Source organism: Stegostoma tigrinum, chromosome 36 (genome assembly GCF_030684315.1).
Source record: "Stegostoma tigrinum isolate sSteTig4 chromosome 36, sSteTig4.hap1, whole genome shotgun sequence".
Taxonomy (NCBI): domain Eukaryota; kingdom Metazoa; phylum Chordata; class Chondrichthyes; order Orectolobiformes; family Stegostomatidae; genus Stegostoma; species Stegostoma tigrinum.
The window spans coordinates 18,328,451-18,400,539 of record NC_081389.1 but is presented as its reverse complement, the minus strand read 5'-3'; the positions used below and the strand labels follow the sequence as shown (position 1 = coordinate 18,400,539).

General features: G+C 45.9%; 1 protein-coding gene across 2 annotated transcripts; it reads left to right on the top strand.

Moving 5' to 3' along the window:
• The first annotated feature begins 14,517 nt into the window (after positions 1-14,517).
• On the top strand, positions 14,518-56,025 carry LOC125446832 (sorbitol dehydrogenase-like). Of its 2 annotated transcripts, none has more exons than XM_048520719.2 (9): positions 14,518-14,612; positions 18,303-18,336; positions 22,222-22,386; positions 23,089-23,248; positions 30,465-30,583; positions 30,747-30,812; positions 35,470-35,645; positions 37,347-37,468; positions 55,742-56,025. In XM_048520719.2, exons 1-9 carry the CDS (start codon positions 14,556-14,558, stop codon positions 55,887-55,889), a joined length of 1,047 nt encoding a protein of 348 aa, XP_048376676.2. In that variant the 5' UTR covers positions 14,518-14,555; the 3' UTR covers positions 55,890-56,025. The 2 variants fall into 2 exon arrangements, with proteins under 2 accessions (XP_048376676.2, XP_048376677.2); XM_048520720.2 differs by having other exon boundaries at positions 14,531-14,612; positions 22,176-22,386.
• Positions 56,026-72,089: the final 16,064 nt, after the last annotated feature.

The following is a 72,089-nucleotide window of genomic DNA, read 5'->3' as shown; positions in this document are numbered from 1 at the left end:
CAGGACTCTCGCTTGGTCATGGTCTGGGCTGGTGTCGACCCAAGCAGGACTCTCGCTGGTTCACGATATGGGCTGATGTAGCCAGGAGCAGGATTCTTGCTTGTGCATGATGTGGGCTGGTGTATTCTGGAGCAGGACTCTCACTTCAGCATGGTGTGGACTGGTGTAGCCTGGAGCAGGATCTCGCTTGGTCATGTTGTGAGCTGGTGTAGCCTGGAGCAGGACTCTCGCTTGTTCATGGTCTGGGCTGGTGTCGACCTGAGCAGGACTCTCGCTTGTTTATGATATGGGCTGATGTAGCCAGGATCAGGATTTTCGCTTGTGCATGATGTGGGCTGGTGTATTCTGGAGCAGGACTCTCACTTCAGCATGGTGTGGGCTGGTGTAGCCTGGAGCAGGACTCTCGCTTGGTCATGTTGTGAGCTGATGTATCCTGGAGCAGGACTCTCGCTTGTGCATGGTGTGGGGTGGTGTAGCCTGGAGCTGGACTCTCAATTGTCCATGGTGTGGGCTGGTGTAGCCTGGAGAATGACCCTCGCTTGTTCATGGTGTGGGGTGGTATAGCCTGGAGAAGGACCCTTGCTTGTTTATGGTGTGGGCTTGTTTAGACTGCAGCAGGACTCTCGCTTATGCATGGTGTGGGCTGGAGTAACCCAGAACAGGACTCTCACTTGTGCTGGGTGTGGGCTGGTGTAGCCTGGAGCATCGCTCGCGCTTGTTCATGGTGTGAGCTGGTGTAGCCTGGAGCAGGACTCTCACTTGGTCATGGTGTGGGCTGGTGTAGCCTGGAGCAGGGATCTTGCTTGTGCATGGTGTGAGCTGATGTAGCCTGGATCAGGACTCTCGCTTGTGCATGGTGTGGGCTGGTCATGCCTGGAGCAGGGCTCTTGCTTGTGCATGATGTGGGCTGGTGTATTCTGGAGCAGGACTCTCGCTTGTGCATGGTGTGTGCTAGTGTAGTCTTGAGCAGGACTCTCGCTTGTGCATGGTGTCTGCTGGTGTAGCCTGGAGCAGGGCTCTCGCTTGTGCATGGTGTGAGCTGATGCAGCCTGGAGCAGGACTCTCGCTTATGCATGGGTTGAGCTGGTGTAGCCTGGAGCAGGACTCTCGCTTGTGCATGGTGTGGGGTGGTGTAGCCTGGAGCAAGACTCTCGCTTGAGCATGGTGTGGGGTGGTGTAGCCTGGAGCAGGACTCTCGCTTGTTCATGGTCTGGGCTGGTGTCGACCTGAGCAGGACTCTCGCTCGTTCATGATATGGGTTGATGTAGCCAGTAGCAGGATTCTCGCTTGTGCATGATGTGGGCTGGTGTATTCTGGAGCACGGCTCTCACTTGTGCATGGTGTGTGCTGGTGTAGTCTTGAGCAGGACTCTCTCTTGTGCATGGTGTGTGCTGGTGTAGCCTGGAGCAGGGCTCTCGCTTGTGCATGGTGTGGGGTGGTGTAGCCTGGAGCAGGACTCTCGCTTGTGAATGGTGTGGGGTGGTGTAGCCTGGAGCTGGACTCTGAATTGTCCATGGTGTGGGCTGGTGTAGCCTGGAGAAGGACCCTTGCTTGTTTATGGTGTGGGCTTGTTTAGACTGCAGCAGGACTCTTGCTTGTGCATGGTGTGGGCTGGAGTAGCCCGGAACAGGACTCTCACTTGTGCTGGATGTGGGCTGGTGTAGCCTGGAGCATCGCACGCGCTTGTTCATGGTGTGAGCTGGTGTTGCCTGGAGCAGGACTCTCACTTGGTCATGGTGTGGGCTGGTGTAGCCTCGAGCAGGACTCTCACTTGTGCATGGTGTGTGCTAGTGTAGCCCGGAGCAGGCCTCTCGCTTGTGCATGGTGTGGTCTGGTTTAGCCTGGAGCAGGACTCTCGCTTGTGCATGGTGTGGGCTGGTGTCGACCTGAGCAGGACTCTCGCTCGTTCATGATATGGGTTGATGTAGCCAGTAGCAGGATTCTCGCTTGTGCATGATGTGGGCTGGTGTATTCTGGAGCACGGCTCTCACTTGTGCATGGTGTGTGCTGGTGTAGTCTTGAGCAGGACTCTCTCTTGTGCATGGTGTGTGCTGGTGTAGCCTGGAGCAGGGCTCTCGCTTGTGCATGGTGTGGGGTGGTGTAGCCTGGAGCAGGACTCTCGCTTGTGAATGGTGTGGGGTGGTGTAGCCTGGAGCTGGACTCTGAATTGTCCATGGTGTGGGCTGGTGTAGCCTGGAGAAGGACCCTTGCTTGTTTATGGTGTGGGCTTGTTTAGACTGCAGCAGGACTCTTGCTTGTGCATGGTGTGGGCTGGAGTAGCCCGGAACAGGACTCTCACTTGTGCTGGATGTGGGCTGGTGTAGCCTGGAGCATCGCACGCGCTTGTTCATGGTGTGAGCTGGTGTTGCCTGGAGCAGGACTCTCACTTGGTCATGGTGTGGGCTGGTGTAGCCTCGAGCAGGACTCTCACTTGTGCATAATAGTGGCTGGTGTAACCTGGGACAGGGCTCTTGCTTCTGCATGGTGTGGGCTGGTGTAGCCAGGACAGGGCCTCTCGCTTGTGCATGGTGTGGGCTGGTGTAGACCCAAGCAGGACTCTCGCTTGTGCATTTTGTGCGCTGGAGTAGCCTGGAACAGGGCTCTTGCTTGTGCATGGTGTGAGCTGATGGAGCCTGGAGCAGGACTCTCGCTTGTGCATGGTGTGGGCTGGTGTAGCCTAGAGAAGGGCTCTCGCTTGTTCATGGTGTTGTCTGGTGGAGCCTGGAAGAGGAGTCTCACTTGTGCTTGATGTGGGCTGGTGTAATATGGAGCATCACACGCGCTTGTGCATGGTGTGGGCTGGGGTATCCTGGAGCAGGACACTCGCTTGTTCATGGTGTGGGCAGATGTAGCCTGGAGCAGGACTCTCACTTGTGCATGGTGTGTGCTAGTGTAGCCCGGAGCAGGCCTCTCGCTTGTGCATGGTGTGGTCTGGTTTAGCCTGGAGCAGGACTCTCGCTTGTGCATGGTGTGGGCTGGTGTAGCCCCGAGCAGGGCTCGCTTGTGCATGGTGTGGGCTGGTGTAGACCGGAAGAGGACTCTCACTTGTGCTTGATGTGGGCTGGTGTAGCCTGGAGCATCACTCGCGCTTGTGCATGGTGTGGGCTGGAGTATCCTGGAGAAGGACACACGCTCGTTCATAGTGTGGACTGGTGTAGCCTGGAGCAGGACACTCTCACTTCTGCATGGTTCGAGCTGGTGTAGCCTGGAGCAGGACTCTCGCTTGTGCATGGTGTGGGGTGGTGTAGCCTGGAGCAGGACTCTCGCTTAAGCATGGTGTGGGGTGGTGTCGACCTGAGCAGGACTCTCGCTTGTTCATGGTCTGGGCTGGTGTCGACCTGAGCAGGACTCTCGCTCGTTCATGATATGGGCTGATGTAGCCAGGAGCAGGATTCTCGCGTGTGCATGATGTGGGCTGGTGTATTCTGGAGCAGGACTCTCGCTTGTGCATGGTGTATGCTGGTGTAGCCTTGAGCAGGACTCTCGCTTGTGCATGGTGTGTGCTGGTGTAGCCTGGAGCAAGGCTCTTGCTTGTGCATGGTGTGAGCTGATGCAGCCTGGAGCAGGACTCTCGCCTGTGCATGGTGTGGGGTGGTGTAGCCTGGAGCAGGACTCTCGCTTGAGCATGGTGTGGGGTGGTGTAGCCTGGAGCAGGACTCTCGCTTGTTCATGGTCTGGGCTGGTGTCGACCTGAGCAGGACTCTCGCTCGTTCATGGTATGGGCTGATGTAGCCAGGAGCAGGATTCTCGCGTGTGCATGATGTGGGCTGGTGTATTCTGGAGCAGGACTCTCGCTTGTTCATGGTGTGTGCTGGTGTAGTCTTGAGCAGGACTCTCGCTTGTGCATGGTGTGGGCTGCTGTAGCCTGGAGCAGGACTCTCGCTTGTGAATGGTGTGGGGTGGTGTAGCCTGGAGCAGGACTCTCACTTGTGCATGGTGTAGCGTGGAGCAGGGCTCTCGCTTGTGCATGGTTTGGGCTGGTGTCGACCCGAGCAGGACTCTCGCTTGTGCATGGGTTGGGCTGGTGTAGCCTGGAGCAGGACTCTCGCTTGTTCATGGTCTGGGCTGGTGTCGACTCGAGCAGGACTCTCGCTTGTTCACAATATGGGCTGATGTAGCCAGGAGCAGGACTCTCGCTTGTGCATGGTGTGGGCTGGAGTAGCCCGGAAAGGGACTCTCACGTGTGCTGCATGTTGGCTGGTGTAGCCTGGAGCATCGCTCGCGCTTGTTCACGGTGTGAGCTGGTGTAGCCTGGAGCAGGACTCTCACTTGGTCATGGTGTGGGCTGGTGTAGCCTCGAGGAGGACTCTCACTTGTGCATAGTAGTGGCTGGTGTAACCTGGAACAGGGCTCTTGCTTCTGCATGGTGTGGGCTGGTGTAGCCAGGACAAGGCCTCTCGCTTGTGCATGGTGTTGTCTGGTGTAGCCTGGAGCAGGACTCTCGCTTGTTCATGGTGTGGTCTATTGTAGCCTTGCGTCGGACATTCGCTTGTGCATGGTGTGGGCTGGTGTAGCCTGGAGAAGGGCTCTCACTTGTGCATGGTGTGTGCTAGTGTAGCCCGGAGCAGGCCTCTCGCTTGTGCATGGTGTGGTCTGGTTTAGCCTGGAGCAGGACTCTCGCTTGTGCATGGTGTGGTCTGGTGTAGACCGGAAGAGGACTCTCACTTGTGCTTGATGTGGGCTGGTGTAGCCTGTAGCATCACTCGCGCTTGTGCATGGTGTGGGCTGGAGTATCCTGGAGAAGGACACTCGCTTGTTCATAGTGTGGACTGGTGTAGCCTGGAGCAGGACTCTCACTTGTGCATGGTGTGAGCTGGTGTAGCCTGGAATGGGACTCTTGCTTGTGCATGGTGTGGGCTGGTGTGCCCCGAAGCAGGACTCTCGCTTGTTCATGGTGTGGGCTGGTGTTAGGCTGGAACAGGACTCTCGCTCGTGCATGGTGTGGGCTGGTGTAGTTTAGAGCAGGAATCTCCCTTGTGCATGGTGTGGGCTGGTGTAGCCTGGAGCAGGGTTCTCGCTTGTTCATGGTGTGGTCTGGTGTCGTCCGGAAGAGGAGTCTCACTTGTGCTTGAGTGGGCTGTTGCAGCCTGGAGCAGCACTCGCACTTGTGCATGGTGTCTGCTGGGGTATCCTGGAGCATGACTCTCGCTTGTGCCTGGTGTGTGCTGGTGTAGCCTGGAGCAGGACTCTCGCTTGTGCATGGTGTGGGCTGGTGTAGCCTGGAGCAGGGATCTTGCTTGTGCATGGTGTGAGCTGATGTAGCCTGGAGCAGGACTCTCGCTTGTGCATGGTGTGTGCTGGTGTAGCCTGGAGCAGGACTCTCGCTTGTGCATGGTGTGGGGTGGTGTAGCCTGGAGCAGGACTCTCGCTTGTGCATGGTGTGGGGTGGTGTAGTCTTGAGCAGGACTCTCGCTTGTGCATGGTGTGTGCTGGTGTAGCCTGGAGCAGGACTCTCGCTTGTGCATGGTGTGGGGTGGTGTAGCCTGGAGCAGGAGTCTCGCTTGTGCATGGGTTGGTCTGGTGTAGCCTGGAGCAGGACTCTCGCTTGTGAACAGTGTGGGGTGGTGTAGTCTGGAGCTGGACTCTCAATTGTCCATGGTGTGGGCTGGTGTAGCCTGGAGAAGGACCCTTGCTTGTTTATGATGTGGGCTTGTTTAGACTGCAGCAGGACTCTCGCTTGTGCATGGTGTGGGCTGGAGTAGCCCGGAACAGGACTCTCACTTGGTCATGGTGTGGGCTGGTGTAGCCTGGAGCATCGCTTGCGCTTGTTCATGGTGTGAGCTGGTGTAGCCTGGAGCAGGACTCTCACTTGGTCATGGTGTGGGCTGGTGTAGCCTGGATCAGGATTCTCACTTGTGCATGGTGTGGGCTGGTGTATTCTGGAGCAGGACTCTCGCTTGTGCATGGTGTGTGCTGGTGTAGCCTTGAGCAGGACTCTCACTTGTGCATGGTGTGTGCTGGTCTAGCCTGGAGCAGGACTCTCGCTTGTGCATGGTGTGAGCTGATGCAGCCTGGAGCAGGACTCTCGCTTGTGCATGGGTTGAGCTGGAGTAGCCTGGAGCAGGAATCTCGCTTGAGCATGGTGTGGGGTGCTTTAACCTGGAGCAGGACTCTCGCTTGAGCATGGTGTGGGGTGGTGTAGCCTGGATCAGAATTCTCACTTGTGCATGATGTGGGCTGGTGTATTCTGGAGCAGGACTCTCGCTTGTGCATGGTGTGTGCTGGTGTAGCCTTGAGCAGGACTCTCGCTGGTGCATGGTGTGTGCTGGTGTAGCCTGGAGCAGGGCTCTCGCTTGTGCATGGTGTGAGTTGATGCAGCCTGGATCAGGACTCTCGCTTGTGCATGGGTTGAGCTGGTGTATGCCGGAGCAGGACTCTCGCTCGTTCATGATATGGGCTGAGGTAGCCAGCAGCAGGATTCTCGCGTGTGCATGCTGTGGGCTGGTGTATTCTGGAGCAGGGCTCTCGCTTGTGCATGGTGTGTGCTGCTGTAGCCTGGAGCAGGACTCTCGCTTGTGCATGGTGTGGGGTGGTGTAGCCTGGAGCAGGAGTCTCGCTTGTGCATGGGTTGGTCTGGTGTAGCCTGGAGCAGGACTCTCGCTTGTGAACGGTGTGGGGCGGTGTAGTCTGGAGCTGGACTCTCAATTGTCCATGGTGTGTGCTGGTGTAGCCTGGAGAAGGACCCTTGCTTGTTTATGATGTGGGCTTGTTTAGACTGCAGCAGGACTCTCGCTTGTGCATGGTGTGGACTTGAGTAGCCCGGAACAGGACTCTCACTTGTGCTGGATGTGGGCTGGTGTAGCCTGGAGCATCGCTCGCGCTTGTTCATGGTGTGAGCTGGTGTCGCCTGCAGCAGGACTCTCACTTGGTCATGCTGTGGGCTGGTGTAGCCTCGAGCAGGACTCTCACTCGTGCATGGTGTGGGCTGGTGTAGCCTAGAGCAGGACTCTCGCTTGGTCATGTTGTGAGCTGATGTAGCCTGGAGCAGGACTCTCGCTTGTGCATGGGTTGGGCTGGTGTAGCCTGGAGCAGGACTCTCGCTTGTGCATGGTATGGGCTGATATATCCTGGAGCAGGCCTCTCACTTGTGCATGGTGTGGGCTGGTGTAGCCTGGAGCAGGGCTCTCGCTTGTGCATGGTGTGGGCTTGTGTAGCCTGGAGCAGGACTCTCACTTGTGCTTTGTGTGGGCCGGTGTATCCTGGAGCAGGACTCTCACTTGTGCATGGTGTGGGCTGGTCTTGCCTGGAGCAGGACTCTTGCTGGTGCATGATGTTGGCCGGTGTCGCCTGGGTCAGGACTCTCACTTGTGCACGATGTGGGCTGGTGTCGCCTGGAGCAGGACTCTTGCTTGTGCATGGTGCGGGCTGGTGTAGCCTCGACCTGGAATCTCGCTTGTTCATGGTGTGGGCCTGTGTAGCGTGGAGCAGGACCTTCGCTTGTTCATGGCGTGGGCCTGTGTAGCGTGGAGCAGGACTCTCGCTTGTGCATGGTGTGGGCTGGTGTTGCCTGGAACAAGTCTCTCACTTGTGCTTGGTGTGGGCTGGTGTAGCGTGGAGCAGGGCTCTCGCTTGTTCATGGTGTGGGCTGGTGTATCCTGGAGCAGGACTCTCGCTTGTGCATGGTGTGGGCTGGTGTAGCGTGGAGCAGGGCTCTCGCTTGTTCATGGTGTGGGCTGGTGTATCCTGGAGCAGGACTCTCGCTTGTGCATGGTGTGGGCTGGTGTAGCGTGGAGCAGGGCTCTCGCTTGTTCATGGTGTGGGCTGGTGTATCCTGGAGCAGGACTCTCGCTTGTGCATGGTGTGGGCTGGTGTAGCGTGGAGCAGGGCTCTCGCTTGTTCATGGTGTGGGCTGGTGTATCCTGGAGCAGGACTCTCGCTTGTGCATGGTGTGGGCTGGTGTAGCGTGGAGCAGGGCTCTCGCTTGTTCATGGTGTGGGCTGGTGTATCCTGGAGCAGGACTCTCGCTTGTGCATGGTGTGGGCTGGTGTAGCGTGGAGCAGGGCTCTCGCTTGTTCATGGTGTGGGCTGGTGTATCCTGGAGCAGGACTCTCGCTTGTGCATGGTGTGGGCTGGTGTACCGTGGAGCAGGGCTCTCGCCTGTGCAGGGTGTGGGTAGTTGTAGCCCAGAGTGGGACATGTGCAGCAGAGAAGGAAATGTTGGACTGACTTTAATTCATCTGTCTTTATGTTTTATTTTAAGGTCAAGAGAATGGTGCCTATTCATGGCAATGGTACACATTTTACACTGTATTTTCGATTGAATAGACGTGACAATAAATGATTCAATTTTATCTTCACTCCAATTTCATGCTGCATTGTTGGACAACATTGCAGCTAATTGGTTGCCTTCCAGGCTTTTACCTCCTAAAATACTTTCTGTGCAACCTCTTCAATGATGATCGTACACACCTCTGGAATGAATGGGCCTTGAGCCATGGCCTCTTGGCCCAGAGGTGGGGACACAGTCACTGTGGCACAAGAGCCCCTTGCATGAACTGTAATAAAATGAGGGTAGAAATGATGGATATATTAGTTAAAGGTTGATGGCTTTTGAATTGGTTGTGTAAATACCAGGAGCTACTGAACAGTGGATCCGTGTTCTTTACACTGCAGCTAATTTGGGAGGGCATGGTGGCTCAGTGGTTAGCACTGCAGCCTCACAGCGCCAGAGACCCGGGTTCGATTCCAGCCTCGGGTAACTGTCTGTGCAGAGTTTGCACATTCTCTCTGTGTCTGCGTGGGTTTCCTCCGGGTGCTCCAGTTTCCTCCCACAGTCCAAAGATGTGCAGGCTAAGTGGATTGGCCATGCTAAATTGCCCATCGTGTTCAGGGGTGTGTGGGTTATAGGGGGATGGGTCTGGGTGGGATGCTCCAAGGGGCAGTGTGACTTGATGGGCCGAAGGGCCTGTTTCCATACTGTAGGTAATCTAATTCAAATAATGCTCTCTCTAAAAGTGAGGACTTGGACTCTGTTTAAGTACTATGACCTATGTATTGATTCGGCTGAAAGTTCCTCATGGGTTCTTTGAGGTCAGATCAAAATGAATACAAGAGAACATGTGCAATTTAATAAGAAGCAAATTTATGAGCTTCATCTACATAGAACATAGAACATTACAGCACAGTATAGACCCTTCGGCTCTCGATGTTGTGCCGACCTGTCACACCGATCTCAAGCCCATCTAACCTACACTATTCCATGTATATCCATATGCTTGTCCAATGACAACTTAAACGTACCTAAAGTTGGCGAATCTACTACCGTTGCAGGCAAAGCGTTCCATTCCCTTACTACTCTCTGAGTAAAGAAACTACCTCTGACATCTGTCCTATATCTTTCACCCCTCACTTTAAAGCTATGCCCCCTCATGCTCACCGTCACCATCCTAGGAAAAAGGCTCTCCCTATCCACCCTATCTAACCCTCTGATTATTTTATATGTTTCAATTAAGTCACCTCTTAACCGTCTTCTCTCAAATGAAAACAGCCTCAAGTCCCTCAGCCTTTCCTCCAAAGACCTTCCTTCCATACCAGGCAACATCCTAGTAAATCTCCTTTGCACCCTTTCCAAAGCTTCCACATCCTTCTTATAATGCGGTGACCAGAACTGTACACAATACTCCAAGCGCGGCCGCACCAGAGTTTTGTACAGCTTCACCATAACCTCTTGGTTCCGGAACTCGATCCCTCTATTAATAAAAGCTAAAACACTGTATGCCTTCTTCACAGCCCGGTCAACCTGGGTGGAAACTTTCAAGGACCTGTGTACATGGACACCAAGATCTCTCTGCTCATCTACACTGCTAAGAATCTTACCATTAGCCCAATAGTTTGCCTTCCGTTTACTCCTACCAAAGTGAATCACCTCACACTTGTCTGCATTAACCTCCATTTGCCACCTCTCAGCCCAGCTCTGCAGCTTATCTATGTCTCTCTGCAACCTACAGCATCCTTCGTCACTATCCACAACTCCACCGACCTTAGTGTCGTCTGCAAATTTACTAACCCATCCTTCTACGCCCTCATCCAGGTCATTTATAAAAATGACAAACAGCAGTGGACCCAACACCGAGCCTTGTGGTACACCACTAGTAACTGGTCTCCAGGATGAACATTTCCCATCAACTACCACCCTCTGTCTTCTTTCAGCAAGCCAATTTCCGATCCAAACTGCTATATCTCCCACAATCCCATTCCTCCGCATTTTGTATAATAGCCTATTGTGGGGAACCTTATCGAACACCTTGCTGAAATCCATATACACCACATCAACTGGTTTACTCTCATCTACTTGTTTGGTCACCTTCTCAAAGAACTCAATAAGGTTTGTGAGGCACGGCCTTCCCTTCACAAAACCGTGCTGACTATCCCTAATCAATTTATTCTTTTCTAGATGATTATAAATCCTATCCCTTATAACCTTTTCCAACACTTTACCAACAACTGAGGTAAGGCTCACTGGTCTATAATTACCAGGGTTGTCTCTACTCCCCTTCTTGAACAGGGGAACCACATTTGCTACCCTCCAGTCATCTGGCACTATTCCTGTAGACAATGACGAGTTAAAGATCAATGCCAAAGGCTCGGCAATCTCCTCCCTGGCTTCCCAGAGGATCCGAGGATAAATCCCATCTGGCCCAGGGGACCTATCTATCTTCACCCTCTCTAGGATTTCTAATACCTCTTCCTTGTGAACCTCAATCCCACCTAGTCTAGTAGCCTGTATCTCAGTATTCTCTTCGACAACATTGTCATTTTCTAGAGTGAATAATGTTGAAAAATATTCATTTAGCGCTTCTCCTATCTCATCTGACTCCACACACAACTTACCACTACTATCCTTGATTGGGCCTAATCTTACTTTTGTCATTCTTTTATTCCGTAAATACCCCACAGAACCTCCTACCTGTGCCCCTGACTATGGAGTCCCCAATGACTAATGCTCTGCTCCTCTTCCCCCTTCCCTTCTGAGCAGCAGGGACAGACTCTGTGCCAGAGACCTGTGCCCCACTGCTTTCCCCTGGTAAGTTGTCCCCCCCAACAGTATCCAAAACGGTATACTTATTGTTGAGGGGAATGGCCACAGCGGATCCCTGAAGTGCCTGCCAGTTCCCTTTCCGTCCCCTGACCGTAACCCATCTGCCTTTTTCCTGTACTTGCGGAGTGACTACCTCTCTGTAAATCCTCTCAATAACCCCCTCTGCCTCCCGAATGATCCGAAGTTCATACAGCTCCAGCTCCAGTTCCCTAACGCGGTTTTCGAGGAGCTGGAGTTGGGTGCACTTCCCGCAGATGTAGTCAGCAGGGACACTAGTGGTGACCCTTACCTCCCACATTCTGCAGGAGGAACATTCAACTGCCCTGACCTCCGTTCCCATTATTCTAAATTCCCAAGACTTAAAAAATAAAGAATAAAAAATAAACTTGTTACCTTACCAATCAGGCACACAGAACCTTTTTTTTGGTTAGAGGAGGGGGATGGGTGGGAGACACTACCTGGGTAGTGTTTCAGGTAACGCAACCACACAAATATGTACATAATACATATATTATACGTAATATATATATAATGAATACATAATATGTATTCGATACACATACAAACTAATGAATGTATCTGTTATCTTAAACTACATAATATATCTACATACACAAACAATTAAATCTCCCTTTTATCTGTCAGGAACTTTGGTGATGGTGGTGTTTGGAAGTCTGACTCAGATTCCATGGTACTGTCTCATGAACCAGAGCACAATGGTGACAAGTCCAGTTCCTGAAAGTAATAACATTCTGAATCTAAGATTATGCGTTGAACCTCTATTTTCAAATTCTTACAATACTTTTCCAGGTATTCCTTTGTGGATTAAATAAGTTGAAAACATCTCCAGGCGGCCCTGCGTTAACTCCAAAGAAATATGCTTCCCACAGACAATCAAAAGGACGTGCAGTTATCTCCCGGCCAAAGCAGGCATGTTTTTTTACACCAGACCTATTTTGTTATACTTCACCACTTTGTTTCAATTGCTGAATGCTGTGTGCACTCAACTCTTAAACATTGTCCAAAGATGTGCAGGTTAGGTGGATTGGCCATGCTTAATTGCCTGTAGTGTTCAGGGGTGTGTGGGTTATAAGGGGATGGGTTTGGGTGGGATGCTCCAAGGGCTGGTGTGGGCTTGTTGAGTCGAAGGGCCTGCTTCCACACTGTAGGGAATCTAATCTAGTCTAAACGACCTGGTTTGAAGGTATAACTTTTGAGCCCAACACTACAATAACACAGGCAACAGCTACTAATCACCTAGAGGACAATAATTAAAAATCAAGAATAACGTGTATTCTACACAATTTAGTACAAAAATATTTCTAAAGACACTTCACTGGAGAGTTATCACACAGAAAAAAATTGATATCATTCACGCATGATAAATTGACCCATGATACTTGGGAAGAAAGACTGCAAACTTGGCTGAAGAAGTAGATTTTAAGGAGCATCTTAAAGAAGGAGAGACAGGAAGAGACAGAAGGTTTGCAGAAGAAATTCCAGGGAGCTGGATATCTTTGTCCAGGCATTGACTTTTTCAATTTGAACAAAAGTTTGTTCCTTGTTGCGTTCCCTGTGGCCTTGGTGCCCAATCAGAATTGACTTGCTCCTTTTGAATTTAAGCAAATACTTCAGGGCACTTCATTTCTCCATGGCAGCAATGTAACAAATCAGAATCCATTGCCTACCAAAGGGCACCTGGTTTTTCCAGCGGTGTAATTTAATAATTTAAAATTCTTGCTGCTGTCCTGATGTGTGGCCAACCAAAAGTTTCAGCACCACGCCTCTCTTTTTTCAGAAATCTTTGATCTTTTGGATTAATATCTGCCCACTGAGCTATGCCAGCAGAAGAAGTTTGATAGAAGTTGCAATGTTTAGAACTTCCCAGTGCAGTCCCTTCAGATACTTTGAGAATCTAAAGAAGTAGAAGACAAAGGAGTAATGGCTTTCTTATTTTCGAAGAAACTTTAAAATTTATTTTAGTTATCTTGCCACCCAAGTTCCACTATCCATTCTGGGACTAGGAAGCTGCAATTGCCGATCTCTCAACCACAGGCACGCAGAGCTAGAAAAGCTGCTTTGGGAGCCAGTACAATTTTCCAAATATTCACAAAAACTGCAATGTCAATTCTTATTGTCCAACCTCCTCTATTAACCCAGTCTACATATTATTATTTGATGCATCACATGGGAAGGAAGGCCATATGCAGATGCATTGATAGGGATTCATTTAATATTGAATGTTTCTCTTGCAGTGTAGCTCCCATGTTCTTAATCTTCTCACTTCAATCTACCCCACAAGGTGAAAACTACAAAGTAAAAGTCAAAACTGATCATCGTTTGCAGATCCCAAGTAGACCAAGTCCGAAATGAGCCTCATCCTCCACCAAAGACAACCAATTATATTCACAGACAACCAGATACAGAGTAGGGCATTAAACCCTTTCATTTGTCAGGAAGGCTTAAAAGCCCCCTACACCTCACAACTCAGTCACTTGAGCCAGCTCTTATATGGCTGATATGGCACATTGACTTGGCAGTGATTATCTGTTTTACTGTTTGGGAACAGGGTATCATTAGGGGAAACAAATGAGCACATCCCCACAGGACGAACAAAATCTTGATTGTCACTCTCTGTACAGAAATGAGGCGGTGTCACACTTTCAGACGTGTCATCATTTGGAGATTATCATAAACTGAGACAACACCTGACCTATTAGTTGAACATTAAAGACCCTTGCAGTACAATGTGTTACAACAGGTTTTTCATATACACCATCACGGGAAGCAATGCAATATTACATGAATTTGCTTTCTCTCACAATTTCAGGCGAGAGGAAGCCACATTAAGATGGTACTTAGAGACAGTTGATATTTTCCTCTTCTCAGAAGGCTCTGTAAATATTCTTTAGTGGCCCAACAAGATCAAAGATAATCCCATGGGACCATTCAATGGAGATTGGGAGGTCTTGGTCAATATATTTTCCTTAACATTCCTAAAAAAAACCCAAAAATCAGGTAATTTAGATTATTTCTGTTTCTGGGACCTGGCTGAGTGGAAATTAGTGGCCACAATATCTAAGTGAAGTGAGACACTTTAATCTACTGATAAATCGGCAATAACATACTTTGGGTTGGAACATAAATGCTGTATAATGCAATGATTTTTCTTTATGACCAAGTGTGACATTCAAAGCTCATTAGAAAGAGAACAGCAAGGACAGGTTAGCAATCAAACATCACATCATGGCCTTCTGCACTATGTAATTATTGATCACAAATCAACAAAATTTTGGGGCAAATTTTGCAAAACCTAACCGCGTCAAAGAACGGATTGTGTAAATAGTCTGCAGTTGCCAATGGTGGACTTTGAATCACAAAGTTGGAGGGAGGTGGGCAGCAGGGATTCCAAGTCAGCTTTACTTCAAGGACAACAGAGAGATAAAAACATATTTGAACAGTTATCTAACTTTACAAATTTAAAAGGCAGCCCCCGTTTTAGGCTGAGAGACTAGGAATGGCGAAGCTGGAAAACCTATCGGTTGTGGCCCACTCTCCCGGAGATCTGCGGCTGGTAACCAATAGTTTTTTTAATTTCAGTCTGCGTATCTTGGCACTGGGCACTAGTGGAGATGTGATGTGAAACAGCATGCACAAATCCGAATGGCATATTTGCTTTGATAGTTCAGTAAAAGAAACTAAAAGTATTTATATGAGGCTCCAGAAATTTGATTGTGCCCAGATAATGGACACGTGGGGAGGTGGGAGTGTTGGGGAGCTGGACGCACACTGTGTACACCTGTCAGCAATCAGGCAGCATCAGAGGAGAAAGAAAGCTGACATTTCGGGTCAGGACCCTTCTTCCGAAATGCCAGCTTGCCTGCTCCTCTGGTGCTGCCTGGCCTGCTGTGTTCCTCAGCTCCACACTGTGTTACCTCTGTCTCCAGCATCGGCAGTTCTTACTATCTCTACACCTGTCAGTGACAACACTGTGGTATTCATCGACTGCACAAGTTTGACAGGGGGGTGGCCTGGATGCTACCTGTTGTATGCTGCCGAGCATCAATTGAGGACATTTCAAGTGACAGTAGAGTGCAAACTCTGTCAATCCCTCTGATATGCTTTAGTGTGAAGACCATAACATCATTAAATTTATGAGCTACGGGGAAGTGAGGGTTGCAATAAGAGTGAGAGGCGCCAAATATCTTACACACCAGTTATCTAGTACTGAGCTAAAATGATTCTGAGGACCCCTTATACAGGATACTCAGATTTGTACATGGACAGGGGCTCAGGGAAGACAGGGCCACCATTAACAGCAGTGGGATATGGTTCTATTCTTGCATCTCCACTTATTTGAAATAAGAAGTTTTAAAACCTCTCCTAGTGACTAGTTTATTGAACAGGAGTGGTATTAGCAGTAAACATGTTTGCAACTTTCAACAAGTGTGATTAGGGATATGATGACAGATTATATCTCTGTGAGACATCAATTACTACTTTGGTTAAGTTCCAACATGCCAATTTAAGGTGAGACCACAGTAACTACAAGTAACTAACACAAGCTGAAGTGTTTTCAAGTTCAGCTGACCCACTTGGCTGCATGCAGGTGTTCTAAGGTGTTGTACTGTTGTTCCCTCCAGGGCTGGTTTCAATGCACCTGACTATCACTCAAAAACAACTCAGTGAAGGAAGGAATGATTCAGATTAAAAGTTAAGATTTGGGGAAAGATTGCATTGTAAATTGGTGCTTCAGGGAATTTACATTCCCAACAACTATGAATTTGAATGGCAGCCAGTTCAAACGTTGACCTCCACATGGAGGAATATCTTGAATAAGTTTCTAATGTAGGTCAGAGGAGCTGATGGCCTAGCCTTACTACTGTTGAACTGTTAGTCCAGAGACCTAGATAATATTCTGGGCTCCTGGGTTTGAATCCTGTCATGGCAGATGGTGGAATTTGAATTTAGTACAAATAAAATCTGGAATTAAGAGTCTAATGATCATGAATTGATTGTCAATTGTTGGAAAACCCCATTTGGTTCACTAATGTCCTTTAGGGAAGGAAACTGCCGTCCCTACCCAGTGTGAAATAGGCTGTGTGGTCATTCTGCCTTGTAAATCTGTGTCACGGTGTCTGCCCTGTCATACTTTCCCAGGCAGCAGTTTCAACCTCTTTAGTGAGAACTGTGGCTATCACCCACAGCAAATCCACCTTGAAATATCCCAGAGACACGGTGATTCATTACTTTAAATCCAGGGTGTGTTTTTAAAAGCTTCACTGACAACAAATATTCTGCAAAAGGTGTTCGAATATTACAGCATTGTGTCATGACGTGTAACCTGAGCCTGAGGCATTTGAAGTCAATGGGGTGAAAGTATGTGAACATTGCTTGTTACAACAGCATCAACATGCAGACATAAAGGGAACAAGAGGAAATGCCATGGAATTCAGCATGAGTTTAACAGCAAAGAAATTTATTTGGAAATGTACAAATGGAGGAAAATTGCAAAGTATCCCAAGGTTGTAAAGCAACAATTGTACCCTCCCTCATGTGCATTAAATCCAAAAGCAAAACCACACCCTCACGTCTAAACTTCCAAACGTGGCGACATTATAGAGTCATACAGCATAGAAAAAGCCCCTTCGGCCCACAATGTCTATGCCAACAAACACCATTTACCTACACTGGGTCCTGACCCTTCTATGCCCTGGCATTTTATCCAGATGCTCCTTATATGTTGCAAGAATCATACAGTCAAATAAAGTCATTCCGCACAGAAGTAGATCTTTCGGCCCAACCAGCCCACGTCGAACATAATCCCAAACTAAACTAGCCCCACCTGCCTGCTCCTCCCTCCAAACCTTTCCTATTCATGTACTTATCCAAATGTCTTAAAATGTTGTAACTGTACCCACATCCACCACCTCCTCAGGAAGTTCATTCCACATGTGAATCACCCTCTGTGTAAAAAAAATTGCCCCCATGTTTTTTTGTGAATCTCTCTCCTCTCACCTTAAAAATGCGCCCCCTAGTCTTGAAATCCCCCATCCTAGGAAAAAGACACCAACCATTAACTGTACCTATGCCTGTCATTATTTTATAAACTTCTATAAGGTTTCTAAGAGTAGCTGCCTCCACCACCTTCAGGCAGCACATTCCTTATTTCTACCACCCTCTAGGTGAAAACGTCCTTACACAGCTTACCTCCAAAGCACTAGCTCTTCACCTTAGCTTTATAGCCTCTGTTCTTAGACATGTTTGTCATGGGGAAAAGATTTTCTCCATCTACCGTGTGTATATCTCCTATATTTAATGTACCTCAATCAGATTCCCACCAAACCCACCCTTCACCCTCTTGTGCTCCAAGGAAAACAAGCTCAATCTATTCATCCTCTCCTCATAACTGAGACCTTTCATCCCAGGCACATCCTGTTGGATCACCTCTGCCCTCTTTCCAGTTCAATCATGTCCTTTCCATTGTACTTGTATAATACCACCTAATGGCTTCTTGGTTTGCACAATGCCCAAACATTTCAATGAAAAATGTCACAGAAAATCTGACAATGGCCATGGTGTTTGAGAATTTGCTTATGTTGTGTAATTTGGCTCCAACTCTCATTGAATAAATAATAACATCAGACACAACAGAAACAGAGATTGCTGGATGAACTCAACAGGTCTAGCAGCATCTGTGGAGTGAAAGCAGAAGGTAAAGTTTCAAGTCTAGTGACGCTGCTTCAGAGTTTCTGTTTGTTTTTCAGATATTCAGCACCTGCATTCTTTGTTTTATCATAACTCAGCCAGTTTGTCCAAGAATAAATTGGCCTGGTTAGGCAGTTTAATGAACACATTTTTCAGCTGCGTCTCCCCGAAGACATTTTCGGAAATTAGTGGTGAGTGTGCGCACATGGTGGCCGTGTGTTATACTAATGCTGCTTGTTTACAGGTTGGTTCAGGGATTAGAGAGAGATTAAAGTTTGCCAATCAGATACAAAGTGGCTAAATGGCAGGAGGCAGAGAGTAATAGTGGAGGTAACAGAGTGTGGAGCTGGATGAACACAGCAGGCCAAGCAGCATCTTAGGAGCACAAAAGCAGACATCTCCAGCGAAAACATCAGCTTTTGTGCTCCTGAGATGCTGCTTGGCCTGCTCTGTTCATCAAGCTTCACACTTTGTTATCTCAGATTCTCCAGCATCTGCAGTTCCTATTGTCTCATTTAGAACTTTCCTAAATCCATTTTTCATCCTCTCTCCACAGGAGAAACGCTCAATCCCAGAACCAGGTTTTAACGGTGAGTCTTCCAACAGCTTTATGTGTGCAGTTGTCCTCTGTCTTTACTTGCTGTTACTTTCTACACGTTAGACAAACCACCATTATTCCCTATGAAGCAAAATAATTCAGGGTTTAAAGGATGTGACATTCATAACATGCATAAATATCATAAATAAAATTGATAAATGGGATTCATAATTGGTTGTTTCACAACATCAGAGCCAAGTCATTTGGCCCATCAAGCTAATAATAACTTTTTTAAAAATAGGAGCCCTGTTGTTCTAATTGTCTTGCCCTTTACTTACAAACCCTTCCTCCCTTTAAGTATTTATTTATGGAAAGTTTCCACACCCATCTCTGGCATTGCAATCCATATTGCAACAGTGGAAAAATAGTTCACCTTCTCTCCTCTACTGCCCTTTCACTAATTGCCTTAATTCTCTGTTCTTTAGCTGCTGCGAACACTTCCTCTCAATACACTCTATCAACATCCTTCATATTTAAAATAGAGTTGCAGTAAGATGAAATGTTAATAATGGTTGAACTTTTATTTTCTGCGCTAGCACTTGGAAGAATGCAACGTAGTTTCCATAATGCTCCTATAATTAGGACACAGAATTGGGTAATACTTCCTGAAGCTAGAGTCAGAGACTTGGAGCATTGTATTGATGGAATATTCAAGATTGTGGAAAGAGATAATAGGAACTGCAGATGCTGGAGAATTCGAGGTAATAAGGTGCAGAGCTGGATGAATACAGCAGGCCAAGCAGCATCTTGTGAGCAGGAAAGCTGACGTTTCTGGCCTAGACCCTTGAACAGAAATGGAGGCAGGGAAGGCGGTTCTGAAATAAATAGGGAGAGGGGGGTAGGCGGATCAAAGATGGATAGAGGAGAAGATTGGGGGAGTGGAGACAGACAAGTTAAAGAGACAGGGATGGATCTAGTAAAGGTGAGTGTAGGTGGGGAGGTAGGGAGGGGATAGGTCAGTCTAGGGAGGATGGACAGGTCAAGGGGGCAGGATGAAGTTAGTAGGTAGGAAATGGGGGTGCGGCTTGAGGTGGCAGGAAGGGATAGGTGACAGGAAGAACAGTTTGGGGAGCCGGGGACGAGCTGGGCTGGTTTTGTGATGCAGTGGGGGGGAGGGGAGATTTTGAACTTTGTGAAGTCCACATTGATACCATTGGGCTGCAGGGTTCCCAAGCGAAATATGACCTGCTGTTCCTGCATCCTTTGGGTGGCATTGTTGTGGCCAACTGGAGGAGGCCCATGATGGACGTGTCATCTGAGGAGTGGGAGAGGGAGTTGAAATGGTTCGCGACTTGGAGGTGCAGTTGTTTATTGCGAACCGAGCGTAGGTGTTCTGCAAAGCTGTCCACCTGGTTTCCCTGATGTAGAGGAAGTCACACCGGGTACAGCAGATGCAGTATACCACGTTAGCAGATGTGCAGGTGAACATCTGCTTGATATGGAAAGTCTTCTTGGGGCTTGGGATGGGGGTGAGGGAGGAGGTGTGGGGGCAAGTGTAGCACTTCCTGCAGTTGCAGGGAAAGTGCTGGGTGTGGTGGGGTTGGAGGGGAGTGTGGAGCGGACAAGGGACTCACGGAGAGAGTGGTGCCTCCGGAAGGCACACAAGGGTGGGTAGTGAAAAATGTCTTTGGTGGTGGGGTCGGATTGCAGATGGAGAAAGTGTTGGAGAATGATGTGTTGGATCCGAAGGTTGGTGGAGTGGTATGTGAGGATGAGGGGGATTCTTTCCTACCTACTAACCTCTTCCCACCCCCTTGAACTATCCATCCTCCCTGGACTGACCAATCCCCTCCCTACCTCCCCACCTACACTCACCTTTACTGGCTCCATCCCCGCCTCTTTAACTTGTCTGTCTCCTCTCCACCTATCTTCTCCTCTATCCATCTTCGATCTGCCTCCCCCTCTCTCCCTATTTATTTCAGAACACTCTTCCCCTCCCCCATTTCTGATGAAGGGTCTAGGCCTGAAACGTCAGCCTTCCTGCTCCTAAGATGCTGATGGCCTGCTGTGTTCATCCAGCCCCACACCTTGTCATCCAAGATTGAGGAAACGTCAGTTTATAAAAAGTACACACAGATATTAATAACACTTCCTCAATTAAAGTAGTACTCATATAAATTGATGAGTGACAAAAGCAACTCATAGCCTCAGTAGATCCCTCAGGACACACGTGCAATCCTGAACTGGTGTTGAATTACCTTGTGGTAATATTCACTGCAGTTTGCATTCAAGTATGGAAAATATCATCATTCTCTTGACAAACAGTGTGTGGACGCACTGACATGTACAGGCTAGTCCTGCACAATGTTGTGTTTTGTGCATCAAGGCTTGGTGTTTTTCATTGCTCTAGTGCTTGTCACCATGTCAGACAGCCTGAAAGCGCTTTGTAGCCAATGGGAGTATTTGTGAAATGTGACCAACATTGTAATGTTGAAAATGCAGCGAATGCACAGCAAGCTTCCACAAACAACAACAAGATCATGGGCCGGGGCGGGGGTGGATTTAAAAAAGAACAAAGGAAGCGGATGTTGGAAATCAGTAACAAAAACAGAAATTGCTCGACAAACTCAGCAGGCCTGGCAGCATCTGTGAAAAGAAAGCGGAGTGTTCCATTTCCGGCCCAGTTCTGAAGTAGGGTCACTGGAACCGAAACGTTAATTTCTGCTTGTTCTCCACAGGTGCTGCCAGACCCACTGGGTTTTCTCCCAGCAATTTCTGTTCATGAGGGAACTGCCTGTTTTTTCGTGATGTGGACTGACAGAAATCGAAGATAATTCCCCCCTCTCTTTGCTGAATTGGTGCCATAAGATCATTAGTAGAAGGAAACAGGGTATCTGTTTAGCATGTCATCCAAAGCTCAGTACTACGGGCAATGCAGCCTTCCCGCAGTACTGCAGTAGACTGTCGCCCTTGATTTTTGCACACAAGTTCCAAAGTGGAACTTGAGTCAGGCATTTATCGCTGCCCCTAATCACTTTAGAAGGGCAGTTATTGCCCCTGACATGCCTGTGAAGGGTCTTGGGATGGCTTACTGCATTACAGGCCCTAAATATTTACTAGTGACTGTTTTTGGTATAAACCTAGAGTTATGGAAATGTGCAGCACAGAATCAGACCCTTTGGTCCAGCTCATCTATACTGACCAGATATTCTAAATTTATCCAGCCCCATTTGTCAACATTTGACCCCACATCCCTCTAAACCCTTCTCATTCATGTGCCCATCTAGGTGCCTTTTAAATGTTGTAATTTTATCCACCTCCACCACTTCCTCTGGCAGCTCATTCTATACACGCACCACCCTCTGCATGGAAAAGTTGTCCCTTAGGTCCCTTTTAAATCTTTTCCCTCTCTCTTTAAATCTATGCCCTTCTAGTTTTGAACTCCCCTAAATTGGGGGTAAAGACCTTGGCTATTCACCCTATTAATGATTCAATAAGTTCACCCCTCAGCCTCCAACACCCCAGGGAAAAATGTCCACCTATTCAGCCTCTCCTTATAGCTCCAATCTTTGCAACATTCTTGTAAATCTTTTCTCAATCTTTTTCAAGTTTAACAGCATCTTTCCGTTAGCAGGGAGCCCAGAACTGAAGCTTCATTGGAAAGTCATTGAAATGGGTAGTGCAAGCAGATTGCTAGATACGGCACAAGATATCTTGAAACAGATTGTTAGGCCTCATAACTTTATCTGTTCTGTATTTATGTTCAGCTTCAGGGTGTTTCTCATGAGCTGGTAATCTAATTTGTGAAGACAGAAGTAGCACTAGTTAAATTGAACATTGAAGGACGCTAATATTCATCAAAATATTAAAGCCGTATTTTTTTTACTAAAGAGTACATCTGCCAGTCCCTCATCACCCTTCTCTGCTGTATGTTCAGAGGTGCTCCTGAAGATGAATGCAGTTGGCATTTGTGCCACTGACGTCCATTACTGGCAACAAGGAAAACTAGGAGATGCTGTCATTAGAAAGCCCATGGTCTTGGGACATGAAGGCTCAGGAACTGTGGTTCAAGTGGGATCAGGCGTACAACATCTCAAAGCAGGTCAGTGTCTAAAACTCAGAGAAAGTTAATGAAATGACGGCACAGGGCTGGTATCCAGCCACCCTTTATTTACATATACTTTGTATATGGGCTCTGCCCAGCCAGTTCAGACCCAGTTCTTATGCTGAGAAGACTCTCTGAATCCCCTGTTTATATCTGTCAGCAAGCGCTCCCTGATTGGATGGTTAACACCGCCAATCAAGGAGCTCTTATCAATAAGATCCACCTGTTTCCAATTACTACAATTAAACTTTAAGAAGAATGTTAAATTTTTATTAAACTTTAACTTGAAGCACAAATGGCCATAGTCCTTACCCAGGCTGATCATTTTCCTAATATGTACAGAGGGTACTGTGGAGGGGAGCATCAAAAGAATTTGTTGCTGACTAAAGTACCCTCTCAGGTTGCTGGAAGGTATGTTCGGGTTGATGGATAGTCTCCAGTGGGGAAGATCCAACAAAAGGGGGCACAAATAAATTACCACAAGTCTGTTAAATTCAAGAGGACCCCTGGAAGCTCTTTATCACGTGAGGGCAGTGGGAATCTGGAATTTTGTTGTGTTATGTGAGTGCCAATTGGAGATTGAAGACAGATGGGCAGCTTTTTATTTAGGAAGGCATCCAAGGAAGGCATTCCCCCCCAATGCTTACCCATGCACCAAAGACCTGAGTCAAGAACTGTTCACTACCTCCTTTCTTTCAGGTGACAGAGTTGCCATTGAACCTGCTTACCCATTAGTAAATGATGAATTCTGTAAATCGGGACGCTACAATCTATCTCCAAAAATGTTCTGCTGTGCTACTCCACCCTACGATGGGCACTTGTCCCAATACTATGCCCACAATGCCAACTACTGTTTCAAGTAAGTACTGTGTAGCCCCTGATTTGATGGCGCCTGGTTACCATCACATGTTGGACGGTTTCCTCATCTGGATGTTTTCAAAGAAAAGCCCAGTTTGAGTGCTGCAAACAACTTGTAATTCTCAGCAACTACGAGACAGCAAGGACTGCAGATGCTGGAAGTTAAGAGTCGATAAAATGTGGAGCTGGCAGAGCACGGCAGGTCAGACAGCATCAGTGGAGCAGGACCCTTCAACAGGATTGGAGAGGGGGCAGGGAGCTGGGAAATAAATGGGGGGGGTGGGGTTGTGGGAAGGAAGGTGGGGTAGTGATAGGTGGATGCAGGTAGGGGGTTGGAGTGATTCATTAATGGGAAGGATGGGGCAGATAGGGTGAGAAGGGAGATGGGCTGGTTGTGCCAGTTCGATGAGGCAGTGTTGAGAAGGCGGGCTGGACATAGGATGAGGTTGGGAGGGTGGGGAGATTTTGAACCTGGTTAACTATATGTTGAGGCCATTGGGCTATAAGCTCCGAAGGCAGAATATAAGGTGTTGTGTCTCCAGTTTACTGCAGAAAGTGATACACCTCCCCTCTCACATCCCCTCTCACCTCCATTCAAGGCCTCAAACAATCATTCCAAATCTGACAGAGATTCACCTCTACGTACTTTAACCTGGTCTATTGCATCCATTGCTCCTAATGTGGTCTCCTCTATGTTGGAAAGACCAAGCCCAGACTCAGTGACCAATTCGCAGAGGTTATGCTCTCTGTATGCTCCAATCAACACCACCTTCCAGCTGCCAGACATTTCAACTCCCCTTCCCACTCCCTGGGCGACATGCCCATCCTGGGCCTCCTCCAGTGTCACAATGAGGTGACGCATAAACCAAGGAACAACACCTTATATTCCATCGTGAGAACTTACAGCCCAATGGCCTCAACGTAGAGTTTACCAGCTTCTAAATCTCCCCACCCCAGGCCTTATCCCATGTCCAGCCCTCCCTCTCATCCCCACCTACCTGACTTGACACAACCAGTCCATCTCCCTTATCTGCCCCAACCTTACCATTAACCAATCTCTACAACCCATACCTGAATCCACCTGTCACCAAATCCCCTTCCTACCCCCCGCCCCACCCCGCTCCCTCATTTATTTTTGAGATGCCTTACCCCTCTCAATCCTGATTTAGGGTCCCGACCCAAAACGTTAACTTTCCTGCTCCTCTGATGCTGTGCTCCTCCAGCTCCACATCTTATCGACTTGCAATTCTCTCGAATAAATCAAAACACTGCAGATGATCTGAAAAAGAAACAGACAATGCTGCAGAAACTCAGCAGGCCCAGCAGCATCTACAGAGAGAGAAAAACAGAGGTGTAAAAACAGAAATTGCTGGAAACTCAGTTCTGAGGAAGGGTCACTGGATCCGAAATGTTAACTTTAATTTCTCTCCACAGATGCTGCCAGACCTGCTGAATCTTTTTTCAGCAATTTCTGCTTTTGTTTCTGATTTTCAGCATCCGCACTTCTTTTGTATTTTTTGTTTGGTGAGAAAAACTAGAAGTAATGTTTTGAGTCTAAAATGTCTCTTCAAAATCTGGGACTGGAAATATTAACTCTGTTTCTTTCTCCACAGATGCTGCAACACTTACTGAGTTTCTCCAGAATTCCCTGCTTTTATTCCAGATTTCCAGCATCCACAGTGTGTTGTTTTGGATCTGTCTACTGACACCAATGCACTGCATACAAGAATAAGATGATTATTGAATATTTAAAGAAAAGTGTTACATTTTTACCGTTTATTTACATGACCATCTGTGATAATATTTGCACAATACATTGGCTTATTAAGGTACTCATTAATTTTTTTAACCAAAACATCACCAGTTATTTCCAACAATATTAATGTGATTTTCAGAAAGTAAAGTGGTCCTTTGCTTTACACTTTATTTATGTGACTCAATACACAGTTTCATTGAAATATTATCATGAATTGATATTTGGAAGTATATTTGTGAGATACTGTTGATAATGTGTAGTGTGCTTTGAGTCAGTAAGCACAGTCTTTGCTTTCTTATAAGCTAGTTGGGCGTTTCTATTTCTGATGGACCTCTTCCTGCTCTACTTCATCTCAATCTATCAGAGTATTTCATTCTCCCTTGTATTGGATCAGACAGGGCCCTCCCATAACAATTTAGAAGGTAGCCCAGACACAAATATTTTCTTATTTTTAAAGGTAAATGTGAAGTGCTTGTTCCAGATGTAATGCGACTGGTCAAACTACTTGATGTTAAGCAAAACACGATTTATTTAAACGATATTGTTAAAGTACAAACAAAGAAAGAGGCATTTACAATAACTTAACTCTATTGGAAAACTTAATAGAATCATAGGCACAGTAACTAATACTAATTAACTGTTCCAACATAGTAACATCTCATAAACACACCCTTGGCAAAAAGGAAAATTTAGACACAGATTCGCACGTGCAGTTCTCCAATCCAGGAGGAAAACATCAAGAGAAGATTCAGAGAGAGTAGCAGCCAGAAGACATTCTCTGAAGCTCTAGCTCTGTTGACACCCCAACAGCTTCTGACGTTACTGAAAGAAATAAAACCCAGAAATCTGGATCTACAAGAGCTGGCCATTCCCATTTAGGCTGCGTTTGAAAAAAAAAACACAATACCTCCCGAGAGGTTTATATTACCCCAGATTGCTCGGAACCTCTGCCTTACAACATCTCTTCAAAACAAAAGGACCAAATAACCCCTCATAACCATCTGATGAAGGTTTTTGGCCAAAACGATGACTTTACTGCTCTTCGTATGCTTGTCTGACCTGTTGTGTTTTTCCAGCCTCACGTCTACTGATGCTGGCTTCCAGCATGTGCAGTCATTACTGCCCCCTCTCTCTTTCTCATCATCACACCCTTATGCATCGTTTAGCTTCTCACTAAATACACCTACCCCACTTGCCTTTCTGTAGCAACGTGTTCCACAATGTTATAATATTCTCGGTCTTGCTCTGCTACTAAATAATATTTGCAGAATCTACTAAGAGAAGGAGATTGTTAACTTTATTTAAGAAATATCTTACTATTGTACCTTGATCTTGTCACAAGGCTGCAAGAGGGAGAAAAATCATGTGAGACTATATCACTTCCTATGATGATGTATCGTTAGTGTATCACACAGCCGAGCTAACCCCTTACACTCGTTACAACCAGTCCCTGGATGAGGTTCCCCAGTTTATTACAGCTCTAGCTGGGATACCCCAAATTATCAAGCTCCCAGTGAATTGGTTCTCCTTGTTTGTTCACCTACCCCTCGGATGAAACAATGTTAATTTAGAAATAACCTCTTCCCACATGGTTGCCTTTCAGACAAATAAGTTTATGTTTTAAAATGGAGCCAATTTGATGATAGCTTTATGAGTCCGTACAAATATGGGTTACTGTGCACAAGAAGCAATAATAATTCATCATGCGAACACATAGATTCAAAATGATAGTAAACTCCAAAAACCATTAGAAAAGATAAATGGATCAGTCTCTGAGTTCCTTGAAGAGCAGATGTTTGGTGATACTGCTAGCATGAAGGTAGATAATTCATTTTAAGATGCTTGGCTTTGCAAATCAGCTGAAAGGTATTTGTCCTGCTTTCTTTCAAATTTAGGTTCTCTTACATTTTGGCTTCCATCAAAGAGAGAGAGAAACTTCCTTTCTTTTTACCTACAATGAAAGGATGACATGGGGGCTTTCTCAGCTATGACCATCACATCCCTTCATCCACTGGCGCACACAGATCGGAGTTCAATGGCTTTTATCCCCTAATCTTATGTGGTCCTGAAAGGTGAAAATATAATATGCCTCTTGTAGCCTTTACTCCCATCATGTTCGCAGTCAGAGGTAACTCACAGGGGACTACAGTTCAGTTTGCAGTGCATTTCTCCCTTTAAATCACTCACTTGGAAGCTCCCTTGACACCCTTTGAGTATGACATTCCAGGATTTCCCATGAGGCTGGGAAAGTCCACACAGGTCTTTTCCACAATCATTGAATTATGCTCAAAAACACATTGTAATTGCAAATGCAATAAGTCTGCATGCAATCCAGCTGTATGCACCATTGTCCTGACAATGTGACAGCACAACAGTTGTCGATTTCAAGATTACCTGGTTCAGAGTTAGCTGAGTTTAAGATTAACTTTTATACCCAAATGCCAACAGATTCAAAACTGCCCACTCCTTTCTGCACTCCTTTTTCTCTCTCCCCATTGCAGTATCCTTGCCCCCTCCACATTTCCCATTGCAGCTCTTCATCACCATTACTGCTGGTTTCAGCCTCACTCAGACACCTTCTGGCAGTTGATGTATCAATTAATTTTATTTAGACATGATGTGGCAGTCGCTGGCTAGAACCTATCTCTAATGGTCCTGGAGAAGCTGGTGGTGAGTTGCCTTCATGAATGCTGCAGACCGAGGGTTAGTTGCAACCACAGTGCACTTAGGGAGAGATTTAAAACATCGTGGGCCCAGTGAAGGAACAGCAATATATTTCCCAGGCAGGGTGGTGAGTCATTTGGAGAGGAACTTGCAGAAGGTGATGTTCCCATGTATCCTGCTGCCTTTGTTCATAGATGTCGCAGGTTTGGAAGGGAGTCGGAGGAGTCATATTGTATTACTGGTAGATAGTATACATTGTATCTTGTAATAGTGGTGAAGAGAGACAATGTTGAACGTGGTGGGTGATGGAACAACCGGAGAGGGCAGGGGTGTGTTTTGTCCTCAATGATGTCGGATCCTCTTGGATGTTATTAGAGCTACACTCATCCAGGTAAGTGGAGAGTATTCCATCATATTCCATTTGTATCTTGGAAAAGGTAGACAGCACTGAGGGATCAAGAGGTAAGTCAGCTATTTCACTATGGGTTTGGAGTCACATGTAGTCCAGATTTTCATCTCTGATGGAGTTTGGTTGGATTCGATGGTTTTTTTTAATGATTATCCAGTAGTTTCATGATCACTGTTATTGAGAGTAGCATTGAAATTTCAGATTTATTCAAAAAAATTACTTTAAATTTCCTCAGTGGCTGTGATGGGACTTTAACTATCATTCTCAAACATTACTATAGTCCTCTGAATTACAACTCAATTAGGATTACCATTATAGGATCGGGTCCAATAAGAACGTAAGAACTAAGAACAGCAGTGGGCTATCCGACCCTTCGAGCCTGCCCTGCCATTTAATAAGATCATGGCTGATCTTTTTGAGACTCAGCTCCACTTACCCACCCACTCACCATAACCCTTAACTCCTTTACTGTTCAAAAATTTATCTAGCCTTGCCTTAAAAAACGCAGCAAGGTAGCTTCAACCGCTTCACTGGGCAGGGAATTCCACAATTCACAACCCTTTGGGTGAAGGAGTTCCTCCTGACCTCAGTCCTTCATCTGCTTCCCTTTATTTTGAGGCAATGCCCTCTAGTCCTGGTTTCACCTGCTAGTGGAAACAACCTCCCTACCTCCACTTTATCTACTCCCTTCATAATCTTATACGTTTCTATAAGATCTACCCTCATTCTTCTGAATTCCAATGAGTATAATCCCAGTCTGCTCAGTCTCTCCTCATAATCCAACCCTCTCAACTCTGGAATCAACCAAGTGAATCTCCTCTGCACCCCCTCTAGTGCTAGCATATTTCTTCTGAAGTAAGGAGGCCAAAACTGCACACAGTATTCCAGGTGTGGCCTCACCAGGACCCTATACAGCTGCATCATAGCCTCCCTGTTTTTAAACTCCATTCCTCTAGCAATGGCAGACAGAATTCCATTTGCCTTTTTAATTACCTGCTGCACCTGCAATCTTGCTTTTAGCGATTCTTGCAAAAGGACACCCTAGTCCCTCTGCACAGCAGCGTGCTGCCATTTTTTACCATTTAACACATAGTCCATTTTGCTGTTATTCCTACCAAAATGGATGACCTCACACTTATCAACATGGTACTCCATCTGCCAGACCTTTGCCCACTCACTTAGACTATTTATATCCCTCTGCAGACTTTCAGTGTCTTCTGCACACTTTGTTCTAGCACTCACCTTAGTGTCATCTGCAAATTTTGACACACCACGCTTAGTCCCCAACTCCAAATCATCTATGTAAACTGTAAACAATTGCGGTCAACACTGATCCTGGAGGCACACCACTACCCACTGACCGTCAACCAGAAAAATACCCATTTACACCTACTCTTTGCTTTCTACTGGTCAACCAATTCTCTATCCATGCCAATACATTACCTGTAATACCGTGCAACTTTATCTTATGTGTCAGCCTTTGGTGTGGCACCTTGTCAAATGCTTTCTGGAAATCCAGATACACCACATCCACAGGTTCCCCATTGTCCACCATGCAAGTAATGTCCTCAAAGAATTCCACCAAGTTAGTTAAACATGACCTACCCTTCATGAACCCATGCTGGGTATTTCCAATGGGACAATTTATATCCAGTTGCCCAGTTTAAGAAATGAGAAGAAGCTTGGTCATTTGGCCTCTCAAGCCTCCCCTGCCATTTAGTAAGATCATTGCCGATCTTGTACCTCAACTTCCTGCTGATTGATTGATTTATTGTCACGTGTACCGAAATACAGTGAAAAGCTTTGTTTATGAGCAGTACAGGCAGGTCATAGTAAGCAAGGATGTACAGATCAAAAATACTTAGAGACATATAGGTTATGTTGCACAGGATATGCGTTAGCTGAGATCAACGCTAGCAAGATCAGCCTTATTTGAGGCTAGAGAGTCCATTAACCAGTTTAACAACAGCCAAGAATAAGCTGTTCTTGAACCTGTTGGGATTCTGTACCTTCTGCCTGATGAAAGAGGTTGTACCGGGGTGTGATGGGTCTTTAATGATGTTTGTTGCCTTTCCGTGGCAGCAAGCTGTGTAATGGAGTCCATGGATGGAAGATTGGCTTCCGTGATGGTTTGATTCTCCTTGAAGTCCAACAGCCTTGAATATCCTCAATCACTGAGTGTCCCAGCTGTCTTGGAAATGGAATTCCGAACATCTGAATGAAGATGTTTCTCCCCACCTCAGTCCTAAGCGATGAGCCTCTCGTGCTGTAACTCCAAGAACCTCTACCTCTAGACTCTCACAGTCAGTGCAAGTGGTTAAAGGCGTGGACTCAATTTACCGAAAGAAGGGTGTGGCACATGTGATCCAAGCTGTTCCTTTGTTTCAGGCTTCCCGAGTCTGTGAGCTCTGAAGAAGGTGCTTTCATCGAGCCCCTTTCGGTTGCGATTCATGCTTGTCGTCGAGGCCGAGTGAATCTGGGCAGCAAAATCCTGATCTGCGGAGCAGGTAAGCATGGAGGTAAATGGCTTGAATGTCTTCAGTGACTAGATATCTTTGGGGGGGGGGGGGGTCAATGATTATCGCGCACCCAAGCATTGTTCCTCACAGCGTTGTCGAAATAAAATAACCACACCAAGACTGACACCTACGACCTTGTTTAATCATTCAGGACCCATCGGACTTCTGAATCTGCTGGTTGCCAAGGCGATGGGGGCAGCTCAAGTTGTGGTCTGTGGTAAGACTCAGTTTAATATTTCACATCTTGCTCGATTTTTGCAAGGGAAGGTTCCTGCATCCCCTGGCTTTCTTCAGTCTGAATCTAGGACTGCAGCTTCGTGGCATTTCCCCTGATAATTCCTCTGTAACCCCAAGATGAACATGATGACCAAGCTCTCATTTAGGATTGAGGGAAAGATAGGGCTTATTTACAGTCCAAGGGAGTTGGTGGATAGCAGGTGAAAACAAACTCCAGCTCTCCTCACTTGTTGACTTTTCTGATTTTTACACGAACCTGAATTCTCCCTGTTTTCGTAATTTAAACCCTCGAATGCTGATTTTCTAGGATTGTGAATGACTATATTCCATTGTAGTTTTGCGTGTGTCGGGATGGGCAGGTTTAATTTTTAACTTGTAATTTAACTGTTATTTTATAGTCTTCTATTCTTAACCATTCTTCCATTTGGGAGGCAATCGCCTAGTGGTATTGTTAGTAGACTATTAGTCCAGGGATCTGGGTTCAAATCTTGCCATAATAGATGGTCGAATCTGAATTCAACAAAAGCCAGGAATTGAGAGTCTATTGATGAACATAAAACCTTTGTAGATTGACATAAAAGTACATTTGTTAGGGAAGGAAACTGCCATCCTTACCTGGTTGGGCATGTGTGTGACTCCAGACCGACAGCAATGTGGTTGACTCTTAACCGCCCTCTGGGCAATTAGGGATGGTCAATAAATGTTGGTCCAGCCAGAGATGTTCACATTCTCTGAATGAATTAAAAGAAAAATTGAATGTCACCCTGTTTATAGAGGAGGCCTTATGACACAATGAATAGTGTCCCTATCTCTGAAACAGAAGCACTGAGTTCAAATCCCACTCTAGGACCTGATGGGCAATGAATCAGAGATGGTACGATGCAGAATAAGCGTCATTCTCTCATGCCAATTTCTTTGCTTTCCATCATACCCTTTCACATTATTTCTATCCAAAGCATACCTTGGAAAGTCTGTTCATCATGCAGCCAGACGGGTTGAATGCTAATCTGAAAATGGCCCAGCCTACGCCGCAGGCAGTAGGAGCAGGAGACTCTCCTGACCAACAGAGTAATGGAAAAATGTTGGCACTTTAACCCACCATAGCTCCAGCCTACAGCATACTTGTTGAAAGTGTCTGCCACTCAGCAGCTCAGCCTCCTGAGGGAACTGGTGGATGAGTGGTTGGCACAGTTGCCTGCTCGGCCGGTGTGGATCTGATTGGTCACAACTGCACGAGATCCAGCTTCCATCCCAGCTGAGAGTGGATTCAGGATCTGCCCCCTCACCACGACCTGTGGCGGATGTCATGGTGCTGCGTGTTAGACCTGCTTTCAGGCAGAGAGTGGAACAAAAAGGAACACCTTTCTGCCCAACAAACATCTCTGTTCGACAAATAAAATCTGCATGAAGGGGTCTGTCAGTCAACACATAGCCATTTCTGGATTTTGACTCAAAAAATGTTGAACTATTGTAGCCTTGAACTTTCTGAATGCCTGCCCTGAGCAACGCAAGTAACTGAGACACAAATTAATCACAAGGGGTAGAAGGTCACAGCCATGGCTGTGAGTGAGGTACACCTATAATGTAATGCCTTCAAATCTCCGTGATCCATTACAATATTCATCAGTGCTCTGACTGCATACATCTCTTGCCCCCTACCTCCAACAATAATGACCTGGCCCACAAGTCACAAAGCTTCTGTGTGAGTTTCCCTCATATTCTTTGTTTAACTCACGGTGAAGGATAATGCAGGTGGATGGTATTAGAAGGCTGCTAGAACACAGATAAAGAACACCATCCCTGCCAACATTTTATTTTAATTTTAAATTGCCTTTAAAAATTGTTCTATATCTGAATGCCCCTTTAAGATGTTGCTAAATGTCACTTAGTGTAATTTGTTAATTTTTTTCGCAGTTGCTGGATGGGATATAAAAAGACTTCAAAAGGTTTTGTAGCACAAAGGTAGTGTCCCTACCTCTGAGCCCGGAGGCCCATGTTCAAGTCCCACTTGCTCTAGAGGTGTATAATAACATCTCTGAGCAAGTCAATATGGGGGCAGTAGTTTTTGAAAACCTGTGTACTTTATCTTCGAGTCAGAAGGGTTGGATTAATATCCCATCTGCATCAGAGATATGTCATAGCACATCTGAGTAAGTTGATTAAAACTAGAAAGAGCTGGGCTCTTGAGGTGCAGTGATCTGAGCCATGAGGCAGTGCCCAAGCCCTACCTGTGCCATAAAATCTCTGAGCAGGTTGATTAGAAAACAAAGGGCACAGTGGTAGTATCCTTACTTCTGAGCTAAAGTCCTACCTGCTGCGTAATAACATGTCTAAAACAGATTGATTCAAGTAATTACGAAGAGTATTAGTTATATTCCATATAAATACTGGGCAGACTGAGTTGCACCAACTACTTTTGAAGGGACTGCTTCTTATTGGCTTGGCTGCACCTCTCCTAATTGGGTTTGGGGGTGTGGAGGCAAGACAAGTAAATGGCCTCATTTGTAGGGTCTGACCAAAGTGGAATTTCTGGGGCAGGTTGTTAGATCCAATTGCCTAGCTCTCTTCCATGGGTGGGTCTGAGCCCAGGTCTTCCTGGATAGGAAGCACTTGATTTCCACCAGTACGCTCAAGGTCTTCCATGATCAGCGGGCATCACAGATGCCAGAGCACGTTGTCAGCCAACAAAATGTGTAAATTTGTTAAGATTCCTTTAAAATTTGTTCTTTTGTTGTGGTGCCCCTTCAAAGGCTGGTGCTTTGATTAATTAATTAATTCGATTTATTGGCGTTCTAAAGAATTTAAAGAGACAGTTACTGACACGAGTTGTGAGTTGTGAAGTTAAGAAGTTATGCTCTTATAAGGTTCCTTTCTGTATTATACCCAAACCTGAGTAAAGACTAACTCTGGCCTGCTTCACCAATTGCAGTCAGAAGTTTAACATTCCTCAAGCCTGCTTCATGTCGCAACAGCCAGAAACAAGATGATTTTCTGATGATACATTATAATTGTTTGAATATTTATACTTACAGAAACTACCCTTAGCCCGATAGTGCATGTTCTGTCTTTCTAATGCATTCTCACAATATAAGTCAGCAGTGTGGTGCAATACTCCCTACTTACCTGGATGGGTGCAGCTCCAACAACACTCAAGAAGCTAAACACCGACCAGGACAAAGCTACATGTTTAACAGGCGTCATATTCTTAAACGTTCACTCCTTCCACCTCCAATGCGGAATGGTATCTGCAAGATGCACTGCAGAAATTCACCAAAGATGGCATCTTCCAAATTCATGGCCACTTAGAAGGGCAAGGGTGGCAGATACAGGGGAACATCACCATCTGCACATTCCCCTGCGAGCCATTCATCATCCTGACTTTGAAATGCACCATGTTTCTTCAGTGTCTCTGGGGCAAAATCATTGAATCCCCTCCCTAAGGGCATTGTGGATGTTTCTACAGCACTTGGACTCCAGCAGTTCAAGAAGGCAGCTCACTGCCACCTTCTCAGGGGCAACTAGGGATGGGCAATAAATGCTGGCCCAGATAGTGATGCCTTCATCCCAGATTGATACAAAAATGATTACGATATACACTTGGAAAGCTTTCCTAATTATCCTGATCCACACTATCCCTGGTGTGCGTGAATGGTGGTTGAATTTGTTGAAAGTAATTTTCTTGTTGATGTGTGCTCAGTGCTTCCTTTGGATCTAGATCATTTTACTCTCATTTCCTGTGTCAGACTGACAGACTGTATTGTTTATTGTAATCTGTATATATCCATACTGGTTATACAAAACCAATTGTTGTCCCAGGGTTTTTACCGATACAATGAAGCTGATTAAAAGGGCCATTATCCCCATATTGCCCTTGGTTAGACGAAGCTTTCATCAGATTCTATATGTACCTTCATCTAAAGGGTCAAGTGTAGCAGTGCATGGAAACACAACCAAGATCCCCTCCAAGTCATGCACGATTCTATTTTGGCTATATATTGGACATTCCCTTATTGTCACTAGGCCAAAATCTGTAGTTCCCATCCAGAATGCACCTGCAATGCATCAAGAATGCAACTCACTACTATTTTCGCAAGGGCATAAATTCTGGCCAATAGCCAGTGACAGTCGCATCCCCAAAATAGGAAGAAATAAACTTCCTTCCTATTCCTTTAATAAGTTTATTTCACCATGTTTGCATTTTGCTTAGCTTGTAGGCCTCCCCTTCACTTCAGAGCTCTTTCCTTTAACCTTCAGTTGGCTTTCCGCTTTGTGTAATTTGTTACCTTTCCCCAACTGCTGAGCAGTAAAGTCTCAAGTTGCTTCAAGATAGAAAGATCACACTATTTTTTCGCATTTTGTTTCAGGTGAGATAGAGGAGTCAATAAAAGCAGAAACAGTCAGTGAGAATGGGGAGAGTCAGTGAAAGTGTAGAGCGAATGGAGGGCACCATTGTCACCAGCAAATGCTAAGGCAAGTGGAGAAACCAGTGGGCAAACCTCACTCCGTCTTCCTTAGATAGTAACCTTTGCCAATTTCGATACATATCAGTGATGAAGAATAGCCAGTTTCATTCATTATTGAGCCGGGGCATCTCAAGCTCTTGTGCTGGTGAATTAGAGATGAGTTTGTTTTCTTAGATTTATCAAGTGCACGTCTGGAGAAGGCAAAGGAAGTGGGTGCGGATTTTACCATATTGGTGGCGAAGGAGACACCCAAGGATCTAGCCCAGAAAGTGGAGGAAGCTCTTGGCTGCATGCCAGACACAACAATCGAGTGTACTGGTGCCGAGTTCTGTGTCCATGCTGGTGTGTATGTAAGTACTGTGTTAGAGTAAATCAACATCCTTATAGTATCATCATTGTCACAGAGCCATTCAGCACGGAAACAGACCTTTCAGTCCGAACATTCCATATTGACCGTAAACCCAAATTAAACTAGTCCCACCTTCCTGCTCCTGGCCCATATCCCTCCAAACATTTCCTATTCATGCACTCATGTGAACCAACCTCTGTGCAAAAAAAGGAGCCCCTCATGTCTTTTTAAAATGTCTCTCCTCCCACCTCCAAAGTGCGGCCTCCATTCTCGAAATTGCCAACCCGAGGAAAATGACATCTACCTCTAACCCCATCTTTACCTCACATGATTTTATAAACTTCTATAAGGTCACTTTTCCATCTCCTGCGCTCCAGTGTAAAAAGTCCTAGCCTAAGCAGCATTTCTTTATAACTCAAACCTTCCATACCTGGCAACATCCTGGTATATCTTTTATGAACCCTCTCCACCTCAATAATATTCATCCTATAACAGGGTGACCAGAACTGGACACAGTATTCCAGAAGAGGCCTCACTATTTTCCAATACGGCCTCAGCATGACTTACCAATTCCTAAGGTCTGAGCAATGAAGGCAAACATGCTTAATGCGTTCTGAACAATGCTAGCCATATCTGGACCGTAGCTCAGCCTGAGAAACTGTCTGACCATTTGAAGAAAAAGCCAAATTCAGAAAAAAATAAGTGGAATGAAATAGACAGTGCTGAAAATCTCAGCAGGTCTGGCAGCATCTGTGGAGAGAGAAACAGAGTTTACATTTCGCATCTGATATGACTCTTTTTTGCTCTTCTGCAGTGACACATTTCCTATCTAATTCAACCAATTTATTACACAGAATATAAAGTATGAGAAAGAAACAGGTCATTTGACCTGTTAGACTGTACTGGTCACAAATATCCTCTCTTTCCACCTGCCTTATCTTCAGCTTTTTGTGTGAACACTCTAATCCCGTTTTTTTCAAATTCTCATCTAGTTTTCTTTGGAAAACACTTTGGAAGTTTGCACCGACTCTTGCATGTAATAGTAAGTTCCAAATTCTAACTACTCTCTGCATAAATAAATATCCATTTATCCCCCAATCAGATTTAATTATGGCCACCTTGAATTTTAGCCCCTTAATTCCCTGATATCACAGGGTGCGCGATTGCTAGCTGTGAAATTCTTAAAATTCATTCATGCATCAGAGGCTGGGGACAGCATTTATTGCCCATCCCTAATTGCCCAGAGGGCAGTTAAGAGCCAACCACATTGCTATGTGTCTAGGCTCACATGTAGACCAGACCAGGCAAGTGTGTCAGTTTCCTTCCCCATTAGTGACCCAGATGGGTTTTCCTGATAATTGACAATGGTTTGAATCTTAGAGTCATTATTCCAGATTTTTATTGAATTCAAATTCCACTATCTGCCACAGTGGGATTCGAACCAGGTCCCCCAAGCAATATCTGGGTCTCTGAATTAACAGTCCAGCGACAGTACAGTTAGGCCATCACCTCCTCGAAAATGTAGGAGATGTGTTACCACCAAACATTGGTAAAGTATTAAAAATGTGACTAATATGTTTTCTGGGGCATTTGGGTTGTGCTTATTCATTTTTTTGAGGTGCTTCATTGATCTGCCATTCCATGTCATTGTGAACAGTAGTTTTCACTCCCTCTCAACTCATGTGTGTGATATTTCCCTTAGTCCACTCGGTCTGGTGGGACTCTCCTCCTAGTTGGTCATGGTGAAACTTTGGTGAATGTACCCCTTCTGAATGCAGCCATTCGAGAGGTCGACATCCGGGGAATGTTCAGATACTGCAACACGTAAGTACTAGCACATCCTTGCCTCCAGCAACAAAATAACTTGCTGACCCCTGGCTTTTGACATGATTTGAAGGCGAAGGTTTGAAATTATTTTAGAGTTAGATCTTAGAGCTAAAGTGATCAAAGCAAATGGGGAGAAAGCAGGGACAGGGGACTGAGTTGGATGATCAGACATGATCATATTGAATGGTACAGCAGGCTTAAAGGGCCGGGTGGCCTATTCCTGCTCCTATGTTCTACATTTCTTTGTTACCTGTGACCATGTTCAAACAAAGTCAACACCTTCAAAATTGTTGGAGTCTTAACAGAACAATTGAGAACCAGAGGACAACAGCTTAAGGTGATTGGCAAAACAAAGCGATGGTGTCTCTTGTAGGTACTGAGTGCTTAGTATCTGGAATGCATTGTCTGACAGTGTGGTGGGGCCAGCTTCAATTGTGACTTGCAAGAAGCGATTGGGCAACACGCTGAAAAGAATTAATATTTGCAGGTCCCTGGGGAGAGGGAAGTAAAATGGGACTTGATGAGTTGCCCTTGGAGAGAGTTGGCATTGACATGATGGACCAAAGGTCTCTTTCTGCATTGTATAAAAACCAAAAGAACGGCGGATGCTGTAAGTCAGGAACGAAAGCAGATGTTGCTAGAAAAGCTCAGCAGGTCTGGCAGCATCTGTGAAGGAAAAGAAACAGAGTTAATGTTTCGGGTCCGGTCACCCTTCCTCAGAACATGTGGTAGTGAAAAGTGAACATGTGGTAGCTCACAGACGCTGGGAGATGCTGTGAAATTCAGTGTACCACAACACTGAGAGTGACAAATATCCAGAGTTACCAACTTCAGTGGGCAACGAGGGCTCCTCACAATTTTTTATTTGGAAAGTATATATTATTACAAAAATATCTTTATATAAATGCATAGTCACTAAAGCAGTTCAGTTCTGGACAATAATATATGAAGTAACGAACTAACATTGGAGCTTGACTCTATGCAGCAAACAAACCCAGGGCATTTCTGACTTGTACAAGACTATATTTACATACATTTGAGGCACTGGGATGGTCTGATAACCGAACAGACCTCATTGTACTTTGACAGAAGGTCCTCAGACAGTGATCTTTCCCCATTGTGCCAAGTCGACAGTTGCTCTAAGCTTTAGCACGTCCGTCAGCATGTAGTTCTGGATTTTGGAATGCGCCTGTCTACAACACTTGGCCGAGGTCAACTCCTTGCTCTGGAAGATCAACAAATTTCAGGCAAACCAAAGAGCAGACCTGGGTACAATTGATTTTTGTCTCAGTTTACGTCCTACGGAACAGACTGTACAGTGTGGAGCCCTGCGAAATGGAGCTGCTTGGGTCAAACCTCCACAAGAAACACACGACTCACTTCCATACCACGCGCCCTTTCTCTCTCAACGCGCACATGCACACATACACACGTTGTTATTATGGTATCCCATCTCCTCACAGCTAGTGGCAAGGCAAGGGGGAGGTGATGGCCTCGTGGTATTATCGCTGGATTGTTAATCCGGAGGCCCAGATAATGTTCTGAGGACCCAGGTTCGAATCCTGCCACAGCAGATGGTGGAATTTGAATTCAATAAGTATCTGGAATTAAGAATCTAATGATGACCATGAATCCATTGTTGATTGCTGGAAAATCCCATCTGGTTCACTAATGCCCTACAGGGAAGGAAACTGCCTTCCTTACCTGGTCTGGCCTACATGTGACTCTCGACCCACAGCAATGTGGTTGGCTCTTAACTGCCCTCTGGGCAATGAATGCAGTCTAGCCAGCAATGCCCTCATCCCATGAATGAATGACAATAAAAAAAGTAGACTCCTTGTTACAGCAATTGCAGGTGAAACTCAAAGCTACAGAGTGAGCACAGTAAGTCTGGTATGACTCTTCTTCTGATCAAGATTTTATTATCTGCTTGGATAATTATTGGTTGCCAGTCAAAGATTCTTATTATGTCACTCTCAATATATTTTTCATAACCAGGCAACAAACCTGTTCAAATAACTTTTAGGAATATATGTTAATCTTCAAGACATCATTGACTTTTCTCACTGGTTACTACAAAATTGTCCTGAAGATTCATTTTTAACCTCTCCAGGACAACCCTGGAGGTTTTGGTGACACTACACACAGATCTAATGAGAAATTCCGAGATGGAGCAAAGGGGAAATGTGTTATCACAGGGATGAGTTAATTTAAACATACGACTTTTGCATCTGCATTCATCATGTGTAGAACTCAAATCCTGTTGGATTCATTCTCATATAAGTATGTTCAAGAGATTAAAGACAGCAATTTGGTACTTGTTAGTGTCATAATCCAAAAGACATGCTACCTTCTCAAAAACAATCTTTGAAAATAATTGGCTGCAATTACCTTCTCCTGCACCCTAAACAAATAGGACAGTCCCAACTTTCAAAATATGCATCAGCAAACATTCCAATTCTCCTTGGACTTTGCTCCCCTAATGACAGTGTTAGCACTGTCACTTGCTCCTTTGTTCTAATTTCTATCCAGGTTCTACTGATGGAAGCTCCTCAAAACAAGCTGGCTCTTTGAAAGAAATGTGGGTCTGTAATCTGGTTTCCTGGTTCTGCTCACTGACCATCACACTGGGGCAGACTTTGCTGTCAGTTTAATGGAAATTCAGTCGGTACTAGCCATTCAGTTTCATGGAAGCACTGGTGTTTCTTTTTTGATTAGCAAAGAAAGAGATTGCATTTATTTTGTGCCTGTTACCGCCTTGGGATGACCCAACGCAGTAAGTGACTTGAGAAAAGTGATCACTTGTTCCCTTGTCTTACACTATGATGTTAGACACCAGGCAGCCAATTTACATGTAACAAGCTCTCCCCAATAGCAGGGTGATCGTCAACAGTTAATCTGTTAGAAAAAAAGAGACATGTTGTTGAAGTTGTTTAATGCCAAATGCAAATTCTTCAAAGGGGTAGGTTGGTTAAGCAGCATTTCCCTTTCTCAGAATCTTGATGAGTCTTCCTGGCTGGCTTGAACTTCTCCCATTGCCTTCTTGTCTCATCTTCAGGAATAGATACTACAGTCTTCCCTGTGAGACACTTTGTGCTGTATTCCCTGCTTTCTGCATCCCCTTTCGAATAAAGCAGTTACAGTCTGTAGTTACAGGAGTTATATAATTTCAGTTATGTAGATAGGTTGGTGATGTTTAGTAACAAACAAAAGAACAGAAACAAAGTTGCTGGAAAAGCTCAGCAGGCCTGGCAGCATCTGTAGAGGAGAAAACAGAATTAATATTTCAGGTCCGGTGACCCTTCCTCAGAACTGATGGTGGCTGGGAAAATGCCAGTTTATATGCAGAAAATAGGGAGATGGGTGGGGTAGGGAGTAAACGATAGGATAGAGCCCAAAGAGAGAGGAAGACAGTTGGACAGACAAAGGAGTTACTAACGATCAGGCTGGGAGGGTGAATAGTTGTTACTGGGGACTTCTGGTGACTAACAACAGGGAGTGTGTAATGGCAGGCTATGTGGTAACAAGGCCTGATGTGTGGGGTGGGGGGTGGGACATGGGAGAGTTTAGGCCCTAAAATTATTGAACTCAATATTGAGTCCAGAGGGCTGTAGGATCCCCAAGTGGAAAATGAGGTGTTGTTCCACCAGCTTGCATTGGGTTTCACTGGAGCACTGTAACAAGCGAGAGACAGAGATGTTGGCCAGGGAGCAAAGTGGTGCATTGAAGTGGCAGGCAACAGGTAATTCAGGGCCTTTTTTGCGAGCAGAACGTAGATGTTCTGCGAAGCAGTCGCCAAGTTTACGCTTTGTTTCCCCAATGTAGAGGAGACCACATTGTGAGCAGCGAATGCAATAGACTAGATTCTGGGAAGTGCAGGTGAACTGTTACTTCACCTGGAGGGTATGTTTGGCCCCTTGGATACTGGGGAGGGAGGGGGTAAATGGGCAGGTGTTGAACCTTTGTTGGTTACAGGGGAAGGTGCCAGAGGGCTGTGGCGAGGTGCTGGGGATGAAGGTGGGTTGACCATGGGAAATGCAGGAGAAGGGTAGGGGGATGGGTCTGGGTGGGATGCTCTTTGGACAGTCAGTGTGGAACTGATGAGCCAAATGGCCTGCTTCCAAACTGTAGGGATTCTATGATTGTTTCGCAACAAACAACTGCACCTCCCAGTCGCAAACCATTTCCACTCCCCCTCCCATTCTTTAGATGACATGTCCGTCATGGGCCTCCTGCACTGCCACAATGATGCCACCCGAAGGTTTCAGGAACAGCAACTCATATTCCACCCGGGAACCCTGCAGCCTGATGGTATCAATGTGGACTTCACCAGTTTCAAAATCTCCCCTTCCCCTACTGCATCCCTCAACCAGCCCAGTTCGTCCCCTCCCCCCACTGCACCACACAACCAGCCCAGCTCTTCCCCCCCACCCACTGCATCCCAAAACCAGTCCAACCTGTCTCTGCCTCCCTAACCGGTTCTTCCTCTCACCCATCCCTTCCTCCCACCCCAAGCCGCACCCCCATCTACCTACTAACCTCATCCCACCTCCTTGACCTGTCCGTCTTCCCTGGACTGACCTATCCCCTCCCTACCTCCCCACCTATACTCTCTCCACCTATCTTCTTTACTCTCCATCTTCGGTCCGCCTCCCCCTCTCTCCCTATTTATTCCAGTTCCCTCTCCCCATCCCTCTCTCTGATGAAGGGTCCAGGCCCAAAACGTCAGCTTTTGTGCTCCTGAGATGCTGCTTGGCCTGTTGTGTTCATCCAGCCTCACATTTTATTATCTTGGAATTCTCCAGCATCTGCAGTTCCCATTATCCCTTATCTATGATTGTTTCTGACTGTTTTCCTTCTAGAAGGAAGTGTTGAGAAGAGATCTTGTTTGGTTTGATTTGATTTATTGTTATCATATGTGCCTAAGTTCAATGAAAAGTTTTGTTTTGCAAGCAGTACAGGCAGATCATAGCAAACAAGGGCATACAGATCAGACAGATTGAAGCATATAGCTTGCACCATTCAGGAGGTGCGCAAAGCAAGATCAGGTCAGAGAAGTCCATTCATTAGTCTAATAACAACAGAGAAGAAGCTGTTCTTGAACTTGTTGGTACATGCTCAAGCTTCTGCCTGATGGAAGGCCTTTGATGGGTCTCTGATGATGTTGGCAGCCTTTCCCTGGCAATGGGGGTGTAAATGGAGTCCGTGGATGGAAGGTTGGCTTCCGTGATGGATTGGGCTGTGCACACCACCTTCTGTAGTTTCTTCCAGTCCTGGGCAGAGCAGGTACCACACCAGGCTGTTATACACCCAGACAGTGTGCTTTCAATGGTGCGTCTGCAGAAGTTGGTGAGGGACCTTCAGGGCATGCCGAGTTTACTCAGCCACCTGAGGAAGAGGAGGTGTCGTTGTGCCTGCTTGACTGTTGCATCTATGTGGGAAATCCAGGACAGGCTGTCGATTATCATCACTCCTAGGAACTTGACATTCTCAAACTTCTCACCCTTAGATCCGTTGGTTTAGATGAGGGCATATTCTCCCCCTTTCTTTCTGAAGTGAATGATCAGTTGTTTTGTTTCGCTGACACTGATAGTTACATTCAAAACCTTGAGTGGTGTGAACTGAGAAAGTCGGAAGAAGCTGTTCCTGGATGTTCGAGAAATGAAATTGGGAGGGCACAGATTTTTAAAATTTGTTAGAGAAAAGCATAAGTGAAATGAGGAAAGGCTTTTTTTATGTGTTGAGGTATTAGGATCTGGGATGTGAGAGTGGAGGTGGAGGTAGGTTCAGTCAAGTCATTCAGAGGAGAGTTAGATGACTATTTGAACTATAACGATATGCACAGTTGCAGGGAGAAGGTTGGAGAATGGCACTAAATGAGTTGCTCATCCTAAGAATCAGCAAAAGCATGATGGTCCAAATGGCCTCTTTCCATACTGTGACAATCCTGTGATTTTGAAATGCACCCTTCCTGATTATTTAAGGAATGTGTCTGATTATCATTCACTTACATAATAGAAATAAATTCCATGTGTCCCACTGTTGCTATGTTAGCAATAAATCTCTGACATTCTCCTATACCCATGGTTTCATAACATTGCTTCAAGAATTTATTCTTGGGAAAGTTCCACCCTAATTTACAAAGACTAACTTCACAGGAATGATTTCATAATATTGTTGATGAGTAATCTGACATTTGGAACCTATGTTTGAGTTACCTTTCTATTTGAAGTTTTGGGCGGTTGACTTAATCTCCAATGCAATTGAAATTGCACCGAGACATCAGTGAGCAGGAAGGCCAAAAATGTTTTTGCGTTGTACATGAGGAAGAACAGGTTTGAGAGCACAAATGAAGGATGGAATATTCTAGAAGATTACCCCTGAAGTTGTCCATCACTCCTGTAGAACCTCTGTTATCTGACAATGGACATTTTGGAGAATCACAAGTTTCCCCCATATTCTGTCATTTGCACAAGGCTTCCGGTTTCTAACTGTACCATTCAAGTTTTCTTGCTAAGGGTCAGATGTGGCTTAGTTTGGTAGCTCCCTTATTTCACAGTCCAAAGGATGTGATTCAAATTCCTCTAAATCTACTGTAATACACAAATGCAGGTTCAATGGAGTGTTGGACTGATGGCTACTAAATTTCCATCAATGTTAAACTCAGGCTTTATTAGCCACGTCAGCCTGGTGTGAAAAGTTCTGTGACAGTAATTTGACTAACCAGAGGGCTGGTCTGGTCATTACTTCTAATGGGAGAGCATTTTCACTCAGAATGAATGTAGTTATTTTTAATCAACCTGTTCGGACATGTTATGACATAACACAGATCTGAGGTAAGTGCGACTAGATTCTAGACTTTCTGGCTCAGAGATGGAGACACTTTGGGGCAGCATGGTGCCTCAAAGGTTAGCACTGCTGCCTCACAACACCCGGGCTCGACTCCACCCTCAGGCAACTGTCTGTATGGAGTCGGCACATTCTCCCCGTGCCTGTGTGGGTTTCCTCCGGGTGCTTCAGTTTTCTCCCACAGTCCAAAGATATGCAGGCTAGGGTGGGCTGGCTGTGGTAAATTGCCTGTAGTGTTGAGGATATGCAGGCTAGGTGGCTTAGCCATGGGGAATGCAGAGGCACAGGATGGGGTGGGTCTAGGTGGGATGCTCTTTGGAGGATTGGTGTACACTCAATGGGCCGAATGGCCTGTTTCCACACTGTAGGAATTCCATGATTCTAAGACTGCCACTGTGCTACCAAGACCCTAGAAATGTTATTGTACACTGTTATGTCAGTTGTACTCAGACACATGCACCAAATAACAAGTAGGGCCTTTCTTCATCATATCTCCCTCAAAAGAAAAATGTCCCTCTCGCAATGTCCCTTTTTACAAGTCATTAAGTAACTTTGTCCAATATGGTGTCATTTGATGGTCATTCAGTTCCCCCAAGAACCCCATTTCGTCACGCATGGTAAAATAAGCTGTTAAACAAAGCCTCTCTTTTCTTTAAAAAAAAGGTTAAAATGTAGAAAGTGTCGTGGTTTGAATTTTATGAGGTCAGACGTTATTTGGGGAAAAAGCCTATGTGGCCTCATAGCTTATGCCATCATAGGTGTGGCTTCATAAACAACACAGCATTTCTCCTTCTAGCCTGCGCACATCCTTGTGTGTGTATCATCCTCTATTTTCTGTATCCTATCACATCAACCAGCCATTCTCCATCGACACCATGGTTAGAACTGAGCCACTATGACAAACGGGGAGGCCATTTGGATTTTGAGTGAAAACCAAAAGAACTGCAGATGCTGTGAATCAGGAATGAAAACAAAGTTGCTGGAAAAGCTCAGCAGGTCTGGCAGCATCTGCGGAGGAGAAAACACAGTTAACGTTTTGGGTCCGGTGACCCGGTGAAATGTTCTGAGGAAGGGTCACTGGACCTGAAACGTTAACTGTGTTCGCTCCTCCACAGATGCTGCCAGACCTGCTGAGCTTTTCCAGCAACTTTGTTTTTCATCTTGAGTGATAATGTTGAATCTTCTACATGATATACATCTCTACACACCTTTTCTATCAAAGGGATTCAAAATGATAATCAGGGAGCAGGAGGAAGATGGAAAGTACAGTGGCAGGTGTAAACCATTTATCCCCTGCAGTAGGCTGCGCCATTCAACACAAGCATGACTGATCTCTTATCTCAACACTATCTTTCAATACTGTCCCTCGATTCCCAAATATTTTTTGACATCTGAATACACTGTACGGTCTTTAATAAACTCCAGGACAAGCATTCAGTGTCCTCTGGCATCTTTGAGAGGCTATGGCCCCAGGTCATCAGTCAATGTGGCTGTTTCTACACCGCCTGATCTATATTGTCGTCTTGTCAACAACACCCTCAGTGGATCCTTTGATGATCCACATTTTAAAATCTGGTGCCTTCACCATTGCCTGAAAATTGATGTTTGTAAGTGGAACACAATAAAGGCACAGAGGCCTGATATCCTTTACCAAGGCTGTGTGACATGAGATGATATTAGGCTGGTTTGAGAGGAGAATTGACTGCCTGATGCACTTCAGTCCATCCATCCTGGGTGGAGTTAGAGAGGAGGAATTAACCACCTGGCAACTGTTCATGATTTGAAATACATGTGTTGTGTGGCGGCAGGAAAGTTTGTGGATTGTATGACGGAAGAAGCCAAAATAGTTGTGTTTTCATTTTCATAGAAACTTTTCGAGGTATCATAGAGTGATTTCATGAGAAAATTGCTGAAAATTGGTCTCAGCATGTACAGGGCCCAGTAACCGGCAATCTTCCTTGGCTTGTTTGCATTTTGGATAGTGGTCTGGGCCTGGGTGGGATGCTCATCGGAGGGACAGTGTGGACACGATGGACTGAATGGCCTCTTGTCTCACTGGAGGGATTCTGTGGTTCTATGATTTTTGAGGCCATGGAGACTTGAGTGAAGAGGCAATCACAGTGATAACGGCTGGTTCAGGCACGAGGCAGCCATTTTTAATCCTGGTGCCTGAATCATCTCAGGCTCCCGGACCCCGACATGGTGTGAAATGGAAAATTGTTGATTGGACAGGCAATAAGCTCAACATCCAATCTGTGACGCCCAATTGCTTGATAGAGATGGGAACCATCTCCAGACTGCAACACTTGAGGGCAAATTCCGATGGTGACTTCCAAAAGAAGTTGTGCAATAGGGCAGTCTGGAAATTGCAAGATCAGTAAGAATATTTTCTAAGCAACCTGTGAAACAGATGGGACTTGAACCCAGGCCTCCTTGTTTAGAGGTACTGACGCTACCACTGTGCCACAAGTACCCAATGGACATGGTAAATATAAGATATGTTGAATGGCCCTATTTTTGTTCATCAGCCACATCATTGAATGGCTCCCTGCGCAGGCCCTGACAGCTGAGCAGTTAATGTGCATCAGATTGGTTTGGAATTCCTAAGTTCACCCAGAAACCAATGCCTCTAGGAGTTTAATGAGCCATGAATTAGAGTTGAGCTAGCTCCCCTATTCTACGATCCATGCCCCTCCCTTCGAAAATAGCATCAGGTTTCAGAAGCGCCGTAAGACTGACATGTCACTGAGAGGGTTGTTTCCAAAGTGTGCCACACATGAATTAGGATCAGGTATAGGCAGTTCAGGCCCTCGAGCCTATCCCATCATTTGATAACTTCACGGCTGATCTGATGGAAGCCCCAACCCAATTTTCCTACTTGTACTCCTCACTGCTCCAGGATAGATATTGTTAATCTAGAGAGGGTTCAGAGGAGATTTACCAGGATGTTGCCAGAGGAATAGTATAGAAGGTTTGAGTTATAAAGAGAGGCTGGATAGGCTGGGACTTTTTTCACTGGAACGCAGGACTTTGAGAGGTGACCTTATAGACGTTTATAAAATAATGAGGGGTATAGAAAGAGTAAATGGTAGGTATCTATTTTCTAGAATGGTGGACTTCAAGACCTTTTTTAAGGTGAGAGGAGAGACATTTAAAAAGACATGAGGAAAAAAGTTTTCTCACAGAGGGTTGTTCATGTCTGGAATGAACTTCCTGAGAAAGTGGTGGATGTGGACAAAGTTAAAACGTTTAAAAGACACTTAGATGAATACATGAATAGGGAAGGTTTGAAGGGATATGGGCCAAATGCAGGCAAGTGGGGCTGGTTTAGTTCAGGGTTATGTTCAGCATGGACTAGTTAGGCTGAAGGGTCTGTTTCTGCGCTGTTTGACTCTATGACTCTGGTCCTTTTGACTCTCTTGTGAATCAAGGACATGCCTCTCTCAGCCTGAAAAACATTCACTGTCCTGGAAGGAGAGTTGCACAAGCCCAAGGCCTTCTGATAGGTGAAAATTACCTCCTCTGTCTTAAGGTAATCACCAAATTTTAAACAACATCCTTAAATTCTAGTCTCTCTCGTGATGGCAGACATCCTGTCAGGTCTGAGATAACAAAGTGTGGAGCTGGATGAACACAGCAGGCCAAGCAGCATCTCAGGAGCACAAAAGCAGACATTTCAGGCCTAGTCCCTTCATCAGAGAGGGGGATGGGGAGAGGGAACAGGAATAAATAGGGAGAGGGGGGAGATGGACCGAAGATGGAGAGAAAACAAGATAGGTAGAGAGGAGAGTATAGTTGAGGAGGTAGGGAGGGGATAGGTCAGTCCAGGGAAGCTGGACAGGTCAAGGAGGCGGGATGAGGTGGTAAGTAGGAAATGGAGGTGCGGCTTGAGGTGGGAGGAAAGGATGGGTGAGAGGAAGAACAGGTTAGGGAAGGAGAGACAGGCTGGGCTGGTTTTGTGATGCAGTGGGGGGAGGGGAAGAACTGGGCTGGTTCTGAAGTGAGCTGAACCAGCCCAGTTCTTCCCCTCCCCCCGCTGCATCCCAAAACCTGCCCAGCCTGTCTCTGTTTCCCTAACCTGTTGTTCCTCTCACCCATCCCTTCCTCCCACCTCAAGCCGCACCTCCATTTCCTACCTACCACCTCATCCCACCTCCTTGACCTGTCCATCTTCCCTGGACTGACCTATCCCCTCCCTACCTCCTCGCCTATACTCTCCTCTCTACCTATCTTGTTTTCTCTCCATCTTCAGTCCGCCTTCTCCTCTCTCCCTATTTATTCCAGTTCCCTCTCCCCATCCCCCTCTCTGATGAAGGGTCTAGGCCCGAAATGTCAGCTTTTGTGCTCCTGAGATGTTGTTTGGCCTGCTGTGCTCATCCAGCTCCACACTTTGTTATCTTGGATTCCCCAGCATCTACAGTTCCCATTATCCGGTCAGGTCTGCTCAGGATCTTATAAATTCCAATCAGATCACCTCTCAAACTCCAGTGGGAATAGTCTAAGCCCATCCAACCTACTGTCAATGATAACCCACCCTCCTCCTTCCCCAGGAATGAGATCACACCTAACCCTCATTTCACCTCCCCCCACCCCATTGGCGATTGCAAATCAAAGTGTAAGAGTCTGAGAGAACGATGAAGAAACAAGCACACAAACTGTGAAGGACTTAGATTGTGTTTCAAAGAATGTGGGGACACTTTGTATCCTGCACTCTGTGCTGTTACTCTGATGCACTTGTATAGTACAGTCTGCCCATAGGGTACATAAGACAACACTTTTCACTGTAGCTCGGTACACATCACAATAATAAATCAAATCAAACATTCTTGGAATGGGTTGGACAATACTTGTAAATACATGCAAACATTTCGTGTCTAGATGACTCTTCATCAGAGCTCTGATAAAGTAGCATCAAGATTCGAAACATTAGCTTGCTCCGTGGATGTTGCCTGATCCACTGTGATTCACAACATGTTTTGTTCTCAGTACAGATTCCAGGATCTGCAGGCTTTAGCTGTGACTTGTTCAGTTGGGATGCTGTAACAATAAAAGCAGCCTGTTGTCCAGCATTGGTTTCTCTAAACCTCTTCCCTTTATCAATCATGATGAATAAAGTTTAGAGAGACTGGACATAGAGTACGTGGTCAATTTGAGATAAATAACATGTTTTATGTGTACGGTATGAACATTTGAAAACTTGAATTGACATGACTTGTTATTCTCTTTATAAATTGGTTAACTGTTAAAGTGTTGAGTCAGCTCATAAATTTTGATGATGTCGCAGCAATGTCAAGGTCAGACCTTTGAATGGCACCTTCAAAAATGCACCAAGTGCTTCAAGCAAGTCTTCCTTTAAAAAAAAAGCTTTTTTTGTAAATTTCAGTCATTGGCCTCTGGGCTCTTGAATCTTATAAAGAATAAAACCAAATAGAATCATCCCTGTACTGAAAAGAAAATGTGATGGACATCACAGCAAGTTAGGCACCATCCATGGAGAGAGAGCAAGGTAGTGGTTCGAGTCTAGATGCCTCTTCATCAGAGATGAAGCGAAGTATGGAGGGGACAGCATTTATGCAATAGTGGGGCTGAGGGTGGAGTGTTAGGGGAGAAAGGGTATTGATAGGGCAGATTAAGTGATCGGGAGGTGAGAATGGCAGAACAATGGTGTATCCAACTGTCAAACTGGGAAGAACAGACAGTCCCACTGGAGCCAGGGAACAGAGAGAGGACATGGTGACAGAGAATGTAACAAGTAAAGCCAAAAGACAGGGAGGAATGGGTGCTCATTCACAATCTGAAGGTGTTGAACTCCATATGAAGTCCAGATGGTTGTAAAGTCCCTAGCCTGAAGATGAGATGTTGTTCCTCCAGTTTGCGCTATGCTTTGCTGGAACACTACAGCATGCCGAGGACAGACATGCAGCTGTGTGAATAGGATGTTGTGTTAAAATGACTGGCTATGGGAGGGTTGGGGCCATGCTTGTGCATGGACCAGAGGAGTTCCTGTTCTCCTAGCTGCGCTGTTTCTGCTTGTTTCACCTAAATCCAGAGACCCCCACCCCAAGTATTACTGTGCCTGGGAAAATTACACCACGATTTCTGGGTGCTCCAATTTCCTCCCATAGGGCAAGGATGTGCAGCTTAGGTGGATTGGCCAATCTGAATTGGCCCGTACTCCCAGCCTCGGAACTTCCGGCTTCCAACCTTGCAGCCTCAGAAATTCCAGTCTCAGTACAGACCTGACGAGGTGTTCTCTCAGCCTGGTATGATGATCTTCAGGCAGTCTCTCAGCCTGGCATGGCCTCAGTGTGGACTTCTGGTCGCAAGGTGATGCCAGAGTGAATTCCCAGCATCATGAGCCTTGAGGTGAAATGTGGCACTGCCTGAAGTCAATGTCCAGTGCAGACTAGAGGCTAGGTGGTAGTGTGGATTGGGTTGGAAGACCATTGTTCTGAACATGTTTTAGTCCATTTTATCCTAACATCTGCGACAATGGACTTTTTATTTGTCTATTTTTATAAGAATTATAACTGAAGAAGCTGTATCTTGCAACTTTTGTACCAAAGATGAGCCATAAGTGTGATTTGCGCACTTTTCACTGTAGTCATTTGAGTATGTTTCACAATAAAGCTAATTCAGTTCTCGTCTAGTGATCAGGGATGTGCAGTCTAAGTGGATTAGCCCTGGGAAATGCAGAGATAAAAGGGATAGGGTAGGGGATTGGATCTGGGTGGAATACTGCTTATACGGTCAGTATATACTCCATGGGCTGAATGGCCTGCATCCACATAATGTCTGTGCAGAAACCACACTGCACTTTGTGTTGACTAAAGGGACTTCCAGCTCAGAAGGGGGTATCACACGCAAACAGGCAACAGTGAACCCATAGCACATTGTGCACCGTGTCTGACAATCACTTCCAGACAACTCACCTAGACAGAAACTGCAATTGTCAGGAGAGATCAGAGGAGTTGGGACTGTTCTCTTTGGAGAGGAGAAGGCTGAGGGGACATTTGAAAGAGGAGTCTGGATGGAGTGGGCAGGGAGAAACTGTAAGGGGATTGAGAACAAAAGGGAACAGCTTTAAATGGTTTGCCAAAGAAGCAAATGAGGGGTGGGGGAGAAAACATTTTCACACTGTGAATGGTTAGGGTCTGGAAGTGTGAAGGAGCCACATGCAAATGAGGTATTCAGGTTGAATTGGATATTATTTAAATGGGAGCAATCTGCAGGATTATGGGGAAAAGGCCAGAGATTGGCCTGCTATGGTCAACATGCCCAGGCAGCCAATGAGGACACATTGGGCTGAATGGCCTTCTTTTCACTGTAACAATTCTGTGATTCCTTTGTAGAAGCGGTAGCTGTTTCTGCGCTGCTGGCTCAGTCAGGTATTAGCCTCACTGCCATAGGGTACACGTTCTCTATGATAAAATCATATCCGTAGAACTGGAGGAACACAGCAGGAAAGGCAGCATCAGAGGAGCAGGAAAGCTGTCATTTTCTTCAGAAATTTTCTGAAGAAGTGTCCCAACCTGAAATGTCAGCTTTCTTGCTCCTCTGATGCCGCCTGTTCGACTGTGTTCCTCTGGCTCCACACTGGGTTATCTGGGTCAATAATTGGATGGCTGGTGGTGCAGAAGGTGAACTTGTTGAAGGGTTATGAAGTGACAGGAGACTGCAGTATCTTAAACAATTAAAAGAATATTTTTGCAACAAGGGGTCATTAAAAAAAACAGAATTGATTTACAGCCAGGAATTCGCCCAAAGCTCCACTGATATAACTCCTACACAAATTTGGCAGAAATTAGTCATGTATTGCTGAGGTAGAGGAAAAGACAGCATCCAGGAAGTTCTCAAACCTGTGTGATCGATAGGCACTATCTTAGTAACTGACTCATAACTTTAAGATATAGATTTTATTCATTCCGCAGAATTATTAATATGATTTGTTTATATTTATGTATAGCTTGAGCTAAAAGTACTGTTAGTGTTTCTGACAAAACTGCTGAAGGAGGAAGTATTTTTCTTTAATTTGAGTTGTTTCTGGGAGGATATCTGTGTTCAGGGTCTGGAGGTCAGGAGGTGAAGGATGGTGGAATGTGCTTGTAGTTCCTGAGCTGTACTGTTTACAGGGAATATTGAACATGACATCATCATGCACGGCTTTGTCAGCTTTCCCTTTTGTGAGTTCCTTCACTGTTACTTCCTTGTACAATCTTTCATTCAATTGTATGTGCTTGGAGGAGTAATCGAGTGTTCCCAATTACATATTTAACCCTTTTACTGGTATGCCCTGCTCAGCTAAAATCAGATTTTCTTGCCTGTTTGTGAACAGAGTTCTGAATAACAGCTAAGTCTCATGAATACAGCTTCCTTATGACCTCTGCCCTACATCGGCCCACATGCTCCAAATTTTTAACTTTTGTATTGTTATGGTTCACATCCCTCCAAGCCTTAATCCCTCTCTGTCTCGGTAACCTCCTATAGCCCCAAGACAGACCAGGATCTCTTGTTCTCTTACAATTCTGGCCTCTGATGTGTCCTGATATGCTTCACTCTACCACTAGAGGGCTATGCCTTCAGCTACCCAGACCCTCGGTAGGGAGCTCCATCATTAAACCTTTCTGGCTTTCTCTCAATCTCTGTTCCTTCATCTCTCTCTCTCTCTCTCTCTTCCATATCTATCACACCAACTATGTATCTCCCTCTATATATCTGCTTCTCTCTCCTTCCACCTCTAGGCAGGCTGGGACTTCTTTTGCTGGAGCTAGGAAGTTGAGAGTTGACCCTCGGTAGGTTCATAAAATCATGAAGCAGACAGGTAAGCCGAATGGCAGGTGTCTTTTCCCTGGGGTGGGGGACTTCAACACGAGGGGGCATATTTTTAAGGTGAGAGGAGCAAGATTTAAAAAAAGGCATGAAAGGCAATCTTTTTTACACAGAGTGGTTCATGTATGGAGTGAACTTCCAGAGGAAGAGGTGGATGCAGGGACAGCTACAATGTTTAAGAGATATTTAGAAAAGTACATGAACAAGAAATGTTTGGAGGGGTATGAGCCAAGCGCAGACAGGTGGGACTAGTTTAGTTTGGGATTATGTTCAGCATGGACTGGTTGGACTGAAGGGTCTGTTTCTGTGCTGTATGGCTCACTGATTGAAACTCTCTCTCCCTTCAACTCTCTCCTTTGCTGTCTTTTCCCGTCACTCTCTCTCTCTCTCTTGCCTCCATCTCTACCTCTCTCTTTTCCTCCAACTCCCTGTCAGAAGCCCCATCTCTTCCTCCTTCCACCTCTCTCTCCTATGTCCCTCTCCCCCCACCCCATATCTCTGTCCACATCTCTCTCTCTGTCCTCCTCAAAGCTGACCTCTGTGACCAAATACCTCAATGTGGCTCGGTGCCAAATTTTGATCGATGCTGTCCTATGAAGTGCTTTGGAATGTGTTTGTGTTACCAGCTCTGAAGTATTACTCTGAAGTATTATTGAAGTGAATGCGTTAGTTTTTTCATATGTTATTCAGCTAGGTCGATGAAATATGAAGTATTGTCAGGCATTGTATAGTTTTAGCCTCCTTCCTTCAGAAAGGATGGAATTGCATTTCAAAGAAGATCCACTCGACTGATTCTGAGGATGAAGAGGTCATCTTATGAGAAAATGTCAGGCAGGGTGGCCCTATACCCATTGGGGTTGCTCATTGGTGAAGTTTGAGAGGTGATCATATTGAAATTAATCAGATCCTGAGGCAAGCTGATAGGGTGGTGGCTGGGACGATGTTCCCCTTGTGAAGGTGTCTAGAAATACGGGCATGGCTTAAAAAATTATTTAAGTCAGAGATGAGGAGGAAGTATGTCTCTGAGGCTCATTAGTATCTGACATTCCACTAGTGGTGTACTGCAAGGGTCAGTGTTGGTCATTTTTATAAATGAGATGGGTGAGGGCGTAGAAGGATGGTTTAGTAAATTTGCAGACGACACTAAGGTCAGTGGAGTTGTGGATAGTGACGAAGGATGCTGTAAGTTGCAGAGAGACATAGATAAGCTGCAGAGCTGGGCTGAGAGGTGGCAAATGGAGTTTAATGCAGACAAGTGTGAGGTGATGCACTTTGGTAGGAGTAACCGGAAGGCAAAGTACAGGGCTAATGGTAAGATTCTTAGCAGTGTAGATGAGCAGAGAGATCTCGGTGTCCATGTACACAGATCCTTGAAAGTTGTCACCCAGGTTGACAGGGCGGTTAAGAAGGCATACAGTGTTTTAGCTTTTATTAATAGAAGGATCGAGTTCCGGAACCAAGAGGTTATGGTGAAGCTATACAAAACTCTGGTGTGGCCGCGCTTGGAGTATTGTGTACAGTTCTGGTCACCGCATTATAAGAAGGATGTGGAAGCTTTGGAAAGGGTGCAGAGGAGATTTACTAGGATGTTGCCTGGTATGGAGGGAAGGTCTTACGAGGAAAGGCTGAGGGACTTGAGGCTGTTTTCATTAGAGAGAAGAAGGTCGAGAGGAGACTTAATTGAGACATATAAAATAATCAGAGGGTTAGATAGGGTGGATAGGGAGAGTCTTTTTCCTAGGATGGTGACGGCGAGCATGAGGGGGCATAGCTTTAAATTGAGGGTTGAAAGATATAGGACAGATGTCAGAGGTAGTTTCTTTATTCAGAGAGTAGTAAGGGTATGGAACGCTTTGCCTGCAACGGTAGTAGATTCGCCAACTTTAGGTACATTTAAGTCATCATTGGACAAGCATATGGACGTACATGGAATAGTGTAGGTTAGATGGGCTTGAGATCGGTATGACAGGACGGCAGAACATCGAGGGCCGAAGGGCCTGTACTGTGCTGTAATGTTCTATGTTCTCAGACAGCAGTGGAGGCTGGGTCATCGAATATATTCAGAGAATCCCTACAGTGTGGAAGTAGGCAATTCAGCCCACTGAGTCCACACCAGAAGGGCCCTACCCATGCCCTACCCTATCCTACGCTACTCCCATAATCCTGCATTCCCCATGGCTAATCCACCCAACCTACACAACACTGGAGACTATGGACAATTCAGCATGGTCAGTCCACTCTAGCCTGCACACCTTTGGATTGTGGGAGGCAACCAGGCCACCCGGAGGAAGCCCATGCAGACATGGGGAGAATGTGCAAACTCCACGCATACAGCCACCCAGGGGTGGAATTGAACCTGGGTCCCTGGTGCTGTGAGGGCATCAGTGCTAACCACTGAGCCACCATGAGGCTAGTCAAGGCTGTATTAAATACATTTTTTGAGGGTTTTTGGGGTGTGAGGTACCAGACATAAAAATGTAGTTGAGGCCGCAATTAGACCGGCCATGACCTTATGGATTGTCAGAACAGGCCTGAGGGGCTGTATCGACTGCTTTCACTTTGTGGTGTTCCCTTCTGTTTTTTCCAACTCAGGTATCCCATGGCGATTGCTATGTTGGCTTCAAAAAAGGTGGATGTGAAACCTCTGATCACACATCGTTTCCCACTGGACCAGGCCATCGAGGCATTTGAGACCACAAGGAAACGGCTGGGAATTAAAGTGATGTTGAAATGTGACTAAGGGGATGGAGGGAGGTCTCACTGAGAAGGTGTGAGCCTGGGCTGGTTAATCCTAATGGCCTGCAGCAAACACTGGAGCGCAGTGTTTTCTTGGATAATTATGGAGGCTTTCTAATTAAATCAGCATTTTAAAAATATTTCTTTTGGTTAAAGCTGTGTTCTCCACTTTCTCAATCTGGACTCCGTTTAAATGTTTAACTTCGATCATCCCTTGAAACTTAATCTTGGGCTTCAGCGTGTTGAGAACATTTTGTTATGATCAGTAATGATACTTATAAATTAAACGGGCAAGGCTCAGTTCAAAGAAAGAAATTTTCATTTGTGTACTGACTTCTGTGACCTCAGGATGGATCAAAGTGCTGTAAAACTTAATCAATCAAGGACCACAACTTCCCCTCCACAGTGGTCGAAAATGCCCTCGATCACATCTCTTGTGTTTCCTGCAACTCATCCCTCACACCTTGTCCCCGCAATAACAACAAAGACAGAATCCCACTCGTCCTCACGTACCAGCCCACCAACCTCCGAATTTAACGCGTCATCCTCTGCCACTTCCGCCATCTGCAATCCGACCCCACTACCAAAGACATTTTATCCTCCCCACCCTTATGTGCTTTCCGGAGGGACCACTCTCTCCATGACTACCTTGTCTGCTCCACTCTCCTCACCAGCCCCACCTTACCCAACACTTTTCATCGCAACTGCATGAAGTTCTACATCTGCCCCTACACCTCCCTCCTCACCCCTATCCCAGGCGCCAAGAAAACATTCCACTTTAACCGATGTTCACCTGCACATCTGCTAATGTGGTATACTGCATCCGCTGTTCCCAATGTGGCATCCCCTACATCGGGAAAACCAAGCGGAGGCTTGGAGAACCACTTTGTGGAACACCTCCGCTCGATTCATGACAAACTGCACCACCCAGTTGCGAACCACTACAACACCACCTCCCACACCTTGGACAACATGTCCATCTTGGGCCTCCTCCAGTTGGCCACAACAATGCCAGCCAAAGGATACTGGAACAGCACGTCATATTTTGATTGGGAACCCTGCAGCCCAATGGTATAATGTGGACTTCACAAGCTTCAAAATCTCCCCGCCCGACCTCATCCCAAAACCAGCCCAAGTTGTCCCCACCTCCTTGACCTGTCCACCTTTTCTCCCACCTAGCCACTCCTGCCACCTCACTGACCAACCTCCACCCCCACCTCCTACCTACCAGCCTCATCCCAGCCTCCTTCACCTGTCCATCTTCCCTTGACTGATCAGCCCCCATCCTAACTCCCCACCTACACTCACCTTTACTGGCCCCATTCCCACTTCCTTGACCTGTCTGTCTCCTCTCCACCTATTTGCTCCTTTATCCACATTTCATCCTCGTCCCCGCCATCTCTATTTATTTCAGAGTGTCCTTCCCCTCCCCCATTTCTGAAGCAGGGTCCAGACCTGAAATGTCAGCTTTCCTGCTCCTCTGATGCTGTTTGGCCCATTGTGTTCATCCACAGGTTGTGTTATCTCAATCACCTGCCATTTGTGTATTGCCTTCCCCTTTCCAGTGTGACCCAATTACACTGCAAACACAAAGTGATTCAAGCAGAAAGTGTTAAAGCTCCTGAGATAATGGGAACTGCAGATGCTGGAGAATCCAAGACAACAAAATGTGAGGCTGAATGAACACAGCAGGCCAAGCAGCATCTCAGGAGCACAAAAGCTGACATTTCGGGCCTAGACCCTTCATCAGAGACAGTGTTAAAGCTCCTTATGGATTGGCACGGCAAGACATTTGTAGGAATCCCTCTGTTTCCCCCTGCCGCCTCACTCCCCCACCCCCATCCCCGTATCACCAGCACCTCCTGGATCTTCATTCAAACGCAGCTGAAACATCCTGAGATGTTTCTTGAAGAATAAAGAAATAGGTACAACGCAATGAAGTAAATGGAAGGGCACAGAGCATAAATACTAGCATGGGCCAGCTGGGCCAAATGGTCTGTTGATCTGTCGCTTTAAATTTTGTATATTAAAAGACTACTACTCTCTTAGTTTCAAATCCATTGCTTTGTCATTTTGCTTCAATTATGTGGGACGTTAGTTCGACTGTACCTGTAGTGTTGTGTAGAGTTTTGGTCTCCTTACCTCAGGAAAAATAGAGTTCAGCAATTTTAGGTCTTGAGGCACCTTCTCCTATGTCCTTACCCCAAACTCTACACACCAGGCCTTGTTATTACATTGGTCTGTTATTACACACTGTCCATTTTTCACCACTCATAGTCCCCATTAGCAGCTATTCATTCTGCCAGGCTGATCATTATCCACTTCTTTGTCTATCTAGCTGCTCTTCTCTCTCTTTGGGCTCTACCTCCATGTATCATTTACTCCTGACCCCTCCCCCCCACACCATCTTCTGCATAAGAAACATTTTCCTAGCTGTCATCAGCTCTGAAGAAGGGTCACTGGACCCAAAACATTAACTTTGATTTTTCTCCACAGATGATGCCAGAACTGATGAGCTTTGCCAGCAATTTCTCTTTTTGTCTCAGGTTTTGAAACTATTATTGTCACTCAGAGTGTGTAGTGAAGTTTCCCGGGACTTGTTCACAGGGTTGTGGAACTGTGAAGAGTCATTTGGCAAATTGCGTGTATATTCTTTTACTAGTTTTGAAGATTGAGAGATGACCTCATTCATCCTTGCAAAGGTGTAGACTGGGTAAATGTGGGTTAGATGTTTCCCCTTGGCTAGGAAATCTAGAACCAGAGGACACAATTTAATTATAAGAGGAATCCCACATAGGTCCAAGATTGGGAGATTTACTCAGATGTTTATGAACCTTTGAAATCCTCTACCACTGAGGGCTATAGAGGCTCAGTCATTGTGTATGTTTAAGGAACAGATTGACATTTCATGATCAGCTGTGATCTAATTCAATGGTAGATCAGGGCTGAATATCTACTCCTGCTCCTGCAGTTCTCAGGTAGATTTCCATTTGCCAATTGCATAGAGGGTCGTGGATGGGCTGAGTAAACCGCATTGACGTATTCAATCAGCGATGGTGATGTTAAATAATGGGGCTGGCACGACTACATGAATGAATCTGTTGTTTCTATGTTCCGTGATCTCTTGGTAACATTGCAATAATCCTGATTCATTTGATCCCAATTGATTGCAGATTTACTGAAACTGAGGGCAGTGGGAGCAGGAACACAATTTGTCCTAACCTGAATCAATGCTATTTAGCAATTCATCAATGAAATGTTTGCATTGTTAGAAGTATGCAAGCACATTTGAGAGAGATAACAGTTGACAGAAAGCAAACACGAGCACACCCAGAAGTGGTTTCTTAAAATGATGAAAACCCACCTTACCTGCAGCAAATTGCTGTCTGCTGTTCTTATAAAATGTACTGACGGAGGCTAGAACCATGCACTGTGTATAGATTTACTGATAAATCCAATAGCAAATTCAGTCAAGACTCAAAGTGATTGGAATGGTGAATATTTTGCCATCTGGAGCAGCTGAGGCCGGTGGCATAGGTACCTTTAAGGGGAAAGTAGATTAAAAATGTGAGGGCAAAGTTAATATAGGTTACATTGACAGGATTAAGTAGAGAAGCCTTGTGAGATCTTCCCTAGGATGGGGGATTTCCAGACTAGGGGACATATTTGTAAGGTGAGAGGAGAAAGTTTTAAAAAAGACATGAGAAGCAAATGTTTGCACAGAGGGTAGTTTGCATGTGGAATGAACTTGCTGAGGAAGTGGCGATGTGGGTAAAGTTGTGTTTAACAAACACTTATGTAAGTAGATGAATAGGAAAGGTTTTGAGGGACTTGGGCCAGGAGCATGCAGGTCGGACTATTTAGTACGGGATTATGGTTGTCATGGACTGGTTGGATTGAAGGTTCTGTTTATGTGCTGTATGAACCTATGGCTATATTCAGACTAGGTCAAGAGAACGCCTATGATGTATCACCCCTTCCCCATTGACTGATGAATCAGTACTCCTTCATAATAAATTCTTGGAGGAACACTGTGGCAGCTCATCATTGCGATTGGAGGGCATCAGTATTCAATATCAGGCAGTATCGCTACTGATTGCACTGCTGGAATTTGAAAAGACATAGCTGCAAGACTGGGTCTGCAGAAGTCAGCGAGGGAAGCAACAAGAAGGAAAAGCTTACTTGACCTCTTCCTCACTACTCGACTCATAGCACATGTGGCCATGCGTGACAGCATTGGTGGGATGACAACGTTGGCGTCCAATTGTCGCAGGCCCAGGACATAACTTCAGGAGTGCCTCAGGGTAAACTCCTAGGCTCAAACATCTTCAAATAAAAACAGCGGTTTCTCCAAAGAACAGATATTCGCAGATGATTGCACAACATTCCGCACTATTTGTGACTCCTCAGATACTGAAGCAGTCCATATGCAGAAAGACCTGGACAATATCTAGGCTTGGGCTGACAAGTGGCATGCACATTCTTTGCCACACAACTGCCAGAGAATGACCATCTCCGAGACAGAATCTATTCATCATCCCTGGGCGTTCAATGATGTTATCGTCACTCAATCCCAAATTATCAACATGCTGCGGGTTATTGCTGATGAGAAACTGAATTGGGCTAGTCCCATAATTGCTGTGGCTACAACAGCAGGTTGGAGACAAGGATTTCTTCATCTCCTGGCTCCCAAATATCTGCCCATTGGTAACAAGGCACAAAAGTGTAATGGTATGTTCTCTGCTTGTATGGATGAGTGGAGCTCTGACAACCCGTGGGATGCATGACAGCATCCAGACGAAGCATCCTGTTAAATTGCAATAACAAAGTGTGGAGCTAGAGGAACACAGCAGCATCAGGCGAGCAGGAAAGTTGACTTTTCAGATCAGAACCCTTCATTTTCTGAAGAGGTGTCAGAAACGTCACATCAGCTTCCCTGCTCGTCCGATGCTGCCTGGCCTGTTCTGTTTCTCCAGCCCCACGTTGTGTTATCTCTGACTCCAGCATCGGCAATTCTTATTATCTCTGTTAAATTGACACCACATTAATCATCAGCAGTCAGCTCCTCAATCACTGGCAGATGTGTATGCCATTAACAAAATGCACTGCAATAACTCAACCATGGGCGGCACGGTGGCTCAGTGGTTAGCACTGCAGCCTCACAGTGCCAGGGACCCGGGTTCGATTCCAGCTTTGGGTAACTGTCTGTGTGGAGTTTGCACATTCTCCCCGTGTCTGTGGGTTTCCTCCCACAGTCCAAAGATGTGCTGGCTAGGTGGATTGGCCATGCTAAATTGCCCATAGCGTTCAGGTGTGTGTGGGTTATAGGAGGAATGGGTCTGGGTGGGATGCTCTAAAGGGTGGTGTGGACTTGTTGGGCCGAAGGGCCTGTTTCCACACTGTAGGGAATCTAATTTGAAAAATAAAAAACCACAGGCCTTCAAAAGCACCTTCCAGGTCTGTGACTTCAACCACCTAAAACATTAACAGATTGCCAACTGACATGCAGAAATTCTGTCAAGTTTGAAGCAGTTGGATCATTAATTTCCTGTGCCTTGCTTATGTTTTCAAATGGAGCTATATTATCTAATGCTGAAATACGCTGTCTAAATTTTTAAGGAGGCAAATCTATTGCATTAATCTTTTTACATGAGTAGATACTTGGCTTTTTGCTGATCTCAAACTGTGTCCTACTTCTGCACATTTTCTGGATGGGATCTACAGTTTTACATCTGTAACATTCTTCTGTTATCATTGGGCACTGCTTGTTCTTGTCAGGATTTGTTATTCCACAGTATTGACAATAGCCATTAGCTGTACAGTCAGCATTTTGTGCACTAAGGCAGCTGATAAATGGGAATATCATCCCCCAACGAGTTTTCCTCTAAGCCACACGATATTCTGTCTTGGAACGACATCGCTGTTCCTTCAGTATCCATGAGTGGAAAACCTGGGATGTCCATACACAAGAAGGACTATGAGGCCTTAAGAAGGTGCTCACCACTACCTTCTTGATGAGTATTAGGGATAGGGTATAAATGCTGGCCTAGTCAATGCCACCCATATTGTTAGAGTCAGAGTGTCATAGAGCTGTACGGTGTGGAAACATAGCCCAAACTGTCCGTGCCATCCAGATTTTATAAATTAATCTAGTCCCATTTGCCAGCATTTGGCTTATATACCTCTAGACCCCTCCTATTCATGTACCCATCCAGATGCCTTTTAAATATTGCAATTATTCCAGCCTCTGCAACTTCCTCTGGCAGCTTGTTCCATACATGCACCACCTTCGGTGAGAATAAGTTTCCCCTTAGGTCTTCTCTAAATCTTTCCCCTCCCACTTTAAACAGATGCCCTTTAGTTTTGGACTCCCCTACCCTAGGGAAAAGACCTTGAGTATTCACCCTATCCATGCCCCTCATGATTTTATAAATTTCTATAAGGTCACCCCTCAGCCTCTGATGCTCCAGGGAAAATAGCCCCAGCCTATTCAGCCTCTCCCTGTAGCTCAAAGCCTCCAACCCTGGCCACACCTTTTCTGCACCCTTTCAAGTTTCACAACATCCTTCCTAGAGCAGGGAGACCAGAATTCCGAGCAGTATTCCAAAAGTGACCAAACCAATGTCCTTAATGAATGCACTGACCAATAAAGACAAACATACCAAATGCCTTCTTTACAATCCTATCTACCTCCAATTCCACTTTCAAGGAACTATGAGCCTGCATTCCAACGTCTCTTTGTTTAGCAATACACCCCAGAACCTTATCATTAAGTGTTTAAGCCCTGCCCTGATTTGCCTTCCCAAAATGCAGCACCTCACATTTCTCTAAATTCAACTCCATCTGCCACTCTTCGGCCCATTGGCCCATCTGATCACGGTTCCATTGTACTCTGAGATAACCTTCTTCTCTGTCCACTACACCTCCAACTTTGGTGTCATCTGCAAACTTACTAACCATATCTCCTATGTTCACATCCAAATCATTCATATAAACGATGAAAAGCAGTGGACCCAGCACTCATCCTTGTGGCATACCACTGGTCACAGGCCTCCAGTCTAAAAAGCAACCCTCCACCACCACTCTGTGTCTTCTACCTTCAAGCCAGTTCTGTATTCAAATAGTTAGTTCTCCCTGTATTCCATGTGATCTAACCTTGCTAACCAGTCTAGCATGAGGAACATTGTTGAACACCTTACTGAAGTCCATCTAGGCAACATCCACCACTCCACCCACATCAGTCCTCTTTGTTACTTCTTCAAAAAACTCAATCAAGTTAGTGAGACACGGTCCCCCATGCTCAAAGCCATGCTGGCTATCACTAATCAGTCCATTAATATATAAAACTAAATATATTAGAACAGAAATTGCTAGAAAAGCTGTGCAGGGCTGACAGCATCTGTGGAGAGAAATCAGTTAACGTTTCGGGTGCAGTGTCCAGTTCTGAGGAAGGGTCACTGGAGCTGAAACATTAACTCTGATTTCTCTCCACAGATGCTGCCAGACCTGCTGAGTTTTTCCAGCAATTTCTGCTTTTGTTTCTGATTTCCAGCATCTGCAGTTCTTACTTTTTTTCAAAAATCATTCAAAGCTCTTCTCCTCATACTGACAAAGTTCACAACGGTTCCTTCTCTTATTTATTGCTTAATTTGTGCTTAATGGTAATTAAATTGTGCCATTGCACCATGATGTCTCGGCGTTTTAATCCTCCCATGTAATCACTTAGCTCTGTGCTCGGTGTGCTGCTTCAGCTGCTCAGCCTTATGTCCTGTTTATGCATTGTTTAACTCTACAAATCGAAATTTTAATGCACTAGATCAGCGCTGTTTCAGATTCTGGGTTTTACACTTCATAATCACCTCAGGGTCAGCGTGACTGCCCTTTCTCAAAAATGGCCCTGCAAATTGGAAATAACAAGGTGTAGAGCTGGATGAACATAGCAGGCCAAGCAGCATCAGAGGAGCAGGAAAGCTGACGTTTCGGGTCTGAACCCTCCATTTCTGAAGAAGGGCCTAGGCCCGAAACGTCAGCCTTCCTGCTCCTCTGATGCTGCTTGGCCTGCTGTGTTCATCCAGCTCTACACCTTGTTAGATAATAAAATGTGAGGCTGAGGGAACACAGCAGGCCAAGCAGCATCACAGGAGCACAAAAGCTGACGTTTCGGGCCTAGACCCTTCATCAGAGAGGGGGATGGGGAGAGGGAACTGGAATAAATAGGGAGAGAGGGGGAGGCGGACCGAAGATGGAGAGTAAAGAAGATAGGTGGAGAGAGTATAGGTGGGGAGGTAGGGAGGGGATAGGTCAGTCCAGGGAAGACGGACAGGTCAAGGAGGTGGGATGAGGTTAGTAGGTAGATGGGGGTGCGGCTTGGGGTGGGAGGAAGGGATGGGTGAGAGGAAGAACCGTTTAGGGAGGCAGAGACAGGTTGGACTGGTTTTGGGATGCAGTGGGTGGGGGGGAAGAGCTGGGCTGGTTTTGGGATGCAGTGGGGGGAGGGGATGAACTGGGCTGGTTTAGGGATGCAGTAGGGGAAGGGGAGATTTTGAAGCTGGTGAAGTCCACACTGATACCATTAGGCTGCAGGGTTCCCAGGTGGAATATGAGTTGCTGTTCCTGAAACCTTCGGGTGGCATCATTGTGGCAGTCACCGTACACCTTGTTATCTCAGATTCTCCAGCATCGGCAGTTCCCACTATCCCTGCAAATTGGAATGTGTGTTTCCCTGTTTTTCCCTGAAAGTACAATCATTTGCAGGGAACTGACATACACTCTTTGACGTGATGCCACAGTAGTGTCCTTACCTCTGAACCAGGAGGCTTGGCTTTAAGTAACCCCTTCTCCAGAAGCATGTCTGAACAGAGCAATTAGAAAATACCTTCAATATTTGGCACTGTACTTTGACGTACAGGTCAAAACTGCTACTTTTTCCAGTTGTAAGATGAACTCTATCAGATTGGAGTCTTGGGCCATTAATAGCAGAAGGCTACCAAACAAGTACTGATCAGAGATAATGGGAACTGCAGATGCTGGAGAATCCAAGATAACAAAGTGTGGAGCTGGATGAACACAGCAGGCCAAGCAGCATCTCAGGAGCACTGCTTGGCCTGCTGTGTTCATCCAGCTCTGCATTTTGTTACCAAACAAATACTGTTCATTTCAGGAACAAAAACAAAGTTGCTGGAAAAGCTCAGCAGGCTTGGCAGCATCTGTGAAGAAAAAACAGAGCAAACGTTTCTGTTCTGAGGAAGGGCCACCAGACACATAACGTTAGATCTGTTCTTTTTCCTTTACAGATGCTGCCAGACCTGCTGAGCTTTTCCAGCATCTTTGTTGTTGTTCCTGATTTACAGCATTCACAGTTCTTTTACTATTCATTTCAATCCCTCAATCAACAACACAACACATTTGGCAATTCGGTATATTGTGTGTGGATTTCCTCGATAAAAGTGTCACCATTGTTCATTTGTTTATAAACCAAAAACAGAATACCTAACCAATTGGTGCTTACAGATGGTTCTATTCTTACAGTCGTAGATTCATACAGCACATAAACAGAACCTTCAGTCCAACCAGTCTGTGACAACCATAATCCCAAACTAAATAGCCCCACCTGCCTGTTCCTGCCCACATCCCTCAAAACCTTTCCTATTCATCTACTTACACAGGTGTTTGTTAAACCTAATTGTACCCACATCGCCACTTCCTCAGCAAGTTCATTCCACATGCAAACTACCCTCTGTGCAAAATATTTGCTTCTCATGTTTTTTTTAAAACTTTCTCCTCTCATCTTACAAATGTGACCCCTAGTCTGGAAATCCCCCATCCTAGGGAAGATCTCACAAGGCTTCTCTACTTAGTCCTGTCAATGTAACCTATATTAACTTTGCCCTCACATTTTTAATCTACTTTCCCCTTAAAGGTACCTATGCCACCGGCTTCAGCTGCTCCAGATGGCAAAATATTCACCATTCCAATCACTGAGTCTTGACTGAATTTGCTATTGGATTTATCAGTAAATCTATACACAGTGCGTGGTTCTAGCCTCCGTCAGTACATTTTATAAGCAACAGACAGCAATTTGCTGCAGGTAAGGTGGGTTTTCATCATTTTAAGAAACCACTTCTGGGTGTGCTCGTGTTTGCTTTCTGTCAACTGTTATCTCTCTCAAATGTGCTTGCATACTTCTAACAACGCAAACATTTCATTGATGAATTGCTAAACAGCATTGATTCAGGTTAGGACAAATTGTGTTCCTGCTCCCACTGCCCTCAGTTTCAATGAATCTGCAATCAATTGGGATCAAATGAATCAGGATTATTGCAATGTTACCAAGAGATCACGGAACATAGAAACAACAGATTCATTCATGTAGTCGTGCCAGCCCCATTATTTAACATCACCATCGCTGATTGAATACGTCAATGCGGTTTACTCAGCCCATCCACGACTCTCTGTGCAATTGGCAATTGCAAATCTACCTGAGAACTGCAGGAGCAGGAGTAGATATTCAGCCCTGATCTACCATTGAATTAGATCACAGCTGATCATGAAAATCAGTACCTTTTTGTTGTTCGCTGGATGTGGGTATTTATTCCCAACTGCCCTGATGGTAATTGAGAGTTATCCACATTTCTGTGGGTCTGGAGTCACATGCAGACCAGACCAGGCAAGGACAACAGCTCCATCCCCTGAAGGACATTAGGTTCTTCCCAACAAGGAACAACTATTTTGAAGTCATTATTTGCGTCTTCATTCCATTTTAATTAATGTCAAATTCCACCGTTTACCATGTTGGATTTGAACTCGAGTCGAACATTACCTGGGTTTCTGGATTAATAGGCTGGCAATAATACCACTAGACCATCACTGCCCTCGTGTTTGCTCCCGACTTTCTCCTGTAAACCTGATCCCTTCAGCCCTAAGAACTATATCTAACACCTCAGAGTTGTATGCATTGAGTCATACAGCATAACGGAGGCACTTTGGCCCAACAAGTGTGTACTGGCTCTTTTTATACAAAGCCCACTTTCCACCATTTGGCCCAAAGAATGGTCCATTCCAACTGCTTAGCCATATAACGTTTAAAGCTTGTGAAGTTTCCCACCTCTACTGTCCTTTGAGGCATGGCATTCTACAATCCCACCATTCTCTGGTTGGAAAATATTTTTCCCTAATTGCTGCTAAAGCTTCTGCCCTTGTCAATCTATTCTTTAATCATACTCAAAGACTGAGCCTCCGTGGCCCTCCGTGGTAGAGATTTCAAAGGTCTCTCAGTAAAAACAATTTTCCTCAACTTGGACCTTAGTGGGATTACTCTTATAATTAAATTGTGTCGTAGAATCTTATAGTCATACAGCGTAGGAACAGACCTTTCGGTCCAACCAGCCCATGCTGACCATGTGCCCAAATTAAACTAGTGCCACCTGCCTGCACTTGGCCCATATCCCTCCAATTCATGAATTTATTCAAATGTCTTTAAAGTATTATAACTGCACCTGTATCCATCACTTTCTCTGGCAATTCATTCCACGAATGAACCACTTGTTTTGTCGAAAAACGTTGCCCCTCATGTCTGTTTTAAATGTTTCCGCACTCACATGTTACATGTTGGCACTATTGTTTATTTGTTTATAAACCAAAAACAGAATACCTAACCAATTGGTGCTTACAGATGATTCTATTCTTACAGTCATAGAGTCATACAGCACATAAACAGAACCTTCAGTCCAACCAGTCCGTGGACATATGTGTTACATATTGGCACTAATGATATAGCCAGAAATAGGATTGAGGATATAAAAAGTGATTTCAGGAAGTTAGGATGGAAACTGCAAAGCAGGACGAACAGAGTAGTGTTCTCTAGTTTACTACCGGTGCCATAAGATAGCGAGGCGAGGAACAGGGAGCGGGCGCAGCTTAACACGTGGCTACGCAGCTGGTGTAGGAGGGAGGGCTTCAGATATGTAGATAATTGGGATGCCTTCTGGGGAAGGTGGGACCTGTACAAGAAGGATGGGTTGCCTCTGAACTGGAAGGGGACCAATGTCCTGGGTGGAAGGTTTGCTCGAGTAGTTCGAGAGGGCTTAAACTAGTATGGCAGGGGGGTGGGAACCTGAGCTGTATACCGGAGGTGAGAGTTGATGCAGGTGAGGCAGTAGCAAGAGGTAGACCAGCTAGTGGGAAGGATTTTCCTGGGAAGGAACCAAGGGATCGGTTAAAGTGTGTTTGCTTTAACGCAAGGAGTATCAGGAATAAAAGTGATGAACTTAGAGCATGGATCAGTACCTGGTGCTATGATGTTGTGGCCATAACAGAGACATGGGTTTCTCAGGGGCAGGAATGGTTGCTGGATGTTCCAGGGTTTAGAGCATTTAAAAAGAACAGGGAGGGGGGAAAAAGAGGAGGGGGTGTAGCACTACTAATCAGAGAGGGTATCACAGCTACAGAAGCTTCCATTGTCGAGGAAGATCTGCCTACTGAGTCAGTGTGGGTGGAAATTAGGAACAGCAAGGGAGTAGTCACCTCGTTAGGGGTTTACTACAGGCCCCCCAATAGCAGCAGGGAGATTGAAGAAAGCACAGGTCGGCAGATTTTGGAAAAGTGTGGACGTAGTAGGGTTGTTGTAATGGGTGACTTTAACTTTCCTAATATTGATTGGAACCTCCTTCGAGCAGAAGATTTGAATGGAGCTGTTTTTGTAAGGTGTGTTCAGGAGGGTTTCCTAACGCAGTACGTTGACAGGCCGACGAGGGGAGAGGCCATTCTAGACTTGGTGCTCGGAAACGAGGCAGGTATCAGATCTTGTGGTGGGAGAGCATTTTGGTGATAGTGACCATAACTGCCTCACATTCTACATAGCTATGGAGAAGGAGAGGATTAGGCAAAATGGGAGGATATTTAATTGGGGAAGAGGAAACTATGACGCGATTAGACATGAGTTAGGAAGCATGGACTGGGAGCAATTGTTCCATGGTAAGGGCACTATAGACATGTGGAGACTGTTTAAGGAACAGTTGTTGCGAGTGATGAGTAAATATGTCCCTCTGAGACAGGCAAGAAGGGGTAAGATAAAGGAACCTTGGATGACGAGAGCGGTGGAGCTTCTCGTCAAAAGGAAGAAGGTAGCTTACATAAGGTGGAGGAAGCTAGGGTCAAGTTCAGCTAGAGAGGATTACATGCAGGCAAGGAAGGAGCTCAAAAATGGTCTGAGGAGAGCCAGGAGGGAGCACAAGAAAGGCTTGGCAGAAGGAATCAGGGAAAACACAAAGGCATTTTACACTTACGTGAGGAATAAGAGAATGATCAAAGAAAGAGTAGGGCCGATGAGGGAGAGCATAGGGAACTTGTGTGTGGAGTCTGAGGAGGTAGGGGAAGCCCTAAATGAGTTTTTTGCTTCTGTCTTTACGAAAGAAACGAACTTTGTAGTGAATGAAACCTTTGAAGAGCAGGTGTGCATGCTGGAATGGATAGAGATAGAGGAAGCTGATGTGCTGAAAATTTTGTCAAACATTAAGATTGACAAGTCGCCAGGCCCGGACCAGATTTGTCCTCGGCTGCTTTGGGAAGCGAGAAATGCAATTGCTTCGCCACTTGTGAGGATCTTTGCATCCTCGCTCTCCACTGGAGCCGTACCTGAGGACTGGAGCGAGGCAAATGTAATTCCTCTCTTCAAGAAAGGAAATAGGGAAATCCCCAGCAATTACAGACCAGTAAGTCTCACGTCTGTCGACTGCAAGGTGTTAGAAAGGATTCTGAGGGATAGGATTTATGACCATCTGGAAGAGCATGGCTTGATCAAATGCAGTCAACCCGGCTTTGTGAGGGGCAGGTCATGCCTCACAAACCTTATCGAGTTCTTTGAGGATGTGACTAGAAAAGTTGATGAGGGTCGAGCTGTGGATGTGGTGTATATGGACTTCAGTAAGGCATTTGATAAGGTTCCCCATGGTAGGCTCATTCAGAAGGTCAGGAGGAATGGGATACAGGGGAACTTAGCTGTCTGGATACAGAATTGGCTGGTCAACAGAAGGCAGCAAGTGGTAGTAGAAGGAAAATATTCTGCCTGGAAGTCAGCGGTGAGTGGGGTTCCACAGGGCTCTGTCCTTGGGCCTCTACTGTTTGTAATTTTTATTAATGACTTGGATGAGGGGTTTGAAGGATGGGTCAGCAAGTTTGCAGATGACACAAAGGTTGGAGGTGTCATTGACAGTATAGAGGGCTGTTGTAGGCTGCAGCGGGACATTGACAGGATGCAGAGATGGGCTGAGAGGTGGCAGATGGAGTTCAACCTGGATAAATGCAAGGTGATGCATTTTGGAAGATCGAATTTGAAAGCTGAGTACAGGATTAAGGATAGGATTCTTGGCAGTGTGGAGGAACAGAGGGATCTTGGTGTGCAGATACATAGATCCCTTAAAATGGCCACCCAAGTGGACAGGGTTGTTAAGAAAGCATATGGTGTTTTGGCTTTCATTAACAGGGGGATTGAGTTTAAGAGTCGTGAGATCTTGTTGCAGCTCTATAAAACTTTGGTTAGACCGCACTTGGAATACTGCGTCCAGTTCTGGTCGCCTTATTATAGGAAAGATGTGGATGCTTTGGAGAGGGTTCAGAGGAGGTTTACCAGGATGCTGCCTGGACTGGAGGGCTTATCTTATGAAGAGAGGTTGACTGAGCTCGGACTTTTTTCATTGGAGAAAAGGAGGAGGAGAGGATACGTAATTGAGGTATACAAGATAATGAGAGGCATAGATAGAGTTGATAGCCAGAGACTATTTCCCAGGGCAGAAATGGCTAACACGAGGGGTCATAGTTTTAGAGATAATGGGAACTGCAGATGCTGGAGAATCCAAGATAATAAAATGTGATGCTGGATGAACGCAGCAGGACAAGCAGCATCTCAGGAGCACAAAAGCTGACGTTTTGGGCCTAGACCCTTCATCAGAGAGGGGGATGGGGTGAGGGTTCTGGAATAAATAGGGAGAGAGGGGGAGGCGGACCGAAGATGGAGAGAAAAGAAGATAGGTGGAGAGAGTATAGGTGGGGAGGTAGGGAGGGGATAGGTCAGTCCAGGGAAGACGGACAGGTCAAGGAGATGGGATAAGGTTAGTAGGTAGATGGGGGTGCGGCTTGGGGTGGGAGGAAGGGATGGGTGAGAGGAAGAACAGGTTAGGGAGGCAGAGACAGGTTGGACTGGTTTTGGGATGCAGTGGGTGGAGAGGAAGAGCTGGGCTGGTTGTGTGGTGCAGTGGGGGGAGGGGACGAACTGGGCTGGTTTAGGGATGCGGTGGGGGAAGGGGAGATTTTGAAACTGGTGAATTCCACATTGATACAATTAGGCTGCAGGGTACCCAGGCGGAATGAGTTGCTATTCCTGCAACCTTTGGGTGGCACCATTGTGGCACTGCAGGAGGCCCATGATGGACATGTCATCTAAAGAATGGGAGGGGGAGTGGAAATGGTTTGCGACTGGGAGGTGCAGTTGTTTGTTGCGGACTGAGCGGAGGTGTTCTGCAAAGCGGTCCCCAAGCCTCCGCTTAGTTTCCCCAATGTAGAGGACGCCACGCCGGGTACAGTGGATGCAGTATACCACATTGGCAGATGTGCAGGTGAACCTCTGCTTAATGTGGAATGTCATCTTGGGGCCTGGGATAGGGGTGAGGGAGGAGGTGTGGGGGCAAGTGTAGCATTTCCTGCGGTTGCAGGGGAAGGTGCTGGGTGTGGTGGGGTTGGAGGTCAGTGTGGAGCGAACAAGGGAATACTCCCTAACCGGTTCTTCCTCTCACCCATCCCTTCCTCCCACCCCAAGCCACACCCCCATCTACCTACTAACCTCATCCCACCTCCTTGACCTGTCCGTCTTCCCTGGACTGACCTATCCCCTCCCTACCTCCCCACATATACTCTCTCCACCTATCTTCTTTTCTCTCCATCTTCGGTCCGCCTCCCCCTCTCTCCCTATTTATTCCAGAACCCTCACCCCATCCCCCTCTCTGATGAAGGGTCTAGGCCCGAAACGTCAGCTTTTGTGCTCCTGAGATGCTGCTTGGCCTGCTGTGTTCATTCAGCTTCACATTTTATTATCTTGGATTCTCCAGCATCTGCAGTTCTCATTATCTCATCAGCAGACCATTTGGCCCAGCTGGCCCATGCTAGTATTTATGCTCTGTGGCCTTCCATTTACTTCATTGCGTTGTACCTATTT

Coding starts and splice junctions, on each gene's coding strand:
- LOC125446832 (XM_048520719.2), top strand. CDS start 14,556: ATGGCGAAGCTGGAAAACCTATCGGTTGTGGCCCACTCTCCCGGAGAT. Junction 22,387..23,088: donor CGTACAACATCTCAAAGCAG/GTCAGTGTCTAA, acceptor CCTTTCTTTCAG/GTGACAGAGTTGCCATTGAA. Junction 30,584..30,746: donor AATCCTGATCTGCGGAGCAG/GTAAGCATGGAG, acceptor TTAATCATTCAG/GACCCATCGGACTTCTGAAT.